The sequence below is a fragment of the Megalobrama amblycephala genome, linkage group LG3, assembly GCF_018812025.1.
Source record: "Megalobrama amblycephala isolate DHTTF-2021 linkage group LG3, ASM1881202v1, whole genome shotgun sequence".
NCBI classification, from domain to species: Eukaryota; Metazoa; Chordata; class Actinopteri; order Cypriniformes; family Xenocyprididae; genus Megalobrama; species Megalobrama amblycephala.
Genome location: NC_063046.1, coordinates 51313682 through 51385770, shown reverse-complemented (window position 1 = coordinate 51385770; position 72089 = coordinate 51313682). Strand labels below are relative to the sequence as shown.

Sequence of the window (72089 nt, the reverse complement as noted above, 5' to 3'; positions counted from 1 at the left end):
CAGGTTTTGCACCCTGATACTGGGTAAATGTGAGAGTTTTGTCCATGTTTTATTTTTTTGTCTGATAACATTTGATTTGATATCTTTATGTGTGTGTATTCAAATAATAGTTGAATAGTTGATTTTGTAGTTTTGAGTGTGAGCAGATAAATGGCATAAAATATAACTCATTATTGTCTGGATTGATTGCAGTTTTGAACAGCTTTAGTATTATGAAAGTGATTGCTAGGTTAGAAAATGTATTAAATTTATTAATAAATATTTTACATATTTAACAGAACAAAGCATCATAATGCCATCTACATGTATATTTTATGGGTACACTTTACAATAAGGTCTCATTTGTTAACATTAGTTTATGTATTTTACTAACATAGCAATGAGCAATACATTTTCCAGTATTTATTAATAACTGTTGTTTATGTTAGTTAATAAATTACATTGGACTTTAAAATTTAAAGTTTAAATGTTGACTTATACGTGGAATATGGTGTTACATACAAAAACACTTTTGTGACAGCAAAGCAGTCTAAGATCTGATCATATTACAGACAGCATGTTTTCAATCAACTAAAAATGGATGGACAAAATGCAGAATTTGCCAGTATTAATGACAGATCCATTGGATTCCCTGTTTTTTCTATCAATCATTGTGTAAAAGTAAAACAAGCTGTATTTCAAATGTAATCAAAAGTGTGTTGGGTTATTATTTATATAGCCTACAGTATGTGCAAAAGTCTTATGCACATCAGTATTTTCACCCCCTGGTTTTAGCCATTATTTATATCTTTTGCTGTATATTTCAGTAGGAAATATCAGTTCCATATTTTAAAGAATCATTTTGCATTAATTGTAATAATCCGTGATATTTTTGTATGCACTGGAGTCTGACAACAGCCGGTGCTCCAAATCCGTCTGTGATTACATGAAGAAACAGATGAAACTGAGACAAACTAAATTCAGAAGAACTGTGGCCACATTAAGGTTGAACCACTGTAGTCACGTTGACTATTTTAACAATGTCTTTACTAACTCTGGACCTTGAATGACGGTATATGTTGCTTCCTCTTGGATTTCATCAAAAATATCTTAATTTGTGTTCTGAGGAACAAAGTATTACGGGTTTGGACACATGAGGGTAACAGAAATTTCATTTTTGGGTGAACTAACCCTTTAAACCACAAACTACACTTTAACCACAAAATAGCACAACAGCCACATTACCTGCATTGTTTTCCCCAATACTAAGAGTACCAGTACATTTCCCCCCTTAAAGGTGCTACAGAGGATGTTTTCGACGACTGAGAAACCAAAGACTGTTAGTGAGTTTTTGAAATGAGTGCATGCAACAACCCCCCTCCTTCACAGCTCATTTCAAGGGAACGCCTCCCAAAACTTGTGCACGAGTATTGGAACACGAGCGTTTGTTTACCACCGGCATTCGCTGTGTCGTGTTTGTGGATTCATTATGTCGGACTCACCGCAGGTAACTCATAATCTGCAGTTGTTACTCCTGACAAAAACATTGCATGTGGCGTCTGTGGAAAGTTACTGGAGCGCACACGTCTCTCACAAGGAACGTCATGGCAGTGATTGATAAGCCGGAGGGCCAATGTTGATTGATGTTTTTAAGGCATGAAATCAAAATTGACAATTCTTATTTTTTTATGGAATATTGTAGTATTTATTAGCAATAATTTATCGTGAACTTCATTATTTTTTTAAAATTCATGTGCCCTCAATCTTTAATCAAAATCACCCATTATATTTCCACTTTAACCACCCATCCACCTTCAAAACGATCATCGTCTCTTCCTGTCATGTATGGCGCAAGGGTGGAGCTATCAGGAATTGCAGTGAGGTTAAATGCTGTGCCTTTATAGAGATTAATGCATTAACCACCGTGATGCACATTGGGGTGTACTAAACATAAAGGAACCTGCGACACCCTCAGTCAGTCGGGCTGCGTTCCATGGAGCAGAGCAAGCAACCAGAGCATTTTTAATTCATTCTTATGGAAGTTGAGCGTCACTTAATTTACGCGCGGCTCACTTCCATAGGGATGAACCGAAAACACTCGCTCTTTTAACCGTTGCTCCGCGCCAACGGACACGCACCATATCAGTCAGCTCTCTCGCTGTTTAGTGCCGTTAACCGTCCTCGTCATCCTCATACAGTCTATAAGTAACGTGAGTGCACGGAGTAATTCATATCTGCTCCATTTTGTAGCACCCCAACTTTAAATTCCCGAAGGACAAAATCAAGTCCCGCCCTCTCATTTCAATGCCGTTTCATTGGATAACGTCACAGTACAGAAGAAAAGACAATCGCAACTTCCGTTTCATGCCGACTTTAAGGCCCTGCCGCGTGCACAGATGATGTATATTAATATTATTCCTTTCAGTGCACTAATAAATAGCTTTTATCAGTTAGTAAAGACATTTCAAGTAATATTGCAAAAATGTATAAAACAAAACATCCTCTGTAGCACCTTTAAATATTAAAATTTAATTACTTGCACTTCACCGACTGCAGTCATGTCCTCATCTCCTGTGATTTACTTGCTGCTATATCCTTGCATTCACCTAAAGTAGCCTTGTTGACAAGTTTGGGTGAGTATTAGCAAAGAGAATAACACTTAAAGGGACTTTGGTATTAGTAAAGGCAAAATATAGTACATACAAAGCCCTGTAGATGGCGATATTGCTTATTTTGTAGCAAAAATAAACTGCTCAGAAGTATGTAGGATCAAACCTGCAGAAATTAAAAATGAATAAATAAATGAATGAATGAATAAATATATAAATGAATAAATAGATAAATAGGTAAATAAGTGTGATAATAGGAAAATAAATAAATGAATAAACGACTTGATAAAATAAATATGATTCATTTTTAATAAAATTCACCCCCCCCCCCCCAATTTATTATTTTCTGCTTTTGTTTTAATTATTTCTATTTTATTTATTTATTCTTTTATTTATTTTTCCATTTATTTTATATTTACTTATTTATGCATTCATTTATTTTGATATTTATTTATTCCAATATGTATTTAATTACAGATTTATTTATTTTAACATTTATTTATTTCACAGAAAAGTTAGGTGCCATGCAAAATGAAACAAGTATTTGTATTATGGAGGACCAAACCTATATAAATAAAAAATAAATAAATACATGAATGAATAAATAGGTAAATAAATGTGATAATAGGAAAATAAATAAATGTATAAATTACTTGATAAAATAATCCTCTAAATTTATTATTTTCTGTTTATACATTTAAAAAAAAAAAATTTAACTTTTATTTTTTATTTATTTTTATATTTATATAGGCCTATCAGATGCAATTAACTAATCATCTAATACTATTAAATATTAAGTGTCTGTATGAAATGTATTCTTTTATCAATTTTTAGGGCTTTTTTTTATTTTATTTTTTTTTTATGGATAAGTCAGCTAAACAGAGACTAATAAACTACTATTATTCCTTTTAATTATACAAATACCTCATTAAAAGGTCTACAAAAACTCATCAGAGATCAGGTAAGAGACACTGGTATGCTCGGCATGGCTTGCTTTACTTTGGATCGGTTTGCAGTTTAGTCCCGCTTGGGTGATTATAGACTGATCATTGTGCCGCCACCTTGTCTTCTGACCATAATTTCTTTTTTCCCAACCACGTTCCTGGAGTAAAATGTTTGAGTAAAATGCACTTGAAACAGAATATGCAAAGTAAATTTCAACCAAGTAGAAATTACTCAACAAATGTATAGCCAAGTTTGTTACTTCAAGATCTTCTTTTGAGTAGGCTAATTAGCAGTTAAATCCAGCGAGTCTCTGACAGCTTTGTGCACCTCAACATATGGATCCGCACATGACCCTACAATACACAACAAACAACTTTGGTTACATATTATTATAAAATGTCATATTTTTCACATTCAACATATAAGGGTGACAGATAAATGAACGACCAAAAGAACCCCACAGCTTTTGAGTTGTGAGTTTATCACCACAGACCCTCTCACACTTCTCACTAATTTACTCTTATCTTCTTGAGAATGGCACGACAGCACAGTCAGGCTATTTCTCTGACATGCGTAGCCATAGGTGAACTTATGTCTACACAGAAGAAATCCCATAGTCTCTCCCCCGGTACAGTTTGTGTCGAGCCATGCATTAGTTAGTCTGGTTGTTTGTTTGCAGAGAAAACTTTTAAATGTTGTTGCAATAAACATGTTGAGAATCTGTACAACTACAGCTAAGGAAGACTAGAGCCATTTTCACATTTTTCTACTTTCAATATTAAATAAAAAAATGACTGAACGAATGATACACAGATTCTCTTAGCAGCCTGAAAACAATAGCTTTATGAAATGGATTATAAAGCCTCAAAACCGAGCCAAGACCACTTCCTTTTACAAACAAGTTCCCTTTACAAACACTGGCTTGAGGTTTCCTGAGCTGAGCTTTTGTCTTTTCTCAGAGATGAAACACTGATAAGATTTAAAGACAACATGCATGATCATTTGCCACTAAATAAAGTTTAAAAGTAAATCACTTTTTTTTTTTAAAAATGCATTCCAGTAAACACATTTAGTTACATAGGCCTATTTAATAAACTAAAACATATATTTCATCTATTTTAAGGTACTATGTCTACAGTGCGAGCATTTCGCTCACTTTTTTGCTGAAAATAACTGCGACCCCCGGAGGACGCAGCCTCTGAATGAGATGCAGATTCGAACAGTAACAAAGGCGTCAGTTTTACCGTATCAAATCCAGCGCGAGTCCTTGTCTTTTGGAAGTGCATGCAAAGTGGATTTTCTTTTTTTTTCTCAGTCTTCCAGTCTCACTGTTTGAAGGGGGGTCAAAATAGATGTTGTTCGTGAGCAACCGGCTGCCATTACGCAAATTTTTACATTGTTATGTAGGTTTGTAACAGGAAGTGAGACTGTAATTGCTGAAGACTCATTTCGGCAGTTCAGAATCAATTCATTCTTTAAGGCAAAAATTACTTTTTTATCCTGCACTTTGATCTTTAAAACAATGTGACAAAAACACACGCAAGTTCAACCTAAATGTTTAATGTCATGATTGTTACCATCTATTTGCATTAGTTTATATTAGCTGGTCGCTTTTATCGATTCGTTATACAGCAAAGTTGCATAATTAAAACTAGTGTCATGAGAAAGCTAACTGTATTGTCATGCAGCATAAACAAATCAGAAATGCATTCGAATTTCAGTTCTCTTTTATCATCACTGTAATACAATACAAATCTTACTTAATTTTTTACATATTTCTAAATTTAAAATAATTATATTTCAAAACATTTGTACAACATTATTTACCAATGAGCTGCATTAAGCAGTCTATGTAAATGTGTCTAAAAACCATTCAGATGGAGCTTCTGTGCCACCTCTGCAGTGCAAAGATTTTTGATGATTTATTTTGATAGGTAACAACCTGATTGGGTCTTATTGTTCTAACTGAATTTATTATTTAACATTCAAAAAGAATTTTTCTATTTTAATTTAAGAAATTGATGAAATATAATGCATACATTTAATAAGATCATGGAAAAAAAGCTCTTATAATGGTAAAAAGCCTGTGGAAATTAATTTAGGGGTAAATATTGCCGGTAATAGGAAAGTTAGTGTCTGTTATTGATCAGAAAGTGCTCCTAAATTTTTGACTGTGCTCCTAATTTTTTTTTTTTTATTAGTAGCACAAGTGTTACCGTAGAGCCCTGCATAAGACACATATAAACCTATGCATATATATATGAAACCAAGATATTTGGATATTTGCATATTTGGAACCAAGAGGAGTTTTCCAGATGCATGTTAATTCTCTATATAAATCAAATACAAATGGGAATTAACATCTATCTGAAAATATCCTCTTGGTTCCAAATATGCATCTAGTTTCATATGCATAGGTTTATATGTGTCTTATGACATAGTACCTTTAAATAAATGAAATATGTAAATATGTTTCTGTTTATTAAATAGGTTTAACTAAATATGTTTAAATTAAAAAAAAAAAAAAAAAAAAAAAATGTACAGCCTGTTGTACAGACTCTTGAAAGATGTTCATGTCCGGACATTTAGACAACAGACTGAGGCTTCTGAGACTGAAGAGAGAAAGGGACTTCCTTATTTCTCACACAGAGTTACTTATTCGTGTCTCTCAGTTGGTGCACTTTTGACCACAGCTCTGTGGCTGACACTAACAATTGTGTGAGACAAATAACAATACAAGAGACATTTAAAGAGGAAGACAACAACAGCCCATATACCCCTTAGGCCTATTATTTTGCCTGTCTCTTGTTTTGTTGATTGTTATTACACCCCCAGGGTTTGGGGTATCCAGTATATGCAATCCATAGGGCTGCTGCACGAGAGGGGGTGCCATTGTGCCAAAAATCATAATTTGAAAATCTCCTTTAATAAAACTTTTTAAATAATCAAAAGTTATTTGTTAAATTGTGAAAGAAAACATCTTAATTTCACGTGGGTTTAGCATTTTAAATGAGTGAAAAAAAAGTATTTTATTAGCCTATCAATATCAAAAATCAAAATTACTTTAATAAGTCTATGACCACAAATGGATAGAGGTGGGAGGCGTTCTGGGGTACAGAACAGAAAAAGAAACAGGGGAAATGATGAGCTTAAAGGATTAGTTCACCCAAAAATGTAATTTCTGTCATTAAGTACTTATCCTCATGTCGTCCCAAACCCGTAAGACCTTCATTCATCAGCAAACACAAATTTTTTGATGAAATCCGGGGGTTTCTGAATGACACATATAGGCAGCAACATCATTGCACCTTCTGAGGTCCAGAAAAGCATTAAAGACATTGTTAAAATAGTCGATGTGACTACAGTGGTTCAATATTAATGTTATGAAGCAATGAGAATACTTTTTGTGAGCAAAAACAAAACAAAAATAACTTAATTCAACAATTTCTTCTCTTCTATGTCAGTCTCCTACGCTGTTGATGTAGTGAATGCAGTGCAGCGCTTCTGTGTTTATGTCCAAACTGCGGCTCAGTATTGGCGACTCTGTATACATGAGCAGAACGACGCATGCGTGTGATGCTGACGCAGGAGTCGGCCAATAACGAGTCAGCGTTTTGACGTAGAACACAGAAGCGCTGCACTGCGTTCACTACGTCAACTGTGTAGTTCATCTTTTTCACAGAGTTCATTGCTTTTTCAAAGATGAACTTTATCCTCAAATCACTGAAGCTCAGATCAATGAGGCCTACAATCAATCAGTTTAAAAAATAAATACAAAACATGTCTTTACTGAACGAAATCAAGTTGACAAAAAAGTGATAACGAGTGATTTATAAGCTTTTTTTTGTAGGACGGTCATTTTTGACTGGGAACATCATAAGTGTTATAGGTAGTTATAGGTATAGTTATAGGTAGTTTTTCAACACAACTTTTTTTAATGAAGTTAAAAATTTTAGATTTTTGACATGGATTGATTGACCGGGAACACATCAAGTGCAACTTTGTGCCATTTTGTACAAAATAAGAGCATTTCAAAACAAATTTCCTGATTAAACATTAAAGCACATTAGTGTACTAAACTGTGCATTTTTTTCATATTTTATGTCAAATTGACAAAAGTATCCACAAATAACACTTTTTTTCACTTAAAAAAAGTTACATAAGCTCAGATATTAAGCCCTATCGATCAGTATGATTGAAGTAAATACAAAACTTGAAAGAAAACAAACTGACAAAATGATTGAATCCAGTATTTGGTGATAGCATAACGAGAGATTTATTAGCAATTTTTTGCAGGACGGTCATTTTTGACCGGGAACATCACAAGTGTTATAGGGTTTTCAACAGCTTTTGTAATTTTTGGCATGTATTGATTGTATTGTTGCCTTTAATGTTCAGTTGTCTATTTGTGTTGTTTGTAATATGCAGTGATGGCAAATGTGCAGTTGCGCCTCTGGTTGTAGATATAATTTTGAAAAGTATATCATAAAAAATGGAATCACGACTTATGGGGGGAAAAAAACTGCTGTGCATGCTTATAATAAACAGGTGCTTTATTGTGCGTTGTTGTTGTTGTTTTTTTTTTTTTTTCACCAGCAAGTTCATCTTCTTCTAGGGTTTATTTAGGCAGCATATTGGTGCATTACCACCTCCACCTGGTATGGAGTGTGGACCAGAATGTCTTAAACTAACTTAAATTAGTTTCTCTAAGATATTGAAACAATAACTTATAACATTTTAATATTTTGACTCTTTTTCACAGAAGCTCCTTTGAATCAAAACATATTTTCATCTGTCCTAATTTTTGGACCATATGGCAACAGAGACATTTTATCGATTTACCAAAAACTAATTTCATAATTTTTTTTTTGAGTGCTGAATATGTTATCATAACTTACCTGAGATGATGTTAACAATTTTTTTTGTGAATGTGACATGGGCCGGTCCTTGTTTGTTACTGACGTTTTAATTTGCTTTCAGCAACTACATACAAGAGATGGCAGTCTGTCAGAAAATCGCGCCACAGAAAAAACCAAAGCACATCATTGGCTAAACTAAGGTCTTCTCTTACCAACAAAAAAAAACGAGAATGTTCTGTTAAAGAGACAGTGGCAAGGAAATGAACACAAAGTGTATGTTGCCATATGGCAACACTATGCGGTAGAGGGTTAACTATTTTGAACAGTGTTCCATTAAGTCCAGTGTATCCAAACCTATAAGCCGCAATATTATCTCGTCTCTCCTATTCCTTTGTGTGTACCTCATTTCTCCCAGTTTCCTTTAAATCCTGTGAAACCATTGCCCTTTTCTTGTTTCTTCCCATTGCCTTTGCAATCTTTCCTTTAATCTCTTTTTAATAATGCTCTTGGTTTCTGCCCTGCTGATGCTAACTCTAAAATCAATGTGATTACTTTTAGCAACTTCCTTTGCTATTTTACATACCATTTCATTTCCTTTAACCCCATGTGTGCTGGTATCCACAAAAATACCACACACCAGTAAGTTGTTAGCTGTTGCACATTATCAAATCACAAGATGGCACAGTGGCCACATCAGCACACTTTTGGCTTCTTCTTCTTTTTCTTCTTCTTCTTTCTAGTTTCCCTAAGTATTGGTAATATTCAATTCTTACGAACAAAAGCGTGGATAGACAGTTATTAGAATGAACTGCTTAGTGTGTTGCAATGGCTTTTCAGGTTTTTGTGTTGAAACCTGTTTCCTCCAGTACAGTGGCGGCTTGTGCAGAATAGGCTAGTTAAATAATGTGATGTGATGTATCATTACTGCTTATCTAAAACATGGAAAATTCAGGGCTGTGATATAGCCAAAAAATCATATCTCTATTTTTGGGCTGAATGGCAATGTATAATCTCGGTATTTTGTACATTTTTCTATTTGAACTAAAGGTAACACTTTAGAATACTGATCTTTCATTAATGAATAACTACACTGGAATGAATGAATAATGCATTATTAACACTCTAGTAACTACTATTAACTAACAATAAACTCTGATGAATGAATTAGTAAGTAAAAGCGCTCAGTTGAAGGTAGTTCACTATTAGCTAATCAGTAACTACTGTTTTTTTCATACCTCCCAGAGAACTACTAAGAACTACTATATACATGTTCATAATTAATGTGAATAATGCATAATGTATAATTAATTCTAAAGTAAAGGCCTTGGTAACACACTAGTAATGACTGAAGTATTACTAAATACTTAAGAAGGAAATACTAATTATTTGGATCAGTATTCTAAAGTGAATAACAAGATAACTCTCTAGTAACTACTGAAGTCATTGTAAACTTTTGATGTTTTTGTACAGTAATTCCTTATGATATATTTGGTAACACTTAAGTAATTACTAGTGGGTTACCATGATCTTCACTTTAGAATACTGATCCAAATAAGAAGTTACTTTAGAGTTATATAGTAACTCTTGACTTATTACTATCCAATACTTTACAAAAACCTCAAAAGTTCACAGTGGCTTCAGTAGTTACTAGAGAGTTATCATGCTTTTCACTTTAGAATACTGATCCAAATAATTAGTAATTCCTTCTTAAGTATTTGGTAATACTTTAGTCATTACAATGACCTTTACTTTAGAATTAATTATACATTATGCATTATTCACATTAATTATGAACATGTATATAGTAGTTCTTAGTAGTTCTCTGGGAGGTATGAAAAAAACAGTAGTTACTGATTAACTAATAGTGAACTACCACCTACAACTGAGCACTATTACTTACTAATTCATTCATCAGAGTTACTTGTTAGTTAATAGTTACTAGAGTGTTAATAATGCATTACTCATTTGTTCCTGTGTAGTTATTCATTAATAAAGGATCAGTATTCTAAAGTGTTACCGAACTAAAAAAAAAAATCTGTATTTAATTAAAAAAACTAGTCATCTAGTCTTAATGCGCATGCGCAGCTGAGAGTGCATCTCGTCTTGGTGCGTATGCGTGGCTGAGAGTGCATTTTGTCTGCAGCCAGACCCTACTGGAGAATTCTGACTAAAATATACATATAAAATATTTGTTTGTTGTTGAGTATTTGTTTTTGTTTGCGAACATAAATGTGCCATAGAATTTCGAACCTACAACTATTTTTATGATAGCAGTTGTGAAAACTTTGTGATCAGTAAGATTTTCATTTATTTGATTAATTTTTATGCTAATATTGTGTGAAACAAGGCTGAATTTATTTGATGAAAAGTAAAAAATGTAATTGTATTAAAAGGGCAGATCCAAAAGACACAGTATTGTGAAATATTATTGCAATGGGTCAAAATAAGAGTCATTTGTATTGTAATGCCGTATATGGATGGTCTAAAGCTGGATGGTTGGTGAATGGCAGTCCATACATCAGCAAGGAGATGGTGGGTGATTTTGGGCTGGAATACTGGGAAGTGAATGGAGGGTATTAAAATTACTTTTGCAAGATATGTGGAGCTCAAACTGGCCATTTTCAGCTATGGTATAAAAAGGAGGATAGTGCAAGTACAATGCACTATTTGTATAATGCACTATGCACTATCCCATGCTGCAAAAAACACCACGGCAATAAAACTGTTTGAAAATGTATTTCTACACCCACTGTAAATGTTTCTCTTTGTTAGGTTTGGTAAGTGGTGTCTAAAATGCATCTTTACACACAACTGCCAGCCTGCATGGAGAGCATCTTGAGACTCCAGAGACTCCAGCAGCTTCAAATACCTGTTTGCTGCTCAACACTGGCTTTTTATAGCTGCCCTTTTAATACAATTAATTTTTTTGATAGAAACTTTAATTAATAAGCCTTTATCTGACCGAGTTCTGCTGTGCTCTAAATCACTCACAAATCTTATGATAATTTGATAATCTCCATTCAGTTTCACACAATATTAGTTGTTTTCATGCCTTTTGCACAACATTGCACCATTTCATGCTTTTCATCTTCAGTTTTCTTCCTCCCCATATTGCATTGTGACTTGCTTATAATGTGGAACACCTCTAAAAAGTTTTCATAGATCTGGCAAATTATTTTGTCTGATATTGATACCAGATCTAAAAAGCAGGATAAATAAACTGAAAAACTAAAATCTGTAGTACTGAAATCTTACTGATATGTCAATTGCATAATAATTTGGAATGCAGTGTATTTTTATGATAGCAGTTGTGAAAACTTTGTGATCAGTAAGTCTTTTCTTATCAAGGCTGAATTTAGATGAAAAGTACAGCAAAAGCTGAAATAATTGCAATTAAAATAAGAGTTTTGTATTGTAATATATTTAAAGCTTATAACATTTTTTTTGATACATAACCAGGCAAAACTATCTCATTATCTTGATTGTAATTGTAATAATGTTTTATAATAAGAGCCAGGTGGATTTCCGCGGGAAGGTCAGCAATCTGTGCGTCATTACGACAAACAGAAAGGAAGGAGGAGTCATCAGTGACAACTTTATAGTCTTTTCTCACAGAGATTCACCGATTGTCAAAAAGCAAAAGACTTTCACCGGAAAAAGCAAAAGATTGTGGAGTGGCTACAGAAATTGAAATCTACAGGTAACACTAATATACACTAAATACATAGTCACGCAATGCTGATGTTGTTAACATTAACGATTTGAGAACAAAGTATAACAGTAATAATAATTTGCACGGTTTGGCATGATCCAAGCTAAGTGATCGTTAGATTTAATCATCATTGGCAGCGTGATTTATTGTAGGCCTAATGCTTTTTTCCTCAGTTGGTCAGAACAAAAGTGGCAGACATGTTACTTACTTGTTCAGATGATATTTTCAAGTGAAAATTCTTATATTTGTCATACTTTCAAGACGTAGAATCTATGATTCTGAAGTACAGTATCCACACCGGTGCGGTGACTGACAGCAAGCATTAGATTCATCCGCGCTGACAAGCACAACGCACATACAGATAACTGTTCCGCATATGACTGCAATTGCAGTTTTCAAACAAGAGATGGCGACAAAGAGGAAAAATCGCGGACTGCAGCTTTAAAAAATTTATTTATTTCTGTCATGCAAAGCTGAAAGCTGAATTTTCAACATCCATTACTCCAGTGTTCAGTGTCACATGATCTTAATTCTTTTGCTGCTTAATTCTTTTTATAGCATAACTTTATATAGTGGCGCGCATGCGCACGGCGGTGCTCATTCACGGAAGTTTGTGCTTCCACTCCTGTCTCCTGGACAGCAAAATGGAAATATTTTCTCGACTTTCTAACATTTACAGATGGAGAAAATGTATATGAAACGTAAGTTATGCACTGAGGAAATTATTGAATGTCACTTTAGCTTAAAGATTATAAATAGAGACGTTTCCACCAATCGCTGCACAAGTTAAGGTTACGTATGATGACAAAAGCACGTTAGTGCGAGCCCTCCCGGAACCCATAGAGATTGCATTGCAGTGCCTGCAGTTCGAAAAAAAAAGTTTTTTGAATGGAAGTCTATGGGAGCACTCGGGGCCAGAGTGAAATCGCCCAAAAAGAGGCGGTACTCCACAGAACGTGATTGACACAGTGGCGTACAGCATGTCTGTGAGATCTGTTTAATCTGTGTCTGTGTCTGTTTAATCAATGTTTCATCAACCAATTGCCTATATTTAATAAATAGGAAGAAAACCAAGAATGTCGGATGTGGAATGGATTGAAGTGCGTAACAAACAAACCCATGTTTCCACGGCCTTTGAAGGCTGAAGTCTTCACGTCTTTCTGTTTTTATTAAATTTATTTATTACTTTATTACATGTCTTTATTACTTAATTAATTGATAAGATATTTTTGGTCTAACAATATATTTTAGCTGGTCTAAATTTTAAGTTAGACACAAGTGTGCATATAGGCTATATAAGGTTCCCTTCTAGACAACATTTCCATTTACATTACATTTATGCATTTGGCAGACGCTTTTATCCAAAGTGACTTACATTGCATTATACTATACTGTGGCAAGGGGGGCGTGGTTCAGCGAACGCTGCAGCGGGGGAGAGCGTCAGGAGACGCGCGGTGGATGAGCGGGTTAAGCGCAAATAACAAACACCTGTCTCTTGTTACAGTAATTGGCGTGGAGAGAGTACTTAACGCCAGGAGAAACAGGAGTGAGCGAGAGAGAGAAGGACTGCTGGCTGCCACACTCCCAAGGACAGATTGGAGCGGACGGAGTGAATTCATCTTTATGTTGATGATTGTTTTTGTGCCTGTTTGCACACGTTTTTGTTATTATTGAAATAAAAGCAGCCAGCAGTCATAGCCGACCCTTGTCGTCTTCCTTCCTAAAATCTACGAACTCTGTTACACTGGTGCCGAAACCCGGGAAGGAAGACGGAAGCCGCCGCCATGCAGACGCCCTCTGCTACTGCACCATTTGCGGAGCTAATTACATCTCTCGCGGTCATGCAGCAAGAACAACATCAGGCCCTGCTGGACTTGCGTCAGGATCAAGAGAGGCGGTTCCAGGCCGTCCTCCGAGTCCAGCAGGAGGACCGCGAGACGTTCCGGAGCTGGATTGACCGGGAGGTTCGGCCGGAAGCCCCGGTCCAACAAGCTGCGCCCGCCCACCTCCCTCTCAACAAAATGGGGCCTGAGGACGACCCGGAGGCATTTCTGGATCTTTTTGAAAAGACGGCCGGGATCTGTGGTTGGCCGCGGGGCCAGTGGCCGATGCGCCTGGTCCCACTGCTCTCCGGGGAGTCCCAGGTAGCGGCGCAGCAGCTTCCGGTGCAGAACCTCCTGGATTTCGACGATCTCAAAAGGGCCATCATCCAGCGGGTCGGCCGGAGCCCCGAACAACATTGCCAGCGCTTCCGGTCTTTGGAGCTGGCAGAGGCCGGCCGGCCCTTCGTGATGGCCCAACAGCTCCGGGACTCCTGCCGCAAATGGTTGCTGGCCGATGGAAGCGACGTGGAGAGCATCATCGATCGTGTGGTACTGGAGCAGTTTATCACTCGGCTTCCCAGAAGAACAGCCGAGTGGGTCCAGTGCCACCGCCCCACGTCGCTGGAGTCGGCCATCCATCTCGCAGAGGACCACATGGTGGCGTGCCCAGGGGTCGGCGAACCTCTCCCATCTGTCTCTCTCTCTCCTTCTATTTCACCTCCTTCTCTCTCTCGGCCTGTCCCTCTACCTAGGTCCCGTCCACCCGGCCCTCCTCGAGTCCCGCCCCGAGGGCGGGGCGGGAATAACCAGCATACGTACTCGGCACTTCGAGTCCCGCCCAGGGGGGCGGGACTGCCACCGGCCGGGTTGGACCCCGCTCCTGTTTCTCCGCTCTCTCCACGTCAGCCGCTTAACCCTCTCCCTGCCACTGGAGCGGCGGGGAGGTCTGGGCCGGCCTGCTGGCGTTGCGGGGACCCGGAGCATTTTGTGGACAGGTGCCCTGTGATGGAGGTGGGGACGATGGTCCGGGTCCCGGACGTCCCGCAGGCTGCCCCCGGTCAGGCTGGGTGGTACCAAATACCTGTGAGTATTAAGGGGGGTACCTATCAGGCATTGGTGGATTCAGGATGTAACCAGACCTCGATCCATCAAAGCTTGATACAATCTGGGGCATTGGATAATAGCCGCGTGGTTAAGGTGCGGTGTGTGCACGGGGATATAGTGGAATATCCTATTGTGCCAGTCATTATTCAATTTCGGGGTCAAAAGCATAGTGTGGAGGTGGCAGTTAATCCGCACCTCCGGCATCCGTTAATTTTGGGGACCAATTGGCCAGCATTCACAGAATTATTGGGGGCTTTATGTACGGATGCTTCTTGGGAGAAAAATGCAGCGGAGGGGAGCGCGAGTGTGCAGGCGGGAGAGACTGAACCGGGACCACTGGGTACTGTCTCAGGGGAACAGAGCGAAATCGAGAGACTGATTTTCTCGGAGCGCGATGATTTTCCTCTGGAGCAGTCTCAGGATGAGACGCTGAAACGTGCGTTTGACCAGGTCAGTACCATCGACGGCCAGCCTCTCCATCCTGGACAACCGCTTACCTATCCATATTTTGCAATTATTAAAAATAGGTTGTATCGAGTGACCCAAGACGCTCAGACAAAAGAAGATACAACCCAGTTATTAATTCCCAGAAGCCGCCGGGAAATGCTTTTTCAGGCGGCTCATTCTAATCCAATGGCTGGTCATTTAGGACAGGGGACAACACTAAATCGCCTCATGACCCGATTTTTTTGGCCGGGCATTCACGAGAATGTGCGCAGGTGGTGCGCGGCTTGTCGTGAATGTCAATTGGTAAACCCACCGGCCACCCCAAAAGCGCCTTTGCGCCCCCTTCCATTAATGCAGGTCCCCTTCGAAAGAATTGGCATGGACCTCATCGGGCCATTAGAGCGATCAGCACGAGGACATCGTTTTGCATTAGTCATTGTGGATTATGCAACACGATATCCAGAAGCAGTGGCTCTCCGCAACATTTCCGCTAAGAGTGTTGCTGACGCACTGTTTTCTTTAATCTCCCGAGTGGGGATTCCTAAGGAAATCCTCACTGATCAGGGCACGGCGTTTATGTCACGGACGTTACGCGAACTTTACGAATTGTTGGGCATTAAATCGATTCGGACCAGCGTCTTTCACCCACAAACGGACGGGCTGGTCGAACGTTTTAATCGCACGCTTAAGACAATGATTCGTAAATTCGTTCAGGAAGACGCCAAAAATTGGGATAGATGGTTGGAACCCCTGTTGTTCGCTGTGCGAGAGGTCCCACAAGCCTCCACGGGGTTTTCCCCCTTCGAACTTCTCTATGGTCGTCAGCCCAGAGGGGTGTTAGACGTCATAAGGGAGGCTTGGGAGGACGGACCTTCTCAATCTAAAAACGAAATTCAATATGTGCTGGACCTGAGAACAAAACTCCACACTTTGGGGCGGCTATCTATGGAGAATTTGTTACAGGCCCAGGACAAACAGAGCCGGCTGTATAACAGGGGGACCAATCTGCGTAAATTTACACCGGGAGATAAAGTGCTTGTATTACTCCCAACGTCAAGTTCAAAATTACTTGCAAAGTGGCAAGGGCCGTTTGAGGTCACACGGCAAGTTGGAGAGCTCGATTATGAGGTAATACGCTCAGATAGGAGAGGAGCACGTCAAATTTATCACCTCAATCTCCTGAAAAAATGGAATGAGGGGGGATCAGTGATGCTGGCGACGGTGATTAGCGGAGAGGATGATCTCGGGCCAGAGGCGAATATAAAAAAACAATCTCTCGCACTGGCCCCAGGGGGAGATCACCTCTCGCCCTCCCAGCTCATTGATCTAACCAAATTACAGGCAGAGTTTGCTGACGTGTTTTCTCCCCTACCTGGCCGTACAAACCTCATTCAGCACCATATCGAGACAGAGCCGGGCGTGGTGGTTCGCAGCCGGCCGTATCGCTTGCCTGAACACAAGAAAAAAGTAGTTCAGGAAGAATTAGGTGCGATGCTTGAGATGGGAGTAATAGAAGAATCCAACAGTAACTGGGCGAGCCCGATAGTTTTGGTTCCTAAGACGGACGGCTCGGTCCGGTTCTGTGTGGATTTTCGCAAGGTGAATGCTGTGTCGAAATTCGACGCATATCCAATGCCACGGGTTGACGAATTGCTTGACCGGCTTGGTACGGCTCGTTTTTATTCGACACTGGACTTAACAAAGGGTTATTGGCAGATCCCCTTATCTCCGTTATCCCGAGAAAAAACAGCTTTCACGACGCCGTTTGGATTACACCAATTTGTTACACTTCCGTTCGGGCTGTTCGGGGCACCGGCTACCTTTCAGCGGCTGATGGACAGGGTTTTGCGGCCCCATGCTGCATATGCGGCTGCCTATCTGGATGATATCATCATATTCAGTAATGACTGGCAGCGGCATATGCAGCATTTGAGGGCGGTCTTGAAGTCGCTGAGGGGGGCTGGACTCACGGCCAACCCGAAGAAGTGTGCAATTGGGCGCGTGGAAGTAAAGTATCTGGGTTTCCACTTGGGGCATGGACAGGTGCGTCCCCAAATTGATAAGACTGCAGCAGTTGCGACCTGTCCGCGCCCTAAGACCAAAAAGGAGGTGAGACAGTTCTTGGGGCTGGCGGGATATTATAGAAGGTTTGTGCCTAATTATTCGGACCTCACCAGCCCCTTGACTGATCTTACTAAAAAGGAGGCACCAGATACGGTCCAGTGGACGGAGCTGTGCCAGCAGGCCTTTACCCAAGTAAAGGCTGCTCTGTGTGGCGGGCCGTTGCTTCACTCTCCTGATTTCTCTCTCCCATTTTTGTTGCAGACTGACGCGTCGGACCGAGGGTTGGGTGCTGTCCTGTCTCAGGAGATAGAGGGTGAGGAGCGGCCGGTGCTGTACATTAGTCGTAAGCTCTCTAAGAGAGAGACTAAGTACAGCACCGTGGAGAAGGAGTGTTTGGCCATCAGGTGGGCTGTCCTCACCCTCCGCTACTATCTCCTGGGACGGGAATTCACCCTCTGTTCGGACCACGCCCCTCTGCAGTGGCTCCACCGCATGAAGGATACCAACGCGCGGATCACTCGTTGGTATCTAGCTTTACAGCCTTTTAAATTCAAGGTGGTCCACAGGCCGGGTGTTCAGATGGCTGTGGCCGATTTCCTCTCCAGAAATGGGGGGGGGGGGCTGCAGGCCGGATGGCTCCCCGGCCTGAGTCGGGCGGTGGGGGTATGTGGCAAGGGGGGCGTGGTTCAGCGAACGCTGCAGCGGGGGAGAGCGTCAGGAGACGCGCGGTGGATGAGCGGGTTAAGCGCAAATAACAAACACCTGTCTCTTGTTACAGTAATTGGCGTGGAGAGAGTACTTAACGCCAGGAGAAACAGGAGTGAGCGAGAGAGAGAAGGACTGCTGGCTGCCACACTCCCAAGGACAGATTGGAGCGGACGGAGTGAATTCATCTTTATGTTGATGATTGTTTTTGTGCCTGTTTGCACACGTTTTTGTTATTATTGAAATAAAAGCAGCCAGCAGTCATAGCCGACCCTTGTCGTCTTCCTTCCTAAAATCTACGAACTCTGTTACATATACATTTGTATCTGAGTATGTGCAATCCCTGGGATCGAACCCATGACCTTGGCATTGCTAGTGCCATGCTCTAACCACTGAGCTACAGGAAAGCGAAAGCTGACAAGAGCGTAAATTGCTGTTTCGGCCGCAAATTTTCAGTAATTTCGATCGGTGCATCTAATGATGTAGGCCTAAACTAAATTCATGTATTTTACAGTAAAAGAATACAGAAATAGACTTATTGGTTAAGCTACATTTGGAAAAGAACTTCAGACATTACGGTAGCTGACCATTAGCAGAGCTGGCGATGGGGTAGGAAATACGTTTGGGCAATATAATAATAATAATAATAATAATAATGTCTCAGCAAAGACCGAACATATTTATTTGTCCGCTAACTAACACAGCGCATCAAGGCTTGTCTTAGCTACCTTACGGCGATGGAAACAATAGTGAATTTTTCCCCCTTTTGTGTAATTTACCACTATTTTCTATGCTCTTCTGCTTGCATTTTTGGGGTTTCAGTTGGATGCTTCATTTTCATCTTTAGTCAATTGAGTTCAGTTCTAAAAAAAAAAAAGCAAAGGCTAGGCCTACATAGTAAATAGGTGAATCTGCGACGGGGCCCATCATAGGGTGGGGGCCCCCACACATCGCGGGGGCTGCGGGGGTGTCCCGTACGCCCATGGATTGACGCTGATTGGACTATAGCCTATATCCAGAGGCAGAAGGGCAGAACAAAACAGCCTAGCAGTGACAGCTAACACTGTGGTTGAAAAAAATCCGTCCCTTTCTCACTTTAGTGGTGTGTCGCCCTATTGCCCTAATGAAGAAGCCGCCCAGTAAGTACGTTTTACTGACAGGACTTCTGCTAACTCTTCTTCTGACCATCTGAGTAATACTTTCCTTTAGAACTAAACTTGATGTGAGTTTCACTTCCTCTGTTCAGTTGCACTGCAATGTCCGGCACAGCCTAAAATAACTGATTCTGATGTGTAAACAACAAAGGATATGTCTTTGCACCTAAACATTGAACAAAATGTACATTATGTATACAAAAACGCTGAGAAAATGGCACAAGTAGTTCTCTCTGCCATGCAATGGTGTGCTTAAGGTTACTTTGTGGTTCACCAGCTTGATGTAGGTCACTCCCCATGTGCAAACTAATATTATTCTTTCACTGACACATAAGCAAATTAAGCTTTGTTTACAGAAACAGATACAGGGATGGTAAGCACCTTTGACTTTGACCTTTCACTTCACTTTTGCTCCTGATGAGGTGCCAGACAGTACTTCACTTACAGTAACATGCATCTAAACGCTTCATCTAATGTGTCGCGCTTTGAGAGTTTCCTTCTACTGGTTAATGTGCTGAAGAGATATTTAACCACGGCTCATATAATCTTTTATTTAGGCTATGTCTGTAAAATAAAATATTTCAAAGTTGCCATTTCAATTAACAAAGAAAGAAGGAGCAACAACAACAACTTTATTACAAGTTCTAAGTGCTTATAATAATTCTACAAATAATAAAAATGTAGTATAAAAACTTTACTTTGCTTGAAATAAGCCTTTTACAGTGTATTATTCACTTTTTTTTTTTTTTTTGATATTGCACCTTTTTAACATATGATTTACCTTTAGACTTTGTGTAGTTTTCAATATAGCCTACATTGTAATAAGTCATGAATGAATGTTGTCATATGATGCTATTATCATACTTTTGCAGACTCACTATTGGTTAAATCAGTGGTTGAGGGTCGCCATTTTGTCTATACATCACTGTAGTGTTAATTCCACAACACTTGGAAGTGTTGCTTTTAGTTTCTTTATAAAAAGCTTTTATTCTTAGACTAGTCTTACTTTTTGCTAAGAAAATTTGACTCATAAGTCAATATTTATGACTATCCTTAAGAGCGTTTCTGAGAAGTTTTATGCATATGGCCCCTAATGTAAATGAGTAAATGAAGGAAAGACAGAAGAACAAACACCGTCATTGTGATCAGTGTCGCCTTCTTTCTTTGGCTGTTTAACGGTCTGTTCAGAAAACACTTAATGCGACAGAGGGAGATATTTTTAATGTAATAAAATCAGGTGACATCATCATGAAGTGATCTGACTCATTGATCACATCTGAAGTCTAATCACTGATCAGAAGTGAGGTTTATTATTAATACATTTAAATATTGAGCTAATGACCATGTGATTATAGAGTGACATCCAACACTTTTGTGACAATCAGATATTCTGAAGAATGATTAAAATTTCGTATCAAGATAGTGATCAAGAAGTTATTAACTATGGTGTTATTCAGACATAGTGTTGTTTACAGTTTTTGTTTGGCAGACGCTTCTGCCAGTCATAGACCATTTCTTTTTTTTAATGATCTTTAACCGTTATTTTCATTAATGGTAAAGTTTGGCACCCTGTGCTGCCAGATATATTGTTGTAGATTAATAGTGCGGGCCCTGTGTGGGCCCAGTGAGGGATTCCTGGGGGCTAAGTGAGGGCTGCCCATGCAGGGCCAGCGCTAAGGAGCTAACGTTACGCCAATGAGCAAATTCTCAGGGGCCCTTCACTAGCAGCCTTTTTTTTTCTTTTCTTTTTTGCCATTTCTGCACGGTCACAAATGTGACATTAATATAACAGTTCAATAAACAACAGGTAACTTTCGACACATTCTGTTTTTGCTCTATCAAAGAATCAGATAAATAAATTATTAAATTAGGCTGCCCATTCAAGTTAAATAAATTAGCACTTTGAACAGGATTGAAGGATTCAGCTCACTCATTAATAAAACCTACTGACGGTTTTAGTAGCCTTTTTCCAATCAATTCATATTTCTACATTAAAACTGTTATATTTAAAACATTAATCTCCTAACAATTTATGCACAGTGCTGGGTAAGTTATTATAAAAAAACGTAATTAATTACTATCTACTAATTGCATCTTCAACATTGTGATTAGGTTACTTTACTAATTACTCTTTTTAAAAAAACTATTCCATTACTTATTAGTAATTACTTTCTAAATCTCATATCAACCTCGACCAGTTGAACAATATAAGGATAGACATGAAACTGTTCTTTTAATTCTTTCAAATAAATAATCTAAAATTCCATACATTATTCTTGAACTGACCAAAGTGTTTAAAGGGAGGTTACATTAAACCCTTTCAATCGGAAGCCTATTACAACAAATAGGGGTTTCCAGGGTGACACAGGGACCATAAGATATACATCCATCATGTTACGGGATGAACAAATGACTCAGATCGGGAGGTCAGGTAAACCTAAGAGATTGCTAAACTGAACTAACAGACCCAATAAAGCAGGGGTCTCAAACTAAAATTGACCCTTCGCCGGGAGTTTGAGTTTGTTAGCGATCTAACCAATCATTTTTGATTGATCATTTGGTTTTGTCCGACAAAGCAGTCAGGAGTTAGTAGATTAACCTCGGTGGACTTGAACTTGATAAATGGTGTGCACTGCATAGCTGTGAACCCTCCCGTTTTTTCCGGGTTTCTCACGTATTTTAGCTCTTTTGCCGCTGTCTTCCCGTTTTAGTATTTTCCCGTAAAATATCCCGTATTTTTACGCTCTGATTGTGTTAACTCAACGCAACTATCTGTGTCTGAGAAGTGGCTTGCACTTGACCACGGGCGATGCACGTAGGTTATGCATGCGCCAAACGGGTCTTTCCGCGCTCATGGAGTTTCTTTGAAAGGCTCGCGGGAAATGAAGTATATAAATTGTAATGGACATCGGGAGAAATGGGAACACGGGGGCACCGCGATGCGACCGCAAAGGGCACTTTTACTTTCACGATCAAAGTGCACGCCACTGATAAGCATTGTAAATGCAGTATTACAGTATACACATAGCAATTAAACGCGCAGTTCTCCTCTCGTGCGTCCTCCTCACCGGATGAGGCAATATCACTTTCGTTTCGCTTTCAGATCTTTTATAGATGCCATCAATGCTTTTACCTTTCTAGATGTATTTACCGAAATCAAAACAGTCTATAAATCCTCACGAAAACTTCAGTCAAGCCAGCTCGCGCGTCAACCTGAGAGATCAGCCTCCAAATTTCTGGGTTTCTGAATGGGCGGTTTGGCTTGATTGACAAACGCTAACGTTCGGGCATGATTTATATACCATCGACCTGTCCTAAAACGTTAGCACGCTTTGATCGATGGTTTGGAGATCGCGTGTTTCTCCGTTCGAGAGTGCATTTCTGTTGATTGTTTACGAACGAAAGCTCACAGAAACGTGAAAATGAAAAGGGTCTCATTTGAAAGAAAATATCCTAAGCTAAAAGATGATATAGTGACTGATTGAAGCAGCCCTTATCAAAAGTGCGGGGGTCGATTTCTGTCTTTTCAAAACTGTGGGGGTCCTGACCCCCTGTCCCCCGTGCCAACGTAATAATCGTGTAAAAAATCCCTTATTTTGGGGATGGATTCCGGGAAATCTCCCTTATTTTCAGTGTTCAATGTTGACAGCTATGGTGCACTGACGTCTTTACGCATTTGAAACAGCATTTCTTCTCATGTTCATTCATGTTTATTTAATTCTATAAATTAACTAGTAGGAAGAGATGATCAGTTCATGAGCTGCTTGAGCTGAGGCGCTACATCAATCTGTCACGACACATTAAAGAGCCACAAAACGGTATTTATTGTTCGAATTTCTTAAAAAAATGTGAGGGTCTTTGCGACGGGTCAATTGGCTGGGGGCCATTGCTGTGATTGACACCTCATAGGAGGGCCATTTTAACATTCAAGCACAAGAAAGTGCAACATTTCTGAAAATTTACTTTCATTTGCATTATTTCTACTTCAAATTTCATTACTAAAATAGATTTGCCATAATAAAAATGGAAACAGCAGTATCCTTCCCAGATAGCAAACTGACATAGAATCAACGTAGAAACGACGTTTCTCGTGACATCGAAACGACGTTGATCTCCGACGTTGATCCAGCATCAGTTTGCTCATCGGGGTAATGTTGAATCAACGTCAGACACTCCATTCAAATCTAACGGAAAATCGACGCAATTGGTTTGCTTACCGAACATTGAAACGATGTTGATTTTCGGATGGTTGAAACGACGTTATAGAATCAACACATATTCAACATGAAATCGATCTAACTGGTTTGCTTACCCAACGTTGATGCTGATTTCATTTGGGTACTATACAATTAACACATTTTCTACTTATTTTAAAAATCTCAAACACTTAATACTAAAAGATAAGCCTGTTTACAAAATAATCACACATCACATTCAGTTAACATTGCTTTAATATTTACAAAATACAGTTACAAATAGCCTACATCGTTAGAGCATACAAATCTTCTATACAAGACTAACATAGAAAAGGCATTTACTCTCAAATACACACAAAGAGGTATAAAAGTTAATTATAGGCTATTATAAATAATAAGTTACAAATTAAAAGCAATATTTACTCAAGTATAAAACTGGTCATGTTCTTTTGTACCAAATGTGTTATTTTTATTGGAGCACAAAAGGAGATGTAAGGCAGAACATAAAGAGACTGACAGCCTGAGTCAGAATATGCCATCAGTTTCTTTTCTTGCTGTGACTGAGACTATATGACTCTCTCCTTTTGTGTTCAACAAAAATAAAGACATATGGGTCAGTAGATGATTTATAAAGAAATCTTACCCTTGAAAATGGAGGACAGAAGAATATAGCAGATTAATTGGTTTTCCTGTGCAATTAAAATGTAAGTTCCTTGCTCTTGTAACAGGAATGTAAACTCATCAGGGGTGAAAGGGTGACAAAGATGTAACCCACAATTTCAATACAATGGACAATAAAATATATTTTTAAATTACTTTTTTTAATTTCAAAGTTTATTAATATTTTAATTTATTTTATAATTATTATTGACATATCAAAATTAAAATATTTCATTTTTATCTAAATGTAAACCAGTGTCAATTCATGAAGTGCCCCAATGCTTTAACAGATTCACTCCTGTAATTGGATAAATGCGAATGTCACTCCTGAAAATTTGCAGTGCAGGTGGTTCTCTAGCAGTGTAAAAATAAAACTGTGAATACAGAAAGCAATATTTATTATAATATTACTCATTTATTATAAGTCTATAGCCCCCAGCTGTTAGAATAGCGACTCAGTTATGCTGTATTGTATCTGGCATTATTGTAGTGAAACTGAGCAACTGACAGTGGAAGGAGTAGACAATATTTCAGTGAAGTCATCAAAATGTTTTAGGAGTTGAAAACTTAGTTCCTTTCTCTCTCAAAAACACAACAGTTACACCTTTTAAATTTCAGAGTGTCTATTTACATAAAGTGCAAATAGCATCCCTTGTTGGCAAACGCTATTTACACTAGCTTTTGGGCCACTCAAGTTTTAAAAAAGAAGCACAGAAGGCAACGTCTTCAGTCACACAGCAGTAGCGAGTAGGGAGTTCTGGCTTTTGATGCAGGTTCAAATCTGCCTTTTGCTAAGCTCGCATTTATTTTCAATTAAAATGAAAATAATGTTCTAAAAGCGGAACTAAACTGAACGAGTGTTTAATAATATTAAAAATGTTTATTGGGTAGGGTTAGGAGAAGGTGTAGGGAGGGTTTATTCTACCAATAAGGCAGCATCCATTTAATCATTTTAATAAATACAATCATTTACACTCTATATTATTGCATCCTGTTAATGTACAAAAATATTGAGGTGCAAATAGTATCTGCCAATATTAAGTAGGCCTATAGATAGCATCTATTTACTCTTATTGCAAAGAATTGATACTTTACATGGTGTAAATAGAATCTATCACTATTTTCACCTAGTGTAAGAAAATGTGCTATTGTCACTTAGTGCAAATAGCCGCTGCCTTTAATTTTTTTTCATTGCAGGTGCACTAAACCTATTCTACAAATCACAAATTAAGAAATTCATAAGCTCAATTTTTTTGTAGATCAGTAAAACTTTGGCCAATCATGCACATTTCTTTGTGTATGATTTTGTGAATCACCTACACTGTTTGGCTATTCTCATGTGGTAACATTAAAGAAATATTAAGTGCTAGCTAAAAACAAACAAAAACAGTTTGTAATAAAAAAAAAAAAATCATACATAAAAGAGACTTGTATCCCTTTAATATAGACTAAAATACTGAATGTCAAATAGTAGCATTTATAATAAATATTTAGCTACTGTTCATTTCTTGCCAAAACCATACTTCTGCAGTGCATGTAATTTCAGGGTGGTGCGGTGTTGATTACTGATTGATTAATAATGACAAGATCAGATTGTCAGATTGTATATCTTTACATTTTGAATATATTTGTTAAAATTTGAATTCATGTTAATAAAAAAGATACTGCAAAGTGTGACATCATATCAGGACTGTTAAAGTGTCCGAAGAACACGGCTTAAATGTGAGCATATGAATTTCTTAATTTGTGAAATAGGATTTGTGCACCCCCAATGAAGAATTTGAAAAGGTGTAACAGCTGTTTTTGTAACTGGAGAAAAAAAGTTTGCAACTTTTAAAAATCCTTTCAAATTTTTAAATAAAAAAATAAATAAATAATTTACTGATGTTTGACTATTCTTTAAAATTAGAAATCCCACTGTCACATGTGCTCAGTTTTGCTATAATAATACCCTCACAGAACATGGTAGTAATCAGCCATCCATTTAAAAGCAGAGGTCTTTGTGGTGAACTGTTGGTACATCTGTCCAGGCCAACATCTGATGTCCTGATGCCTTCAACTGGGGATCCCTGAGAACCTGCAATAGAAATAGTACAGATCAAAATCATACATCATACATACCCATTACAAAGTATCTCATCTGGTAACACAAATTATCATTCCAGGTTTAGTTTAAGTTTAGCTCAATATACAATATTTGTGGCATGATAATGCCCAAAAGAAATTATTTCAATTCGCCCCTCTGAATATTCCTCTAACGTGGCATTTTGTGAGAAGACCAATGACCTTGTCACGTCTTCTTTTACATTGTAATTTTCATATAAGAGAAATAATTAATGCAAAATATGAAACATCCATGCATTTACAAACCTCATTTGGATAAATACAATGGTGGAAAACTTGAATCAGTGATACACAGGAAAGCCTGTCAGTGATGTGCTGTAAAGTAAAAGGAAAGACACGAATAACACTGGAAAACTGTGTTTTCATAGTGGGTCCTTTTATAATAAAGTCATTATGTTTTTAAAAGATCTTGTTAATTTTGTTTAATAATATGAACAATATTAATAGTAGTAGTATATATAAATGCTAGAAAAATTTCACCATGAGCTTTTTGCATGTAAATGAACGTAATGGGAACAGAAAGTAAAAAACAGCTCCATCTGAAACTTTTCAAGTACAAAAACTTTTTTGGAGTACAAGCTCCTGTTCTAAAATTATAGTACACAAGACACACAAATGAGAGGTACAGTCTCTCCCTAATCTTACAAAATAACAACCATCCTGACAAACACATGTTGTATGAAGACTAGAGTTGGAATAAAACACCCCTCCTAATCCTCACATATCATATAAAGTATTTCCCCTCCTCAAGTCCATATTGTCCTTTCATCTTCAGGAAGCCATCTTTCAGCCTCCATGCAGTGGTTGGGTAGAGCTACATTAGGTTAGGACAGCCTTAAGAAGTTATTTCTTGTGACTCATAGAAGTTATGTCAGTTATGTCATATGGGTAGGGATAAGTAGCGTTACAGTTCTAACTGTTACTTATTGATCGGGTACTTCAACGGTATTCTTATCGGTTCTTTTTTATTATATACAAATTAAGAACATAATTAACATTGCTTTATAGATGAAATCAACTGAAGATGATAAAAGACATTAAATCTCTCAAGATCTCAGCAGAGGAGGATTAAACAACTCTAAACAACAACTAACACCGTGTCTACACCAGCTAAAAGCTGACCGACTGTTGCAAAGTACTTGGTCTACGTCAAAAATAGAACGGGAAACCAGCTTACTGTCAGGAATGTGTTGTGTTGCGTCACTCCTCATCCAGTGTAGACAAAATCACAGATTATAACAGGTTCTATTATTAAACATGCTGAGAAGATGTTACTGTTTATGTGATCACAGATATCCCGTGCATCACAGCACACATGAGCTTTGAAGCAGTCAGTCCCCCCCCCCAAGAAACAAGAAATATTTTATGTAATTTTAATTATCTAGAAAAAGCATTTTGATTTAACAATTTCTAGATATTTGGAATATAAACAATACGAAAATATTAAATAAGAAAATTAGGGATGTCCCGATCAGGTTTTTTTGCCCTCGAGTCCGAGTCATTTGATTTTGAGTATCTGCCGATACCGAGTCCCGATCCGATACTTCTATAATACATCAAAAAAAGAATAAAGAGCGAAAAAAAAACAGATCCAGGACGTTCCTTATTTTTTATTTAATTACAAACAGAGCACTTCTGTGAGGCAGCTTGAACAATCAAGTAATAAATAACATAAATTGTTCACTTCACTTCACTTTAGTGCAACAGTAAATATAAAAAAGTCTAATATAAAAACAAATATATTTGGTTTGATTTGGGTATGCTGCAGTCTGTGTAATAACTAAAATAATGTTTATATATATATCATATTTTCTGGCTAGTTTACTTTAGTTTTTTATAATACACCATACTTTAACACAAACTGAATAATAAAAAACAAGTTTAAATGGGTAAATCTTCTATTATTATTTTTGATTCTTAATTTTCTTTTCTGTCATACTCAAATTCTTGTTAAAACACATTAGACATGCGTATTGTGTGCATTTTGAACACTTTTTGTGTGAAATTATATTTATTTTGTCCATCAAAAGTGTGCTTTCACTTTAATTACGCGTCAGCAGCGCAGCGTGTGTCTCAATCAGCTCCCTAGTTCAGTAGTCAGGGCACTGATCAGGGTATCAGCCACATTCACTTTCATTATATACTGATTCACGACCTAGGGAGCTAGGGAGCTGATTGAGACACAGGGATAGACTCGGTGCCGAGACGATCGCGGCACTGCTGCTTACGCGACGCTCCTGCCTGACGCTTTACGAGCTGCTCCTGCTGCCTGTGTGAATGCATCCGTTGGTTGACATGCACGCTGAAAAAAATATGCGCTACTCACGCGCCGCTTACGCTTGCAGTGTGAAACAGGCCTAACTCTGTGCCACCGCATCACTAAAGATGTGTTAAGAATAATGAGAATATATATACATATATATCCGAGTCCTGATCGGGAGGTAACGTCCGATTCCGATCGAGTCTGAAACCACATGATCGGGCCCGATTTCCGATCACGTGATCGGATCTGGACATCCCTAAAGAAAATCATTTTTTGTAGTGCAGGACATTTTTAAATATATCTCCGATTGTGTTTGTCTAAAAGAAGAAAGTCATATACATCTAGGATGGCTTGAGGGTGAGTAAATCATGGGATAATTTTCATTTTTGGGTGAACTAACCCTTTAAGGTCTTTTTTTTATCTTTGGTTGATTTCATCTAAGGCTGTGGCTGGAAGTTTTTCTCTTTTTCTGTTCTTGTTTCTTTCCTTCAGTAATTCTGCTCGTTAACAGCAGGACTGGTTTACGTCACGTGACCAGCATTGATAATGACACAAGAGTGGGTAACTTCTGTCCACCTCGTCTATAGGCAAGGACTAAAATAGAGAAATTTCATATGAATTAATATTGATTCTGGAATAAAAATGTTTTTTTTTTAAATCATAAACAAATTGCGATAGGTGAATCGATTTTTTCCCCAGCCCTAACATCTATATAGCAATAATGAATAGTGCGTGTAATTTCTCCAGTACCGACGGCAGAACCAATATTGTTCAAGCTTATTGTTTCGGTTCCCATCCCTACATATGGGTGAGTTCATAAGGATGAAAGCTTGAGTCAGTCTCTTGATTTGTGACTGTGCAGCTATTGTGAAACTCACCATCTTCATGTATCAAGTGTGAATGGCATCGTGTCCTGAAGAATCACAGCTCCAAACGCTAGAGATTACATCTCATCTGGTAACAAGAGTACAGCCATAACTGTAAGAACTCTAATGATATCTTTACCCCCTGATATTGCATTGATGATATAAATTCAAACACATTAGAGGCTAAGAGTATGAGCAATGAGTAAGCTGCCCAGATTTCTGTCGAAAATAACTTACTTGCCTAAAGTTGTCGACCCCCTGGACCACAATCAGCATTTATAAGTAAAAAGTATTTAAGAATATATCATTAAAAAATGCATGCACGTATACAAATAAATAAATACCTTTGAGTGGAACAGTATGGCGTCTGTCAGTGGCAAACATAACTACAAATAGACAGAGAAATACAATAAAATTGATTAATGACCATGATATCCTGTTATCATAATAGTTAAATAAATGATTATAACTACAAGCATTATAACATTTTACTTGTCACGTATGTTACCTCTTTTAGCTGATTATTTAGCCTACAGGCCTTTCAAGAACAACCTCACTGAAACAACCTGGGGTTAATGATTTTAAAATGTGAGACTTCTTTCAAAGACATGTAAAAATCTTACAGACCCACAACTTTTCAACAGTAGTGTAGTGAATGATTGAGGTTTTGCTTACAATAGTCATCTGGTTCATGGCCTTTGACAGGAGGTCGCTCAGCTCTGCTGGGGTGCAGGAGGCCATCCTCATGGAAGGATCTAGGAACGTAACATGCAATTTGTCACAGAGCCAACCACATTTATTACAGGTTTATTACAAGGAACCAAGCTAGAGCAGAGGTGGAAAGAATAAAATACATAATATTAAAAAATAATTTCTTAAGTTAACAGAATTTATATTTTTAGTATTAGAATTCACTATTGTACATACAGTGTCACTTACGTTTGGATGTCAAAGCCTTCTTAACTAATGCATTAAAAATAATTTTACAAAAGAAAACTGCAGATGCATGGTGATATAGGTAAAATATATTGTGAAATAAATGCATTTTAAAGTATTTAATGAGCTTTCTCAGTTCACCTGTGTTTCCTCCAGAAATGCTGCAAACTTTGTAATTTAGCCTTTGTTGGAGGGGGTTTTCTGTCGTCCCTGAAATTACAGAACAATTTTTATCAATATTTTGTTTACCATTAGAGATCAAACCGTGTTTGAAATAGTTTCAGCTAATATTCGCGCTCATGTAAGTGACGTCACCGATTAACGGTACAGCCAGCGCATACTTTTAGGTTAAATAAATAAGTAAGTTTACCATCTTTCATTGATAATACACCAAAACGTTAACAAAGCTATCAAAACATCTCATCTACACATAAAGATGAGATTAAAAGCCCAAACTTTCATTAAACAAGGGCTCAAAATATAGAGTTAGCCAACCGCTTCTGAAAACGGTTGAGATGCTAACGGACTTTTTCAAAGACACTAAATCATTTCTTTTAAGTAAATATTCAACAGAAGTGTGTCAGTTACACTTAAGAAAAGTGTCAGGAACAGTTTTATATATTATGTGTGTGATTTTGTGGACTAAACTTACCTAAAATCAGTGAAAACAACAGCGAGACGGAGGCTTGCTGCTTGAGGTTTCCCCGTTTCCATGGCAACTCAGATCCGCTACAGCATTTGAAAGCGATTCGAACGTTCAACGCGCACGCGCATTAAAACACGTCACAGTCATGCAGCAGTTACAAACATAAACATACAGAATTATAACATTACATACAATTATTAAATCATGAATTTAAAATGCATTTTGTAGTTCTATCGACCCATTGTGCAAAATGAGAAAGTGAAACTTTAAAAGAACTTCTTTATATTTTTGGAAAACGTTTGAAGTATTTTTATACCAACACTTTACTTTTGTTATATATATATATATATATATATATATATATATAAAGCCAGTTTTTTGTGCTTTTCAGATTCTCTTTAACTGTAAAAAAATAAATAAAATAAATGTACAATATATTAGATTTTTTCATGTCCACTACAATGGGCACCAGGACGGAAGCAACAACAACAACAAAAAACATATTTTAACCATACAGTATTATGAGCTAGAGTTCAAACACAGTATGTGAACTAGCGTTGAAGATTTTGAACTTAACACATACTGAAACAATGAGCAATGGCAATCAGAATGAAAAAATGTAAGATAGGATGGAGTCTCAAAAAACATTTTGATTCTTTTTGTTGGTCGAGTGGGTGAATTGAAGTATATGTACTTGCTGGTTTTGATAAATATGTGTTTGTGTGATTGATTGCATATAGCATCCAGGCATCAGTGTGTGTGTGTGTTGCTTTGTGTACACTCATAGTCATTTCACATTCGTTGTTTCACAATATTGTCTCTTGTTAAAAACTATACATAACATGATTCATGAATAGGCTATATTTTTTAAATATATTTTTACATATGTACACAGGCCTATTTATGCATGTAACATGAAGATCAATTTTTAAGCTTTATGTTCTATGCATTTTATATACAGCTCTGGAAAAAATTAAGAGATTAATATTGATTTCTGAACTTGGAGTGGTCTCTTAATTTTTTCCAGAGCTGTATATATATATATATATATGAAGACTTCAGATGCAAAAGCCTCTAAGTGCCATCTGAAATTTTCTTCTAAAATGAGCATTTTTATCAAGCTTATATGTTTATGTTCAGTTATTTCACTTTAATGGCAATGAAAAGGACCTATTAATTGCCATTCAAGTGAAATTACTGAACCTACGAGCTTGATAAAAATTTCAGACGGTAGCTACTTAGTGGCTCTTGCATCTTAAGTCTTCATATTAACAGTGTTTCACATATATGTTGCATTCATGGTTTTCATTAACGCTCCTTCTCGTGTGTTTTATGACCTGCCTGCGATACCGTTTGAGCAATCTTCGGTAGGCTATGCTTTCATTTAATTTTAAAATGGATACATCGGACAAGAAATCACGGAAACTTTGAGGACTGCTCATTTTATCAGTGTCAGAGTAAGAGCCTGCTAGATTTTGCTGCTCATTATGTGGATTTATTATAAATAACCACTGCTATAAACTTGTTTAATTTACTTAAATAGGGTTTTTATAACGAATTAAAATTATATCAGTAAATAAGTCAAAAGACATGCACGTCCTAGTGCACGCAATGTCCGATTCCTCTAACCAAGTTTCAACATATATTAGACGTTATGATTTCGATCATATGCGTCGGCGTAGCTATCAGTTGATGAAACAACCTCATTTCGACATTGAATCGATGTCATATTTTCGACGTAATAACGTTCTGATGTACCGATCAAATAGTGAACATTGAATCAACATTGAAATTTGATCGGCGACTGATACTGATCTTTACAACCAAAAATAAACGTTGAATCGACGTCCGTTTGCTATCTGGGTCCCTCTCTCTCCGCCGCCGGTCTCAGGCCTCAAATGCATAAAATATGAAACTTTATAGACATACTAATGTTTCTTTCGTAAAGACAACGTTGTAGCCTACTTATTCAAACAACAAGATATTTATTTACCGTAGCAAGACGTTCAGCTGCTCTGCTGTGGAACTTCAGTTCGCTGCACTCAGGGGGTGGAGTTAAGAGGTTTGACTGACAGTTTGAGCGGATCCAAAAAGATTTTGTCACAAGCTCTTTTTAATAACTTTATTAGGCTAAATATATTTGTAAATTTATTGATTTTTTCAAGAAAATTCATTGATTTATTCAAGAAAATAAATACATAAAATAAAACACGTCCAAAAAAAAGGGCACTTCGAAGTGTAAGGACAAAAAGGGCATGTGCTCTGCACAGGTTGAGCCCTACCTGTGCACGTGCCTGCGTTCGGCAGACGCAGACGTCACGTTCAGTGAGACGAGTGCATGTTGCAAAGTTATAGGGTGTCGTTTTGCTATTTATATATGAGGGGTGAATTCAACAAAATGTGATGATTGCTAAGCAAACTGAGAGGAGAACTAACGTGTATACGCACGCCAGCCGTCTGGCCAAAATCCCATAGTATTCAGGCGTCAGACGTAAGATATGAGACGTTAGACGTCACGGTCACGTGTTGGAGCTGCGCTCAAAGTGCGCGGCGGCGATGGCGGCGACGTAGTTGAGAAAGTATATTTTTTTTACTTTGCGTCTGGATAACGTACGTGTGGACTAACGTCTGGATTTGTATGTGTGGATAACACTAATGATATTTTAGCTTTATTCCTATTTTGCCCAAAGGAAGCTTTAAGGTGTAAATGTTCATAAGTTGGAGGAAGCATTACAAATCTGTCTCCCTGATTGAAGCTTGGCCATTCCTCCGGCCACCTCTGTTGAGCAAGCACCGAATTAACAGCTGACTTTTCTCCGTTTAAAGGACACACCGGCCATTCCAGCTGAACTAAGGCCTTCACCTCTTAATATGGAAAATAATAATAACAAGCCCAAAAATGCATATAAGTGGCCATGGTAACACTGCAAGTGCGCGCTTGGCTTGAAGCAGCTAAACAAATAAAACACAACAGAGTCGAGCTCGACGGTCAAACGTGTTTATTTTTTTATTTTTTTTAAGCGCATGTTTACTTAGAAAAATAATGGAAAAGTGCTGCAATGGCATAAACAACCTTAAGGTTAGAACAACGAAATAAACAAATATATTGCATGGTTATACACGCTCGTTTGAGATGTGTTGCATTAATTATTATTAGAAGACTTATTTATTTGTTCTCATGTGCTTGTATTCGATTTGTCTAATAAATTGAATTACTATATTTAAGCTTTAGTTATATTTTAGGTGATGTTGCTGGGCAAGTGAATTAAGAACAGTGCTCAGTCATAAAAAAAAATAATGTGTGTGCGTGTGAGGCGCCGGCGCGATCACTTATATTTTCTTATAAAAGCGGGAAAAAAATAAAATACTCAGACATTTATGGTCACCTTTATGTAACACATTTCGAATCTGTGAAGGGTTAAATAGGCCTATTATTTTTGTACACTCACAATAAAAATAAAAAATTGCCTGTAAAACAAAGAATATAAAAAGAATTATATTTTGTTAATATGTTTATTAGGTAAAATAAATTTGCGCATAGGTTATTTATTCCTTTAGGATTTAATCCTGTTTTTCTCCATTCAGAAGCGCTGCAGGTGCCTGAAGATGATGAGATGATGATGATGATGATGAATCCTCACATTCTGTTGTTTATTCTACTATTCCTTCATGTAGGCTAAAACGAATTAAACCCCTGGGATTTTATTAATGGGTCACAGACACGTATCCATTGTAATTTCGTTGAATTCTAATTTTATTTTACTTTGTCGGTTAATGAAAAGATAATGATCTCGTCGGTTGAAAGTCAGAGGGGAAAAACGAAATGACATCCACAAGGCAACATTTCTAGTTTTCGTTTAGTTTAAGTTTGTTTTACTAATATATATATATATTTTTTTTCTTATATTCAGGTTTATTTCGATTAGCATAAATGTTTTAATAGTTTTAGTTTTTGTTAGTTTATAACCCTGCCTGGGAAAAAACATCCACAGAACTGCAGTCAATTTTCCAGCTGTTTAAGCCATGAATATTTACAAATATTCACGAACTAATTATTGCCGTCTGGGACACAATCTCAGGCCGGGAGTCTCAGACTCGTCGAAGCCAAATACAGTTATTGATGCTTGGGAAGCTAACCGCAATTTCTTAACGATCAGCATTTTATCTGAAAGAGGTTCACCTGAAAATGTTGTCCAGTAGAGGGAGCCACAGGATAAGGAATATTTTAAGCTTATATTCCTTATTTTTAAGCTTATTTGTTTCCATACTTTTGAATGTATAACCATTAAATTTCTTTAACCATGTTCTGACAATATAGTTTTACTGTACATTTAAATATGTGAAATGCTTATCCCATGGATAATTATTTTTATTTATTCTAATATGCTGCCTTAACTAATATGACAGTTTGTTCTGCATGTGTATTTATTTTTTCCAGTATTATATAGGCTATAGCTTAAATTAAAACTTCTATTAAAATATTACATGATTAAAGTGTTTGATAATAGGCCATAGCTTGCTCTCTGAATTAATCTTTTAATTTCGAATTTGGTCTTTTCATTTAACTGTCTTTAATGCTTCATGCATTTTTTTTATAAAGGATTTCTATGGGGGACAAAACTCTGAAACAACATGTTTTACTTAGATAATGCAGTAATGTCATTATCTTAGCAGTAGTGTTTATGACAGAAGAAATGTGTTGATTAGTTGTCTCTGGTTGTCATTGACATTAAGCGCAGGCATTTTCAAGTTAAGCAATAGCACATCTTTTAATGTCAGTTATTGATTGGCTAATAGTGTCGGTCATGTTTTCGTCAACATATTTAAACAAAATTAGGAATGGAGAAATATTCAGTGATTTTGAGGTGCTTAATGTTAAATGTGTTTTTTTCTTTTTTCTCAAAACAAACCAAAAACACTAATTTACAGAACTTCAGACAATTTACAAAATAACAACTGGCAAAAGTTACTTCAGACGTCACGGCGCAGACGTCACGTAGCTTCTCACGCGGCTTCTCAGGCGAGAAAGGGGGCGACGAAAGTGTCACGTTCCTTATCACACGTCATTGGTCGCGGCTTCTGCTCACGGCAAGGTACGCGACGATCGACACGACTGATTGCTTAGTTAGCATCGTAAAAGTATAGGGTGCGTATTAAATGATATGGCGTTCCGAATGGCTCAAATATATGACTTTGCAACATGCACTCGTCTCACTGAACGTCTCACTGACGTCTTAATTTTTTGCTATTAAATCCATTCATTTCAAGACGCAGACGAGGCGTAGACGTCACGCAGACGTCACGTAAATCACGTGTGGCAGTGAAGTGTAGAGTCAGACGTTCACGCGTGATTCACGTGTAGCAGTGAAGTTATTTATTTATTTTTTCGCTAACACGTATCAGAACACGGTCCTCACACGGCTCATTGCAGTGTGTGAGCCAATGCACTATGGCGCGGGATCAGTGCCAAAATCAAGCTTCCGAACGACCGACCGACCGATCGAACGTCAAACCGAACGTCTATCTGAACGTCTTGTACTTTGAACGTCTAACTGAGCGTGTCGACCCACGTGACGACCTGACGTGACGCCAACGTCTTGAAATTAACTGGTTTTTAACCATGTAAGGTGCCAAGCTGATGTGTAAAGACTATAAATGTACATTACAGGCATGAAAGTATGTGTTTTACTAGCATATAACTGTAAAAAACATCCTAGTCTTAATTTGATCCGTACAATCATGTTAACTGTTAGCTTTATTGCCTACTGTACAATATAGCCTATACCAGTCCATCAGACCTCTTTATCCTACTTCCCAGGAAATCTACAGAATACCAATCAGGTAATGTGCTCCAGGACAGCCTTTAGTGTGGGCTGTTAAACTAAACTCTGCTGGTCGTGTCCCTGCAGGAACTAAATTGTATAGCCTTGCTTTATACACCTTTTTCCACCAGTTACTTTAAAAAATAATAATTAGTTATAGTAGTTACTTCTCACAAATAGTAGCTGAGTTAGTAACTAAGTTACTTCATTCTCAATTACCAGGGAAAGTAACTATTGGGTTACTTTTTAATTTTCTTTTTTCAAATATGTCAAATAACTTGGATGCCCTAATATTAAATATGTTAAATGAATGAAATGGACACTAAATAGAATAAAATATTTTTATAAAACATTGTACCTAATCTACACTATTTTAATGTTGCTGTGGGGCAACGTGAGAGACAACTATCAAATTCAATATATTATTGTAAATATTATCATTACTATGGAACAATAAAACACAATAGATGGTTTAGAACTTTTAATATTTATTGCACAGGCTACAACTGGCCAACAAATAAGTCTAAAAATAAATTATGCTTGATCCTTCTTGACTTATGATCCGCTCTTATTCACGACATGAAATTTATCTGTACTGTAGGCTACTGTTGGTAGCCATTAAAGAAAACGTATTTCACATTTATGTTTAAATAGGCCTATTATAATGTTATTTTTTAATTTCATCTATTTGATAATGAAAAGTGAACAGCATGAGTAAGATGCATCATATGATGCCAATATATCGGGAGTCATGAAGTGGGTCAGACATGATTTTGACCACTTCTTTAAGTTTTGTTTTGTAGAAAGCCTTTCTTAAAGTGAATTTCGTTTTGTAAAAAATGTATCTTAATTTAAATCAATGTTTCATCAACCAATTGCCTAGATTTAATAAATAAGAAGCAAATAAAGTAGACAATATAATCATGGCAGGCGCGGGCGCGATCACTGGTGCATGAACTTGTCACGATCACCTGTGAGAGTGCCTTCAGCCTCTAGAGGGCACTCCTTCCCGGACTCATTGTTTCACTCCAGCCAGTGAGTCCACTCCAGAGCCCGCTCCAGCCAGTGAGTCCACTCCAGCCAATGAGTCCGGGAAGGAGTGCCCTCTAGAGGCTGAAGGCACTCTCACAGGTGATCGTGACAGAACTGGAGCGCGACTTATAGGCTAAATGAACCGAGACTCAGTATAGTCTGCTTGACTCACAGACATGAGAAATATATCTATAGAAAGCTTGACATGTCTATTTTTATGTAGTCAAATTGGTGTGGTTCTAAAAACAAAGTATGGTCACATCAAATAGGCCTACTGATTAAAAATAAAAGAAAGAAGAAATTGTTGTTGTTGCAGGGGCAGTATTTTATAATTAATTTATAATTGTTTTATAGGCCTAATTATAAATAAATAGGGTTAGGGTCTCAATAATTTGATAATAAGCATTAAGGAATCTTGCAGCTATTCTATTTCTATAAGTTAAATAATATGATCAAGTCACTGCTCTGTAACAAATTAGAATGAAAAAAAATAAATTGTAAAAGTTTTTGGCCAATCAAATCAAACTTTAGGCTACTGTTTACAAAAGACGAGGTCGAATTCCGATGTGTGTAGATGTAAGAAGTAGATGTAAGTATAAGTATATATCTGATTTAAATGGTCAGGATATTTTATGCAATATATCAATAGCTTATTTAATTTAGGCGTAGCTTTAGCATTTCGAAAATAGAAGTCTGTTCCTAAAACTTTTAATGGGAGATGGAGAAAATGTTCGTGGAATGTCTCGTACTTTTCCAAATTAGCCGTCCAAGCGTGTGGAAAAGGATACAATCGAATCATGAGTTAAATTAAGGTAAGAAAAGCACAAACGTGTTACAACGTGTCTTTACACGTAAACAACACGTTGGGAAGACGATCGGTTACTCGCACTTCCGACCGATCGCCATAGGAACGCGTTAACAACACGTAAGCACGTGTAGGAACGTGTTACATGAAATAAATATATGATATTTCGCTAGGTGGCGACAAGTGTCTGATAAAATGTATTTTATGTATCATTGTATGATTTATTCAAGAGATCAGTTCAAAAACTCAAGGCTGTGGAAATAAAGTCTGTTGTTTATCCTTTTGATATTTCATTTTAAAAAGTGACTGTCTATCGTGTTCGGATCTAGCCCCTTACATTTCCCTTCATTTGTAAAATTCAAAATTCACCTCTGCAATTCTTCAATTCATGACACATTAAAAAAAAGTCTAATAGAAATGTATAGAAAATATGCTTGACACTTGACAGTTTATGGCAACTAGTTCAACCATTTTGCATTAAATGACTCATGCAAGGAACTAATGTTTTAAGGAGTAAAACTATTCATCAGGGAACAAATATCATATTTAATCTAAATGACAATTGATGAATTAGGAAACAGCAGACACACAATCAATTGCATGACTGTACCAAAGAATTTTCATTTTTTTTTTTCAAGAGAATGAGAAATTGCTTTTATGATAGCCTAGTATGTATTTTTCATGTCTGATAATAAAATAAAACACAGCAACACACTTCTACAGAATGTAAAGTATAAGTTATATAGACAATATATTTTCTAAAAGGCATGCCTCAATATTGACTTTTGAGCTCGGGTAGGCTACATAGCCTACCTTTAATCAACCAAATCAATCCTAGTTTTTATTTGTGTGTGTAGACAGATAATTTTACAGATAATTAAAGATAATTTTGTCACCAAATCTCATTCAACTGAGATGAAGGAAAGAGGGTAAGAGCAACTGTCCACTAAAGGAACTGTAATGTTAAACTTTCATTCAAAAACATTTTAAAGGCTCTCATGAGGCTTCACATGATATCAACTGAATATTCTGTTGATTTCATGGGAAAAAGGATAAAGAGATTCTGATGATATACTATATAGGCAATTACAATAATTAACAATTTATTAATTTAGAGTGTCTTGCATGGACTGTGAACATTGCAGCAGGAAATAAAATTAACAATAACAACAAGTTAGAATGATAATATAGGTCAAATTAAGAATATAGAATATCTGTGGACAGTCTGCTTTTTGAAACTAAAACAATGGAGGAGCACATGGATTCAGGAAAGAAATATGTTTGTGTTAGTGTTGTTTTAGATGTGTATTGCCTGTAATGTCCAGGATTTAGTATTTAGGTATAAAATATCTTTATTTAGTGCCTATAATGTCCATTTATAGTCTTTATTATCAAATAGATGAAATTAAAAAATAACATTATAATAGGCCTATTTAAACATAAATGTGAAATACGTTTTCTTTAATGGCTACCAACAGTAGCCTACAGTACAGATAAATTTCATGTCGTGAATAAGAGCGGATCATAAGTCAAGAAGGATCAAGCATAATTTATTTTTAGACTTATTTGTTGGCCAGTTGTAGCCTGTGCAATAAATATTAAAAGTTCTAAACCATCTATTGTGTTTTATTGTTCCATAGTAATGATAATATTTACAATAATATATTGAATTTGATAGTTGTCTCTCACGTTGCCCCACAGCAACATTAAAATAGTGTAGATTAGGTACAATGTTTTATAAAAATATTTTATTCTATTTAGTGTCCATTTCATTCATTTAACATATTTAATATTAGGGCATCCAAGTTATTTGACATATTTGAAAAAAGAAAATTAAAAAGTAACCCAATAGTTACTTTCCCTGGTAATTGAGAATGAAGTAACTTAGTTACTAACTCAGCTACTATTTGTGAGAAGTAACTACTATAACTAATTATTATTTTTTAAAGTAACTGGTGGAAAAAGGTGTATAAAGCAAGGCTATACAATTTAGTTCCTGCAGGGACACGACCAGCAGAGTTTAGTTTAACAGCCCACACTAAAGGCTGTCCTGGAGCACATTACCTGATTGGTATTCTGTAGATTTCCTGGGAAGTAGGATAAAGAGGTCTGATGGACTGGTATAGGCTATATTGTACAGTAGGCAATAAAGCTAACAGTTAACATGATTGTACGGATCAAATTAAGACTAGGATGTTTTTTACAGTTATATGCTAGTAAAACACATACTTTCATGCCTGTAATGTACATTTATAGTCTTTACACATCAGCTTGGCACCTTACATGGTTAAAAACCAGTTAATTTCAAGACGTTGGCGTCACGTCAGGTCGTCACGTGGGTCGACACGCTCAGTTAGACGTTCAAAGTACAAGACGTTCAGATAGACGTTCGGTTTGACGTTCGATCGGTCGGTCGGTCGTTCGGAAGCTTGATTTTGGCACTGATCCCGCGCCATAGATTTTGGCACTGATCCCGCGCCATAGCAAAGTCATATATTTGAGCCATTCGGAACGCCATAAAACGACACCTTATAATACGACACCCTATACTATTTACGATGCTAACTAAGCAATCAGTCGTGTCGATCGTCGCGTACCTTGCCGTGAGCAGAAGCCGCGACCAATGACGTGTGATAAGGAACGTGACACTTTCGTCGCCCCCTTTCTCGCCTGAGAAGCCGCGTGAGAAGCTACGTGACGTCTGCGCCGTGACGTCTGAAGTAACTTTTGCCAGTTTTTATTTTGTAAATTGTCTGAAGTTCTGTAAATTATTTGGTTTGTTTTGAGAAAAAAGAAAAAAACACATTTAACATTTAAGCACCTCAAAATCACTAAATATTTCTCCATTCCTAATTTTGTTTAAATATGTTGACGAAAACATGACCGACACTATTAGCCAATCAATAACTGACATTAAAAGATGTGCTATTGCTTAACTTGAAAATGCCTGCGCTTAATGTCAATGACAACCAGAGACAACTAATCAACACATTTCTCCTGTCATAAACACTACTGCTAAGATAATGACATTACTGCATTATCTAAGTAAAACATGTTGTTTCAGAGTTTTGTCCCCCATAGAAATCCTTTATAAAAAAAAATGCATGAAGCATTAAAGACAGTTAAATTAAAAGACCAAATTCGAAATTAAAAGATTAATTCAGAGAGCAAGCTATGGCCTATTATCAAACACTTCAATCATGCAATATTTTAATAGAAGTTTTAATTTAAGCTATAGCCTATATAATACTGGAAAAAATAAATACACATGCAGAACAAACTGTCATATTAGTTAAGGCAGCATATTAGAATAAATAAAAATAATTATTCATGGGATAAGCATTTCACATATTTAAATGTACAGTAAAACTATATTGTCAGAACATGGTTAAAGAAATTTAATGGTTATACATTCAAAAGTATGGAAACAAATAAGCTTAAAAATAAGGAATATAAGCTTAAAATATTCCTTATCCTGTGGCTCCCTCTACTGGACAACATTTTCAGGTGAACCTCTTTCAGATAAAATGCTGATCGTTAAGAAATTGCGGTTAGCTTCCCAAGCATCAATAACTGTATTTGGCTTCGACGAGTCTGAGACTCCCGGCCTGAGATTGTGTCCCAGACGGCAATAATTAGTTCGTGAATATTTGTAAATATTCATGGCTTAAACAGCTGGAAAATTGACTGCAGTTCTGTGGATGTTTTTTCCCAGGCAGGGTTATAAACTAACAAAAACTAAAACTATTAAAACATTTATGCTAATCGAAATAAACCTGAATATAAGAAAAATATATATATATATATATATATAGTAAAACAAACTTAAACTAAACGAAAACTAGAAATGTTGCCTTGTGGATGTCATTTCGTTTTTCCCCTCTGACTTTCAACCGACGAGATCATTATCTTTTCATTAACCGACAAAGTAAAATAAAATTAGAATTCAACGAAATTACAATGGATACGTGTCTGTGACCCATTAATAAAATCCCAGGGGTTTAATTCGTTTTAGCCTACATGAAGGAATAGCAGAATAAACAACAGAATGTGAGGATTCATCATCATCATCATCATCATCATCATCATCTTCAGGCACCTGCAGCGCTTCTGAATGGAGAAAAACAGGATTAAATCCTAAAGGAATAAATAACCTATGCGCAAATTTATTTTACCTAATAAACATATTAACAAAATATAATTCTTTTTATATTCTTTGTTTTACAGGCAATTTTTTATTTTTATTGTGAGTGTACAAAAATAATAGGCCTATTTAACCCTTCACAGATTCGAAATGTGTTACATAAAGGTGACCATAAATGTCTGAGTATTTTATTTTTTTCCCGCTTTTATAAGAAAATATAAGTGATCGCGCCGGCGCCTCACACGCACACACATTATTTTTTTTTATGACTGAGCACTGTTCTTAATTCACTTGCCCAGCAACATCACCTAAAATATAACTAAAGCTTAAATAGGCTATAGTAATTCAATTTATTAGACAAATCGAATACAAGCACATGAGAACAAATAAATAAGTCTTCTAATAATAATTAATGCAACACATCTCAAACGAGCGTGTATAACCATGCAATATATTTGTTTATTTCGTTGTTCTAACCTTAAGGTTGTTTATGCCATTGCAGCACTTTTCCATTATTTTTCTAAGTAAACATGCGCTTAAAAAAAATAAAAAAATAAACACGTTTGACCGTCGAGCTCGACTCTGTTGTGTTTTATTTGTTTAGCTGCTTCAAGCCAAGCGGGCACTTGCAGTGTTACCATGGCCACTTATATGCATTTCTGGGCTTGTTATTATTATTTTCCATATTAAGAGGTGAAGGCCTTAGTTCAGCTGGAATGGCCGGTGTGTCCTTTAAACGGAGAAAAGTCAGCTGTTAATTCGGTGCTTGCTCAACAGAGGTGGCCGGAGGAATGGCCAAGCTTCAATCAGGGAGACAGATTTGTAATGCTTCCTCCAACTTATGAACATTTACACCTTAAAGCTTCCTTTGGGCAAAATAGGAATAAAGCTAAAATATCATTAGTGTTATCCACACATACAAATCCAGACGTTAGTCCACACGTACGTTATCCAGGCGTTTATCCACACGTACGTTATCCAGACGCAAAGTAAAAAAAATATACTTTCTCAACTACGTCGCCGCCATCGCCGCCGCGCACTTTGAGCGCAGCTCCAACACGTGACCGTGACGTCTAACGTCTCATATCTTACGTCTGACGCCTGAATACTATGGGATTTTGGCCAGACGGCTGGCCTGCGTATACACGTTAGTTCTCCTCTCAGTTTGCTTAGCAATCATCAAATTTTGTTGAATTCACCCCTCATACAAAGTTATATATTTGAGCCATTCGGAACGCCATACACGTGAATTACGTGACATCTGCGTGACGTCTACGCCTCGTCTGCGTCTTAAAATGAATGGATTTAATAGCAAAAAATTAAGACGTCAGTGAGACGTTCAGTGAGACGAGTGCATGTTGCAACGTCATATTAATGAGCTCGTCCGAACGCCATAAGTATGAGGATTGTGTGATGTCACTGTGATCATCGCATGATCTCACGTGTTGACTGGGAAGTCCTATGATTACAATGACATGCATTTGAAATGAAACAATATTCTGAAATCATCATACATTATGGGATTTTTTTCATTATTGATCGTACATCGTACAGAGGTCAAAATTATCGTACAAATACGATAATTATCGTATGTCTGGCAACACTGAATGTACTTCTTTCAACAGTATGAATGAGTAAAAATGTCATTACAACATAGCGCATATAGTGCTGCCTTGCGCCCACTGGACGACGTAACTTCAGAGGCATTCGATTGGTTATTGTTTGTCTATAAATGTCAGTTGGCCAATGGATGTGCGCCTCATGTTTCCAAACAAGAAGAGACAATTTGTGGTTCCCGCGAAAACGTGCTCTATTGCCTGTTTGTATATGGAATAGGCGAAATCAGTCTTAAATTTGTTCATCAGAAACTGATTGTTTCTTTAAATCTTATTGAATGTGAAGAGTTGGACTTGTGGAACTAACTGTAAAAAGTGACCATTACCACGTTCATTATTTTATTTCTTCATATTTGTGTATAGGCTTACATCAGTATACCAGTCGGAATCTTTTTAGCCATGCTACATGCATTTTCATAATATGTTCGTAAAATAATAAGTGCAGTGCGACTGTATAGGGATAAAATGTTTTCTTTCTTAACACTGAACTAACTTCAGCTGAATAACAGCCTGTTTTTCCTGTCATACTGTAAGCTGCTTTGAAATCTGTATTGTAAGTGCTATATAAAGGTGACGAGTAAAATAACTGTCAATTCACGAAACCATCTGAAACGTTTAAAACGCTATATTTTAAATTTAATTTGTTTTATAATCAGACAGGTTTAAATAAAAATTGGACAAAAAAAGAAATCACTCTCTCATGGACAAATTGGGTGGCTCTTAAAAGAGCCATTGGTTTGAAGAAAACCTCCAGTCAGTTTACTTGGTCTTCGCTGTCTTCTCAGTTTTCTTAGGCAGCAGTACGGCCTGAATGTTGGGCAGCACACCACCCTGAGCGATGGTCACACCACCCAGAAGCTTGTTCAACTCCTCGTCATTGCGTACCGCCAGCTGCAGATGACGAGGAATGATACGGGTCTTCTTGTTGTCGCGAGCGGCGTTTCCAGCCAACTCCAGGATCTCAGCAGTGAGATACTCGAGCACAGCGGCCAAATAAACCGGAGCACCGGCACCAACACGCTGAGCATAGTTGCCTTTACGGAGAAGTCTGTGAACACGGCCGACGGGGAACTGCAGGCCCGCCCTGGAAGAGCGAGTCTTTGCCTTGGCGCGAGCCTTTCCACCGGTTTTGCCTCTTCCACTCATTGTAATTTACAGCTGTTTTCTTCTTCTATACAAAGTAAAAGTGATACTTCCGATATAGCTATGTTCTGACTTGTAAAAGAAAGCGCACTAGTCTCCTATTGGCTGAAGTCTGCACACATCATCAAGCCAATCAGTCAACTTCCCTCCAAACCCCAAATCCAATCATCTTTCTGCTACTTACAAAGCCCTAAGCACATCACGTAGTAGTAGTAGTAGTACTACTACTCTCAGCTACTATTCAACCATTTTATGAATATCCATAAAGAATTTAACTCTGTTATAAAAGCGATTCCTCATGGAGCTATGTTTGGGAGGTGTTTCGTTAAAGAATGTAATAATACATTTATTCGTCAACTTTCTCAATCTCAAAACTCAATTTCTACAAAAGGGAATTTTTGGGGGGTTCTAAAATGGATAATTCAATGGAGGAAAACATGGTGTGTAACACATTCTGTGTAATGTATGCAAAGTTGTATTTCATTAATGTCATCTTTGAATTGTTTGCAATAATAAAAAAATAAGCTATTCAACCTTGAGGCAGGGTTGAATAGTAGCTGAGAGTGTAGTACTACTACATCAGCTTCCTTTAACGTATTTCTTTATTTAAATACTTAATTCATTTCTTCAGTTTTTATTTCTTAAATTTTCATTGTTTTTCAATATGTTTCAGTATGTCCAAGTTATGACTGTAAAGCACGTTGAACTGCCATTTTTCATTTTATTGTCTGGTTTTAAGCATAAATTAAAGTCGGTCTTGAAGCAGTGTAGTTTAAGAATTTACTGGTATTTAAAATGTAAATGTCTACACACATACTCAAGAAATTCACATTCTCACCAAATTTAGAAATGTATTTGCACATGAACAAAGCGGCCATATTTTGCTCTAACACTAAAACTTGATAGTGTAAAGCTAATGGCACTATCACTGGACAGAAGACCGATGAAATAATGCTCTTTACTATAAATTAGTGGGTGGCTCTTAAAAGAGCCTTTTTAATAAAAAAAAAAAAAAAAATATTTTTTTTTTTATTTCTTTTTTGCTGCTGTCTTTTTAGGCTTGGCTGCTTTAGGTTTCGCCGTTTTGGGTTTGGCTGCCTTCGCCTTTTTAGGGTTCTTGGCTGCTTTTTTAGGAGTCGTTAGTTTCTTTGCCTTCTTGGGGCTCTTTGTTGCCTTTTTAGCGGCTAGTTTCTTCACCTTCTTCGGCGATTTCTTAGCGGCGGATTTCTTTGCTGCTGCAGTTTTGGGTTTCTTTGTTGCTGCAGTTTTGGGCTTCTTAGCGGCAGCAGGTTTCTTGGATGCGGGTTTCTTGGCTTTAGAAGCAGCTTTCTTAGCAGGTTTTGTCTTGGTCTCGGCCTGCTTCTTGTTGAGCTTGAAGGAGCCAGAGGCGCCGGTCCCTTTGGGCTGGATCAGAATGCCATTAGTCACAAGACTCTTAAGGGAAATCTTGACGCGGGAGTTGTTCTTCTCCACATCGTAGCCACCGGCAGCGAGCGCTTTCTTCAGGGCAGCGAGGGACACACCGCTCCTCTCCTTAGATGCGTACACAATCTTGACAATGAGCTCGCGGACGTTTGGGCCGGTTCTCTTGCGTTTAACTGCTGATTTCTTCTTGGCCGCTTTGGTCGCGGCAGCTGCTGGAGCGGTTTCTTCTGCCATGATTTCTCGGGGCAAACCTGGACTCACACAAACTGACTAACAATGAGCCGCTGCTGGGCAGAGCTGCGCATTTAACCACAGCATGAGAACCGTGTAGATTCAACCTGCTCTGTTCAGTGTCTGTGCTTCTCCACTAACGCCTTTCTCTTGTGTTTTCTCCCTTCATATGTAGAATAAAACTGGAGTTGTGAAATTGTTTTTACTCTACTAAATTATGTACACATCAAGTAGAGCTCTTGAACTTTATTTGAAGACTAAAACACGCGACAAATGAAGATTTATTTTAGCATCGTCGTATCAAATCCAGAGCGTGCACCGGTAATGAAAAAGGCTGCGTGCATATTACATGTAATTTTGTGTATTAACAGTGGCAAATGATTGTGTGTGTCATCCTGGTTTTGAACAAGCACTTTGACAATGGCTTTAATGAAAGGAAGATCGCTGAGGGACTTGTGGAGTGTTTCATTCAGAAGCGGTTTTGGGCAGCTTGAAACACACGCCATATCTGTCGGTGTGTGAATCATGTATTTTCATCTGCAGTTATACTACCCCTCATATCTATCGCTGCTTTATGGCTTCAGAATACCAGTACGAAGCTCAAACTCAGTGCGTTCAGCAGGTAAATTCCTGCAGAAACACACTGATGAATCAATAGCCTACCTAACCCGATACCACACGTACATCTCGGAGACGTCTAATTGATGTCTGTGTTTACATCTGGAAGACGTATTTTTTAGAGTGTTTTCTCATCTGCAATACGTTTCCTGTCAGATGTCAAATAGACGTTTAGAGGATGTCTTTAAGATGTTTAGAATGTATGTAAAACTGACATCTTAAAGATGTCTATCAGATGTTTGTAAACAGCAGATGCTTTCCAGATGAATTGATCTTTAACAGACACATTGCAGATGTACGCTATCTGGGAAACAAACAAACAAACTCTTGTCTTCTGGATAACTCATGAAATTACTGATTCAGTGTGTAATAACACAGGAATTAAAGTTTTGTAATTGGATGGAGTAATTAGAATTGTATTTTTTTAAATAAATTAATATTATTATATGATTAAGTTTGAAATAACATTGTTTTAAGGCTGTTGGGCATGCTTAGCCATTTTATTTGCTTTATTTTATTTAAGGAATTATTCTTATGCTCTTTGCTAAAACTGCATGACTGTTAGATTCATACTTTGTGAATACAAGGAAGATTTCATTCAGAGTGTGTTTTGAGGGTCTTGTTAAATAATTTAGTGAAAATAAAATGTATGTTAAAAAACACTAGATGTGCATGCAGTGCTTAAAAAATTGCAAGATGACATTGAAATTCCCACATGACATTCTTGTGGACTGTTTACAGTCTCTGATATTGCACAAAAAGGCAACAGAAAAATCTTTCTATTTTAAATAAATGCTGTTCTTTACATTTTTATTCATCAAAGAATCCTGAAAAAAGTATCACATTGATAATTGAGTATCAAATCATGATATTAGAATGATTTCTGAAGGATCATGTGACACTGAAGACTGGAGTAATGATGCTGAAAATTCAGCTTTGCATCACAGAAATAAATTATAATTTAATGTATATTAAAATAGAAAACCATTATTTTAAATTGTAGTTATATTTCACAATTTTACAGTTTTTTTTTTTTTTTTTTGTATTTTTGATCAAATGTGCATGTTATGGACTGGGGGAATGCACAGTGCATGCAGGAGGTGTGGCCTCAATAGCCCTGCACTAAGCAGTGTGCTGTGTGAATGTCAGATTAAAAATTCAACTGAAATTGGATTAAATCTGATTGTTTTAGATGTTTTTTTCCACTACATTTAAGTACCCTGTTATAGGCTAACCTGCAATTTTGCAAATTCCCTGTTTATTCCCATTAATTGCCGTTAATTCCCATATATTCCCGTTAATTCCCATGGAAAGTTTCCAGTTTTGAAAATTCCCAGAATTTTGCAAACCTATGCGTGATGCACTATAAATTATTTGCGGGGCAACTTAAAATATTAAATTAATTCTAAAAGTAGCCTCATCATCATCATTCAGATCATCGCAGAAGGGGCTTGAGATCGCTGGGCCTGGTATGTGCTATTTGCAGCACGTTATTTGCATGTGTTGTAGACTTTTGCAGTGCGTTTCTCTATTTGTATGTGTTGTGGACTTTTGCAGCGCGTTTCTCTATTTGTATGTGTTGTGGACTTTTGCAGCGCCTTTTATCGTGATTTAATAATTTCATAGTGGTGTGAACAGTGCCTCAATCTATTATTAAATGAGCAAAACACAAACAGGGGAAGCAAACAGAGGGAAAAGTAGATATGGATCATAAATAGAAATAGAAAAGCAAAATACAAGAAGAGGGACCAAAGCACCTATACAGAACTTAAGAAACAAACAAAGAAAGGTGTAGGACTACACTGCAGAACAACCCGTTTTCACTCCCGAGGCGTAAAAAATTGAAGCATGGTCAAGTGCCCCCAGCGTCGCTTGGGATATGCCAGTAATTGCTACACTCTTTACAGAAGGAAATCCTAGTTATATATAAATTGACAACTTTAATGTAATGTAATAAAATTACCTTCCTTTCTGTCTTGCAGGATTACTTGCAGCTTACTTATTTCTTCTTTTTAAGATCTTTACAATATCAAACTCAACAACTCTTTTAAGAGCCAATCCTCACAAGAGATACTATAGTGAGTCGCTGCGAATCTTGCCGTGATCAGCCCTCCCCAGGTAAAGTTTCTAGATATTTAAATCAGTATTTACTCATCAAATGCTCTCCTGAATGGTATGGTAAATGAACTTATTTATAACTGTCTCAATTTGTATGTTTTAAGAACAATAGTAATTGCACATAGAGTAAGTAGAGACTTTCTTGTTTTTCTGTGCAGAGAAGGAAGACCAGTCATTACAAAAAGCAAACTCATCGAAGTCCTTTGTTTAGGGTGAGGAAGGAACATGGCCATCTCGTGCCCAAAGAAGACAGAAAGGTGTGCAAGTCCATTGGTATGTCTTGTGTTGAGGTAATGCTGTTATATGTAATACAGAAAGGAAAACATGGCGCTGTAGTTCATTGAAATGGGCAGAGATGCTAGGGTTAGGGTTTGGATCTCGGTAGGAGTAATTTCTCACAACATACAAACACTTTATAGTTAACTTAATGTATGAGTAACATAATATTCACACTAAAACATACTTTGTAAGATAAAGCACTGTTTTATATGCGTTAAAAGATAGTCCAATCACAGCGAGTTCTGCAATAAAGTCACAGCCAATGACAACCCAGCTGAACAGAGGCGTCACTCTTACTTGTCCACTTATGGTAAATGATGACAGCTCTCCTTCGGTTCCGGCTGAAGGGAAAGATTCCTTAAATATGTAATTAATCTAATTAAATATAATCAAACTCACATTCTTAAATGAAAGACTCTTTTGTGTAGTTAAACGGATGCATACATATATTTGAAGGAGATACTTTTTTTTCTAAGCAATGGCTTACTACAGCAGACGTAGTTTTGCAGTATTTTAACTAAAATCCACTAAAGTGCTTCTAACATTTACAGTAGATGAATAGTACATTAAAGATATACATTTAATCACTTATTTATAACATTTTTTGCCATTTGAACTCTTGGAATGATAAACGTAAATAAATGTAAAAAAAATAAATGTAACAAAAGCATAATGCACTCAATTTTGTAATCATATTCCAATATTTAATGTCATACTGTTTAAAGACAAATGTAATCCCCAAGCTACTGCACAACAGTATAAAAATCAGTTAATAAAAAAAAAAAAAAAAAAAAAAAAAATCCAGTTACAGAGGCAATCTAATACAGTGAAACATAACTTTAAAAAAAATATGAAGAACTGATGAAGTATTATTTTTACAAACCAAGAGATGAGATGTGTTTCTTCCCTTTAAAGAATAGGGACAAAAAATAAATAACATTTTGCATTTTCAACTTTAATACAATATCCTTGAGAGTATTGTTCCCTTTTACTGTAACTAAATGAAAGGCAAATTAAAATAGTTAATGCATATCATAAATGTTAAATATTTACAGCAATAAACTGCTTATAAAAATACATTCATGGGTATGTTACATTTACATTTATCCAGGAAGTGATACAGTGGTGATCAGAATTATTGGCACCCTTGGTAAATATGATCAGAGATGACTATAAAAATAAATTTCCATTGTTTATCCTTTTGATCTTTAATTCATAAAATTATCAAAAATCTAATCTTTCATTGAAGGAAAAGAATTGAAAGTTGAGGGAAAAATCACATTATGAAATAAATGGTTTTCTCCAAAACACGTTGGCCACAATGATTGGCATCCTTTTATTCAGTACTTTTTGCAACCTCCTTTTGCCAAGGAAACAGCTCTGAGTTTTCTCCTATAATGCCTGACGAGTTTGGAGAACACCTGACAAGATCAGAGACCATTCCTTCATACAGAATCTCTCCAGATCCTTGAGATTCCCAGCTCCATGTTGGTGCTTCTTCTCTTCAGTTCACTTCACTCATTTTCTTTAGGGTTCAGGTCAGGGGACCATGGCAGAAGCTTCATTTTGTGCTCAGTGACACATTTTTTGTGTTGGTTTTGATGTTTGTTTTGGATCATTGTCCTGATGGAAGCTCCAACTATGGCCCATTATTGGATTTCTAGCAGAAGCGGCCAGGGTTTGATTTTTTTTTTTATCTGTTGGTATTTCATAGAATCCATGAAGCCATGTATCTGAACAAGATGTCCAGGACCTCCAGCAGAAAAATAGGCTCACAACATTAAAGATCCAGCAGTATATTTAACCGTGGGCATGGGGTACTTTTTATCCATGTGTGCACCAAACCCATCTGGTGGGTTTCCTGCCAAAAAGCTCTTTTTTTAGTTTCATCTGACCATAGAAGTCGGTCCCATTTGAAGTTCCAGTCTTGCCTAACAACTGAATATGCTGGAGATTGTTTATGGATGAGAGCAGAGGATTTTTCTTGAAACCCTCCCGAGCAACTTGTGGTGATGTAGGTGCTGTTTGATCTTTTTAGGTTTTCTGAGACTCAAGGCTCAACTAATCTCTGCAATTCTTCAGCAGTGATCCTTGGAGAGTCTTTGGCCACTCAAACTTTCCTTCTCACCATGCATTAGGATGATTTAGACACCCGTCCTCTTCCAGGCAGTTTTTTAACATCTTTAGTTGATTGGAACTTCTTAATTATTGCCCTGATGGTGGAAATGGGGATTTCCAATGCTTTAGCTATTTTCTTACAGCCACTTTCTATTTTGTGAAGCTCAACAATCTTTTGCTGCACATCAGAACTATATTCTTTGGTTTTACTCATTGTGATGAATGATTAAGGGAATTTGGCCTTTGTGTTTCCTCATGTTTGTACTCCTGTGGAACAGATAGTCATGGCTGGACAATTTCATGTTCATGATCACCCTGGTGTGCTAAAAAAATGTAAATATGAATGGGAATATACTTCAGAGATATTTTAGTCATAAATATTCTAGGGGTGCCAATAATTGTGGCCAACGTGTTTTGAAGAAAAACATTTATTTCATAATTTGATTTTCCCCCCACTTTCAATTCTTTTCCTTCAATGAAAGATTTGATTTTTGCTAATTTTATGAATTAAAGATCAAAAGGATAAACAATGCAGATTTATTTTTATAGTCATCTTTGATCATATTTACCAAGGGTGCCAATAATTCTGATCACCACTGTATAATGATACCATAACCATAACCATAGATGTAGTTAAGGTGGACATTTACTATAGTGACCACTGTAATAAAAGGTTTAATAAAGCAAAATGCAAGACATTTTTAAGTCCATCTAAATGTAAAGATAACAAACTCACAGAATAATGTCCAGTATGTCAAGTGTGTCATTTCTGTAATACTCTATCAGCACCAAACAGAATTAAATAAATATTGTTTTCAGAAGGTTTTCCTGAACACTCTCGATCTTCGATTGCTCTGCAGAAATATATATTTGACTATTGCATCATGAAGTCGCTGCATGACTAGAACTAGTGGATGGCAATGAATATGTCTTTTACCAAAACTCCTGATGATCACTGGTGCTTCTTTGATAAAGGCAACAATACGGAAAAAGATAAATGACTATTTACAATATTGGTTCTGCACGTTTCAAAGAGATCATAAGGAGGAGTCCATGTGAAGACTTTTCAAATCTGTGACAGAGCGAAGGGTGCACCTCCCTGGACAGATCCTAAGCATGCCCAAACAACAACACCCAAACACAGATATGAAGTGGACACCACCAGGAGAATGCAGGGGAAGACGTGGAGACAGATGTTTCACGAAGACCTGAAGAATGCCAGTGTCCCATGGAAAGATGTGGAGAACGGGGCCACAGATTGGGTATGTTGGAGGACACTTGTTGCCCAATGTGCCCAGCACAGCACTTGATAATGATGTTGTGAGTTCATACATAACTGTAGGATTTCATTCTGTAAAGAGTGTAGCACAATTAAATGTTAAATGCATTTATGTAATAAGTTCTCTGATATGTGGCCATTTCCATGATTAAACGTATATCTTTAATAGCAAGCTATATTTATATTTTAAAAATATAAATAAAAAAAATAACATGTTTCACATGCAAGCAGGACATTATCAGCAGTGTAACTGATTATGACAAAATAATTGAATATCTGATGTCATGTGACAAGTCAAATGCAAACAGAGGCAGTTATGAGGTGTGGAGTTTGAGGACTTTGAGACTAGTTAACAAATGCTTGATAAAATTATTGATAAAGGGTTAAAATCAACACATACATACCATTGCAAGTAATTGCCTTTGCAGCTTTCTGTCTCTCAGTCCATTTCCGAAAGGCCCTTTTGGTCTTTTCAGCTGAAACAAGAGAAAAGAAAATATCATTAACATACAGGATTATATATAGGAAAAAAAGTACTGATTGACCTTATAATTTTTGGATTTTACATTATTAGGCATTAAAAGCATGGAAAGTGTTGTGGTTACTCTGTACTGACGACAAATATCACATTAAAACTACCAATACTGTGGTAAAAGCATGTTAAGTGTTGTTTTTACCGTGCTTACTACAACTACCATTTTGAAACTACACTTGTACTACTTTGAAGCTGAATATGATTAACTGATTGAAGGTCTACTGCACGTCACGTGACAGTGTTTAATCACCCTATTTTAGTATTTAATTTAGAAAGCAATGAAAAGCAAAACCTCAGCGAAGGTGACGGATATAATGCAGTGACTGAACATGAGGGAGCTAACGTTAATCTGATTAATATCGGCAGACAGAAAAGACATTATATCAAACATTAGAACAGCATATTTACTACTAAACATCTGGCACACGTGAACTGATGCCAAATATCGCGATGTGCTCTGAATGAGACTTCTTCAGCGTGATTTCATACCAATAAAATTCGCGTCTGTTTTTGACGCTAAAGGTTCCCATTGAAAGCAAAGGAGTTCCCAGTTCGTCCACAGAGTGACGCCGAGGGGCACCGCTGGCGTATCCCAAGCGACGCTGGGGGCGCTTGACCATGCTTCAATTTTTGACGCCTCGGGAGTGAGAACAGGTTGAAGATTAATAACTTTTTTACACTTTGTTTCAATATTCTCAGTATGCTTCCTCCATGAATATTTTTCATCCAACCATAATCCCAAATATTTAAAATCTTTAACTTTTTCTATATTTTCATTAGGGCCTAGGCCTATAATGCCAGTCTTGTTACATAATTTAATTTCTTTTTTGTGAATATCATATAACATGACTTAGTTTGTAAAATTTTAATACCCCATTTATAAGACCATTTTTCAACATTTTTAATTTCTTCCTGTATTTTGATATTAACATACTTAACATCGCTCGCCATTCCATTACTGTCGATGAGTAGAGAGCAGCTCTGCAGCCTGCATTGTGGGCGGGACTATATATATATATATATATATATATATATATATATATATATATATATATATATATATATATATATATATATAAAAATCAGTTATTATTTTTTAATTTAAATATTAACAAAAGTATTAAAAATTTACAAAACAAAATGGCATACAATTTACATTCAAAGCATCAATGAAGGGCTTAGACTTAACATAGGATATATATAAAAAAATATATAAATATACAAAAACTGGGGGTGGGGGCAGGGGTTAAAAAAAAAAAACTACATGTGACCGATTTATGTATTATTTATGTAAAAACCTTTTTTACCATCTTCTTCATAGTTTCCATATTTAATATCTATAAAGGACAGGCTCAAATCAACCACATTTCTCTCTTTTAACCATAATTGCACTTTTTCCCAGAAGACACTAGAATATTTGCAAGAATATGGAGAAGAATTACAAAATTTACATAATATCATTTCAAAGTTAAATCAAACCCTTAGAAACTCTCCAGAGGGATAAATATCATAAAAGATTTTAAAGTGAGTTTTTTTTTTTAAATTTTGGGTTGAACTGGAAATTTTAAATATGAGGTTCTAATATGTTTAAGCATTTGTTTGTCAAAGAAAATATCCAAATAATTCATTGCAGACCTGTAAGGGAACATGATGTTGTTGAATATTTGTCTAATATAAACGTTTGTACATTCTTATTTTTAAACTCAGTTTGCCCAAGGTATAGTGATGGTAAAATTGGTGTAAATTGACTATATGATAAATAACCCTTCATAATTATTTTAAGTCCATTGGAATGGCTGAAATTACTGTGAAAAACTGTTTTGGATGGCATGCGAAACCATGTTTAATAGGAAAAGCATTGTAGTCCAGCACCTTTCCATCATCGTCAAAGAGACCCTTTATAAACCAAATATTTCTACAAAACCAATCTTCATAAAAGAGTGATTTATTTCTATGTAGAATGTACTTATTATTCCACATTAAGGAATTATGTGATGTAAAGTTATGGGTGTGTGCTAGTTTCCAATATCGCAAAGCTTGTTGATGAAATGCAGATAATTTAATTGGAAGTTTAGAAATATCAAAGTCACATTTAAGTAAGAATTCAATGGCACCAAATTTTTTAAATAATGATGCTGGAATTTAAAACCAAAAACTAAACAAAAAAATGCTTGCAACCATTTTAACTTCAACATGCCATTCATTTATTCAAAATCAATTATGTTTAAACCACCCACGTCATAGGGTTTGACTATATCATTTTTCTTAATAAAATGAGTCTTATTCTTCCAAATAAAATGATACAATGAGCGATTAATTACTTTAGAAACATATGAAGAAGGGGTTAAAGCAATTGTGGGGTAGATGATCCTTGACAGAAACTCTGCTTTAGACAACAATACTCTACCAAAAATAGAAAGGTCTCTTTGTAACCAATTGTTTAAAATTGTTTTGGCCTTTTTTATTTTTCTAAATAATTAAGTTACATGCATCTCTCAGAATTTCTCGTAATGATAAAACCTGATACTTAGTGTAATTTTTAACAGGAATCTTATATAATGATGTGTGATCGCAATTATGAATGGGCATAAGCTCACATTTGGACCTATTTAAATGGAGACCTGATGCTTTCGAAAAATTGAACTAAAGAAATAGAAAGAGAAATTTGATCTGCGTCATGTAAAAAAAAAAAAAAAGAAAAAAAGAAAAAAAAAAAAAAGTGGTATCATCCGCTAACTGTTTAAACCTGTTAAAATCTTTTTAACACTTGAATCATGATTAATTAAACGAGCCAACAGATCTGTTGCAATAATAAACAAAAGAAGGGAGAGGGGGCACCCTTGTCTTACACCACGGCCAATCATAAACCTTTTAGATGTACCAAACTGAAGAGATATTGAACTGTTTATATCCTTGTAAATCATCTTTATAATATTTACAAATCTGTCTCCGAAACCAAAAGACTGGACAGCATGAAATAAAAAGGAGTGCTCTAACATATCAAAAGCTTTTTTGAAGTCTAAAAATAAAATAAAACCATCTTCTATCCAGTCACTATATTCCAACAAATCCATAATGAATCTTATATTATTATGAATAGAGCGACCCGCCAAGAAACCTGATTGAGATTCATTAATAACCTTATTTATACCTTTTTTAAGTCTGTTGGCAAAGATGTGTGCAAAAATTTTATAATCAGTATTTAACAAGGTTATCAGATGCAGATTATCTATATCTAGAATCTTTATTCGGTTTAGGTAGTAACATAATCAGCCCTTGTCCCTGTGTAGAGCTTAATGTGCCTTCTTTAATAGATTGTAAAAGATTGCAATTATTTTAAATCCTTCCAAAAAAAAATCTATGAAAGTTTGAAGTTAGCCCATCAGGACCAAGTGATTTATTTTGAGTTTTTTTCACGGCTAAATCTAATTCCTCTATCTGCAAATCTTCATCACACAGTTTTTTAAATTCACTATCAATATGAGGAATAGACTGTTGTATTCTTTCAAAAAACAAATTACAGTCTGCTTGAGAAAAATTGGATGAATACAGGTCCTTATAAAACTTGAAGATTTTATTACTATTAATAGGGTCAGAAGTTTCTGCATCGTCAATTATCAATGACGATATATCATTTTTGGCTTGTCTTCTTTTTTTAAGTCTGTAGAAATATGTAGTACTCTTCTCTCCCTTTTCAATCCACCTATCTTGACCTAATATACACTCCTGCCTTTCTGCTATATATATTATCCAATTTTGTTTGTAGCATTAAAACCTCTTTACTACAATGTTTATTTATTTGATGAATAAGAGTATATTCATCCTGCCTTTTAATCTTTGCTAATATCTTACTATAATTAATGGAAAGTTCTTTAATTTTAAATTTAAGGTCTTCACATCTATTTACATGAGAGTAAAAGGTTGCGTCCTTTGTAATTTTATGAATTAACTTTTATCTTATTACAAAAACCTTCATTAAATAGTAAATTCGCATTAAATTTCCAATAATTTTTATTCCTTGAAATTTCAACTATTGGTTTAAATGAGATGTTGATACTGCAGTGGTCCATAAGTGGAGCGGCCGAAAGAGAACATTCCTTCACATAAGTGATAAAGTGATTTGACAAGCCAAAAGTCAATTCTAGATTTACTTGAAGAACTGGAATTCATCCATGTATAGTGTATACAAGTGGGATTTAAATGTCTCCATACATCTAACAAACCTAATTTTGCACAACTGAGAAATCAATGCATTAGATTTTTGAGTAGTGGATGGGTATCGATCAATAACCTCCTCTGGAACAATGTTAAAATCTCCACCCAAAATAATATCAGTTGGATATAAAGTTCTTAACTCTAAAATCATATCTAAAAGCTCTGAGAACAAGCGCTGATTATGTGACATACTATTATACCCGTATATATTGATCAAAATAAAAAATACCTCTTCAATATTTAACACGAGCGCTACCCAGTGCCCATTCAAATCAACACGAGTTGTAATTATTTTTCCCGGGGATTTGTTAAACAAAATCGCCACTCCGGCTGAACCAGTAGTTCCATGACTAAATACATTTTTTTCACCCCCAAAATGTAACATCATTCACACTGGAATGTGTTTCTTGAAGAAAAATAAACTGTAAGTCCCGATTTTTACAAAATAAAAACATAGCTTCTCTTTTGACTAAGTTTTTTAATCCCCTGACATTAAGTGAAGTGATCGAAAACTGTATTTTAACAGAGAACATGCAAAATCAACAAAAAACTACAAAAAATACAGAAAAATGAACACGAATAGAAGAATAAAGTAGTTACAAGGTTTCTTGTTTGACTGCTTCTAGAAGCACTACAACATACCTCACTGCCTGGTCTCTCTCAAATGTAATATCTCATGACAGATACACTGGTGTGATAATACAGCAGGAAATCGACTAAGTAACATTCATTTGTCTCCCTTCGATGTAGCCGTGTGGACCTCTGAAGAAAGCTTTTTTCCCTTTTCCGAGCTTTTTCTATTTGAGGCCACAATGCAGCCCGGGCATTTCGGTCCTCCCTTGTCAAGTCTTCCACAACTCTTACTCCTCGGTCTTTGCACACTGAAGAGTTCTTTGTCACTTTCCAGATCTCCTCTCTATATTTCCTCATTGTGAACTGTACAATCATTTGTCTCTGCTTTCCATGCTCTTTTTTCCGACACAATGTACTACAGAGTCGATGATATCCTCCAACTTGTAAACCAGATGTGGAGCTATCTCAGCGATCAGCCCGCAAACCTCTCTACGGGGATCTTCGTCCAATTTCTCCTGCAGGCCGTTGATACCACCTCTTCTAGTAACTCTCCAGTTCCACCATTCTGTTCCTCAATTCGGTGTCAGTTTTATTTACTTTTGCAATTTCTTTGCTCATTTCTGCATTTTCTCTTTTACAGTCTTTTATCTCCACTGCATTAAACTCAACTATCTTCGAAATCTCTGCAATCATGACACTTTTTCTGCATCTGATCCATTAAAACTTCCATCTTACTGTCTTCAGTGTCACAACGTGCCATGAGAGCATTGATGGCTTATAACAAGACCATGTTGGAGATCTCTTCCTTGTCAGATTTCAACCTCTTCATCTCGCTACCTTTCGTCGGAGTGATATGAGAAGCATCACGCCGTTTCTCAAATTTCCCGTTACCCTTTTCCATGCTGATTGAAGCGGACTCTGCATTTACCCTGATCGTACCTCCTGTCGGCGGAATAACAATTGTCAGTGGTTTCGAGTTCTGACGTATCTTCTGCATTGTTAGATTTAAGATGCTGTTTTTATGAACTTTACACAAAGAAAATGAATGCCTGTACTACACAGCAAAATCCCCAGAGTTAAACCAACTCTGCTCAGATTATGGTCCTTCTCTATATAGTGTTAAAGTAACACTGAAGCGGAGTTAAAGTTAATGAAATAATTAAGTTATGATTGAGAATTAGTGATGAACACCTGATGTTAACAAGAATCACTGAAGAGAAACATAATAACTACAAATGACTTCCAGCCACAGCCTTAGATCAACTGAATCAACTGAAGATAAAAGACATTAAATTAAACATCTCCACAAACAGCATATTATCTCATTAACTTTAACTCTGCTTCAGTGTTATTTTAACTCTATGTAGAGAGGGACCATATGTTCTCTGATCAGAGTTGATTTAACTCTGGATTTTGCTGTGTAGAGAAATAACAATAATCAACACAAAAATCGAGAAGTATCAAGGTAACACGTGCGCCAAACCCATCATTTGCCCAGAAGTCCGGGACTAAACGGAAAAGTTTTGGCGGCCAATTTGAAAATGCGTCATCTTCTTCTTCTTCTTCTTTCTAAGTTTAATCGCAGTTGGCAAACCAAACTAAAATGGTGCATTCCCGCCACCTACTGGATTGGAGTGTGGATAACATTTTGGTAGTAGTGACCTAAATCCTGTTAATTAAATGTGTATCTTTTAAGAAATTAAATACTTCTTCATATATTTTAAATTGCTTTGGGCTATTACCTAATAATGCTTTGATAGAAAAAAAAAACTTCAATTTCCATTTCTCTTAATCTTTCTCTAGCATAAGCCTCACATTTTAATAATACATGTTCTACTGTTTCCATGTTTTCTGAACTACATTTGTCATAATACCCAGTCTGGTGTTTCCCAATCCTGACCATACTTTGATTTAGTAAACAATGGCCAATGTGCATTCTTGAAATTAACACATCCTTCCTCCTATTTCCAATGTTTCTTCTTTCTAAACCAACTGTTCCTTGAATGTTGTATAAATGTCGACACTTATTTCCACTGTCCCACTCCTTCTGCCATTTCTTCCTAATTTCCTTTGCCATTATACTTTTTATCTCAGTCTTACTCAATGCAATTTTAATATCAACTTCTGGAAATGTTATGACCTGTTTGGCTAAACTATCCAACTCTTCATTTCCTGCCACCCCCATATGAGCTGGTATCCAAAGAAAATGAATCCTGATTCCCAATTGTCTGGTTCTAAAAAGACTTTGTAATATTTCATAAATTTCCTGTCTAGCTGTAGAAATACCACTTGCTAGACTTTCAATTGCAGATAAAGAGTCTGTGCATATAACTGATCTGATTGGCTGAACTTCTTCAACCCACTGTAATGCTAATATAATTGCTATTAATTCTGATGTAAATACTGAAATGTGATCTGATGTTCTTTTCAAAATGTTGACTTTAAATTGAGGTATAAATACTGATGCAGATGTTGTACCAGAATCTGGATCTTTTGAGCCATCAGTATATATCTGGTTGGCGCTATAATATACATGATCTATGTAATCTTGTACTGTTACACTATCCAGGATACTCTCCTCATTATGTTGGTCTTTGTGTAACTGGATATCAATAGAAGGCATGGGAAAAAAACAAGGAGGAATTGCTGGCAGAACCACACAGGTGGCAATATTAACATCACTAATCCCCATGTCTCTTGCCTCCTCATTAATAAACCATCCGAAACTTGTTAGTTTTTTTATGGTTATATTCAGTGACTTAAAACATTCTTAACTGGATGATTTTCCAATTGACCTTTTATGTTTGCCCAGTATCTCATTCTTAACTTAATCCTTCTCATTCCTAGTGGCATTACTCCCATCTCAACATTAAGTGATGACACTGGTGATGATCTTATTGCTCCACAACATATCCTTAATACTTGATTCTGAATTGCCTCAATCTTAGCAAGTTGAGTTTTTGATGCAGAACTATACACCATGCTACCATAATCTATAGTTGCTCCAATTAGTGCCACATAAATATTTTTGAGCGATTGCCGATATGCTCCCCATTCAGCTCCAGCTAGACATGTCATTATATTTATCACTTTTTTACATTTATCTATTATTTTCTGTATATGTACTCTGAAATTAAATTAATTTTGAGTCCATCCATACTCCTAGGAACCTAACAACTGTTGTCTGCTCCAATGTTTCTCTATACATTTTAATATTTATAGTAGGGTTAGTTTTCTTTTTTGAAAAACAAATTACTTGTGATTTTGCCATAGAGAGTCTAAAGCCCCATTTATTTGCCCAGTTTTCTATCAAATTGACAGCATTTTGAACCTTTTCCTGTACAAACTTAACATTCCTACCTCTTTTCCATATTGCAGCATCATCAGCATATAAGGATTTCCCTATCCCAGGTTCTATCTGAGAAAAGATGTCACTGATCATTAAGTTAAACAAAATAGGACTGCTGACACTTCCTTGAGGAGTTCCATTCTCGATTTAATAAATTGGAGAATACGAACATCCCACTCTGACTTGAATAGTTCTATTTAACAGAAAGTTCATAACCCAGTTATACATTTTACCTTTTATTCCCATCATATCCAGCTTAATTAAAAGTCCCTCCTTCCACAACATATCATATGCCCTTTCAACATCCAGAAAGACACCTACCAAAACCTCTTTATTTATCTGAGCCTTTCTTATGTCAGCTTCTAAACATATCACAGAATCCATAGTGTTTCTCCCTATTCTGAAGTCACTTTGGTAAGGGGAGAAGATATCCCTCCTCTCAATAACATAAACCAGCCTGCTCATTACCATACATTCCATAATCTTGCATATATTTGAGATTAGAGCTATAGGCCTATAATTAATGGGTTGTGTATGATCTTTACCTGGTTTTGCTACTAGGATAATTACTCCATGTTTCCATTCCATTGGAAGCTTTCCTGAATTCCATACCTTATTATAAAGATTTAAAATTACATTTAATGAAGGATCTGATAAATGCTTAAACATTTCATAGCATATCTCATCCCTCCCTGGAGAAGTTTGTTTGGTCCCAGCTATTGCTCTTTTTAACTCATACAAAGTTAATTCATAATCCAATGGATCTCCAGTTGACTCCTTAACTTCCAATATATGTGGATTCTTCCTCACACTCTGTTCCCTTATCTTCATCAAGTCATTTGATTTTCATTACTATGTACTTTCACAAATGTTTGTGCTAGTATCTCTGCCTTCCTGCTATCATACACAACTACTTCCTCATTATGAATTATCGTCGGAATACTATTATTTCTTTTTTTTCCTCCCATCTTTCTAATCATATTCCAAACCTCATTGATTTCAATGTTTCCCCCAATATTATTGCAGAACTCTCTCCAATAATTTATTTTTGCTGTCCTGATAACCCTCCTCACATAGCTAAAAGATCTTCTTACTTTTTAAAGTGTTTTTTTTGTTTCTTTAATTGCCTTATTGCTTTCTTCATTCCACCACAGAACCATTTTTCTCCTACTACATGCCTTCTTTCTACCAAATACTACTTCTGCTGTACTCATAAGAACCTCACTGATTTTTGAATTTAAAACATCAATATCTTCCACAACATCATCATTAATTTCAGCCATTTTGTTTTGGCATATCTCACTATACAACTCCCAATCTCCTGATTTAAAATTCCACCTAGGAATTCTTTCCAAAATTGTTTTTATTAAGTCTACTCCAATTGTACAAACAGGAAAATGATCACTACCAATAGTACTTTCATTCAATATTTTCCAATCACATCTTCGAGCTAAATTTTCTGACACTATTGTCAAATCTAACACAGAATATTTGCATTGCTTTAAATTAACTCTTGTGTAGCTTCCGTCATTAATGCAAACTAACTCTCCCCAGTCCAGCATATCTTCTATAACCAATCCATTATAATCAGTATTAGAACTCCCCCATAGAGTACTGTGTGCATTAAAATCACCGCACCACACCATTTTAAAATCCCCAATTCCTCCAATATTTTCCATCATATCCTTGGTTAGCTTGTCACATGGATTATAAAAATTAATTATCCTAATACTCTGATTTCCTTCCCATACCTCCACTACCACAGCCTCATACTCATTATTATCTTCAACTTTCCTAAACCCTATACCTTGTTTAATAAACGTTGCTACTCCACCACCATTTCCTTTCTTCCTGTCTTTCCTAATTGTCTCATACCCACTAATCAGAAAATTTAACTGCCACATTTTCTTTAAGCCACATTTTCTGAACACAAATAATATCTGGGGACACCTCACAATTTGCTATAAAATGCTTAAATTCTTGCCCATTTGCAATTAAACTTCTTGCATTCCACTGCAAGATTACAAAAACCATTATGAGCCCCCACATGATGTCTTTGTCTTCAATCAATTCAATTATTTTACTTGGTGTTGGCATTTTACTTGGTTGTGGTTGTTTCCTAACAGGGGCCTCCTCTACTATGCTTACTTTGGGGGTTTGTTTTACTTTTTTAAGTGCTTCAGCATATGATATTCCTTCTTCCATTCTCACGTTTTGAACCTTGCTTGCATCTTTCCTTGCTACACAACCTCCATAAGCTGCACTGTGCTCACCCACACAATTACAGCATTCTGGGGCTTTACCTTGTCCGCATTTACCATACTCATGATCGCCACCACATCTTGCACATCTTTGTTTGCCTCTACATACAGCAGCCACATGTCCATATTTTTGGCATTTGAAACACTTTAATGGAAGAGGAATGTACACTCTGATTCCATAGCTGACAAATCCCAAATATACTCTTTCTGGTAATTTGAACTCATCAAAGACCAACATAACTGAAAGACTGTCCTTTTTCTCATTGTTTCTGAAACATTTCAAGCGTCTTACTTCCTTAACTGCTGCTCTCTTTACATTTCTTTTGATCATCTCATCTGAAACATCCAAAGGAATTCCATATATTACCCCTCTAATCCAGTTTTGTAAGTTTCAAAGGGTTGATGTTACTCACAGAGTCGGTAGCAAACTTTATCATTACTTTATACTCCTTCTTCTTCCTTTGTGCCAGTTGACTTCCCTTGTCGCTTTCCATGTCTGACATTAAATCACAACTTTTCTTCCTTTTCTTTGTTTTAACTACATTCCACCCTAAACTTGAATTTCCTCCACTGTCTTCCTCAATCCTATCATCCTCCATTTCCGGATCACTTCCGGAATCTACAGTGGCATGAAAAGTATGTGAACCACTTGCAGAATCTGTGAAAATGTGAATAATTTTAATAAAATAAGTGAGATCATACAAAATGCATGTTAGTACTGTCCTGAGTAAGATATTTTACATAAAAGATGTTTGCGTTTAGTTCACTAGACAAAACAATAGCTGAATTTATTAAAATGGCCCCATTCAAAAGTTTGTGAACCACTGAATCTCAATGTGGTTACCTGATGATCCACAACTGTTTTTTTGTTTTGTGATGGTTGTTCATGAGTCCCTTGTTTGTCCTGAGCAGTTAAACTGAGCTCTGTTCTTCAGAAAAATCCTCCAGGTCCTGCAGATTCTTCAGTTTTCAAGGATTTTTTGCATATTTTAACCCTTTCCAGCAGTGACTGTATGATTTTGAGATCCGTCTTTTCACACTGAGGACAATTAAGGGACTCAAACTCAACTATTAAAAAAGGTTCAAACATTCACTGATGCTCCAGAAGGAAACAAGATGCATTAAGAGCCCGGGGGGTGGGGGGGTGAAAACTTTTGAATTTAAATATCAAGGTAAATTGTACTTAATGTTTCTTCCGGGAAACATGCAAGTATCTTCTGTTGCTTCCGAAGGGCAGTACTAAATGAAAAACAACGATATTTAAATATTATAAGAAAAATTGTGACATCTTCATCCTGCTCAAAAGTTTCACCCCCCAGCTCTTAATGCATTGTATTTTCTTCTGGAGCATCAGTGAATGTTTGAACCTTTTTTAATAGCTGTGTTTGAGTCCCTCAGTTGTCCTCAGTGTGAAAAGGCGAATCTCAAAATCATTCAGTCACTGCTGGAAAGGGTTAAAATATGCAAAAATGCTTAAAAACTGAAATTTCTGCAAGACCTGGAGGATTTTTCTGAAGAACAGAGCTCAGTTTAACTGCTCAGGACAAACAAGAGACTCATGAACAACCATCACAAAACATAAAAACAGTCATAGATCATCCTAATCACACACAGTATTGAGAATCAATGGTTCACAAACTTTTGAATGGGGTTATTTTAATAAATTCAGCTATTGTTTTGTCTTGTGAACTAAATGTAAACATCTTTTATGTAAAATATCTTACTCAGGACAGTAATAAATAAAAAATAACATGCATTTTGTATGATCTCACTTATTTTATTAAAATTATTCACATTTTCACAGATTCTGCAAGTGGTTCACATACTTTTACATGCCACTGTACATCAGTTCCTACCATCCGTACACCAGTCACAATCCAGCCATTTGCCAACCGCCCTCTCCCCTCCGGCCAAAATGCATCATCACTCGTGCGCCACACACATAAACAAATACATATGCCTCCAAATCAATTTTGTTGAATAAAAATTTGGATGTTATTAATTGTTTTATTGAGTTGAAATAAAACATGCTGTGTAAATATTTGCTGGTATTTGTTAAAATGCACAAATCTTTATTTGAATAGGCAACATTATACTACTGCTTAGAACAGATATTCCATAGTTTCTTTAGCATTTTTTTGAATATAGTATAAATTATTTCAAATAAATAGGCAAGGGTACACTGTAACCTGACTATTCATTTCTTGAGAATGCAGTGATTTATAATCAAGAATGTCCATAGATGCTGCTGCAATCCTATTCAGTTCAAGTATTTTTGGCATGAAACTTTAAACAAATCAAATGTTTCTGAAGCATCAAAATAACATTTAGTTCAAATAATTGGACAGTACACAGTGACAGTAATATAAACATTAATATACTGTAAAGATTGATTTATACATTATACATCATATCATATGTCCATATCAACAGTGCCTATGTGTGTTCTTTTGGATGCCATTATTTTCTGTCTTCAATTGACCTTTTTTGGTCACTGAGCAGATGATTGGATTGGGATCTGTCTCTGCTTTTTATTTCTAAGAGATATTCTGACCATTTATAATCTCCAACAGATTATATTAATGTCTTTTTATGACATTTAGTGTCTTCTTAATTGTCCTAATAGGTTTCTTTACATTGAATCTATAGCTATGATGACTAAGTGTACACTAGTTCACTACCATATGGGCTGGACGACTTCTGTGATGGACAGAACTTTAAGTTGTAGCCAATGACAAGATAGACACTGATTATGGTGCAGAGCCCATAACAATCAAAGATTTATTATCTCAGAGGTTTTCAAACTGACCCCCAGGGGTCTTCCAGAAGGTTCTAGAAAATTTCAGAGTAAAAAGACAAAGCAAAAATGGTTAAAGTCTACCAAAAATTCTAACATAATTTCTCTCCTTTCTTGATGTATACATATGTTCCATAGTTGTATAGGTTTGCTTTGCATCTTTCTAGTGAGTTTTTACCATTACAGTACCCTTTATCTCGCTCACTGGGGTTGTAAGGCAGTATGCAGTATGTAAGATTTATTGTGAAATTTGCTTATACTTATACAAATATTTTATTTTATACAAGATGTTCTACTTCAGGTTTATACATCCAGCATTAAGTATAGGCAATTTTACTTTAGAAGCAATATGTTGTATTTATAATGTCACACTATTTATCTTACAGCTGAAATGTTTTTTTATACATAAAAATATATAGATATAGGGTCCCTCATAAAAGGTTCATCATATTTGGGGGCATTATAAAGTTTGAAAACCCCTGATATATCTAACTCAGAAATATGCAAACATTCCATAGTTTGTCAATACATATAACATGCACAAAATGATTAATGCTTTAATAAATTATGTTTTGATTATAAGCACTAAACAATGATCAAGTTGGTTTTGATTATTGCAGTATTGCTAGTATTAAGCAGTCCAACTGTTTTTAAAAAAATAAACAAATAAAAAAGTGCTATTTTTACATATTTCTATGACAACTAGCATCAGGTTTAAACAGGTTAAACACGAATTTGGGATTTGGCGATCTTGCAGCCTACTAAAGAACAACGTGTTTTAGAACACCAACGACCAGCACAGCAACGTGACAGCTGAATTCAGTCACACCTGGATGACAGGTGGGCAACCAATTTTCACTTGTGGGTTTAGTTACAGATATGTTTTCTAAATGATCTGTAGTACCAGATGTGGAAGTGGCTCTTTAACTTTGTCTAAGAAACTTACTCGGTCAATGTGCACAATATTTGCATAAAAATTACATGAATATTCTGACTGTAACATATGCTTTAATAACATTGAATTTATGTCCCGCGCTGTCTCTCACGTAACTTTTTATTCTCCCTCTTAATTCTTTTTTCTTGTTTTTTTTTTGTAGGTGGACAGTCGGTTTCTACATAATTTTTCGGGTTTGTAAAAAATATCCTGCTTTTATTGTACACAGTTTATAGAGCCTTAAGCTGTTCCAATAGTTATTTTAAGTGTTTTGTTGCTTAAGGCCTACTGTTAGTGTGATGTGAAATGGCAAACGTGTTTACATGCCGCTTATGGCTTTTTATTAAAGTCTATAAAAGGTTATGTAGATCATCAAGTATTTCATTGACATGAGGCTAATAGCCAATATCCATGTTGTGTGGCTGACTGCAAACGTGTTTTTTCCAAGTATAGTGCTTTTAAAACGCATGTAAAGGGTACACTGTACCATCGACACCGCAAAAACCCATGTGAGACACATTTGGACATCATGCTTGGACCATATACAACTCAAATTGTCAGAAACAGTGCACAGATCTCAGAGATCTGATTGCACATCTCAGGTCACATCTTTCTAAACATGAAATGGTAAACTGTCCATTTGCTAACTGTGGCAAAACATTTAAAGTACGGTCATCATTTACATCCCATATCTCCAGGGAAAGTATCCACTATGTGTTCTGCAGAGTTGTTGTGTACTGAGCCAGAAATGGATGCAGGTGAAAAAATTCCAGGAAGTTGGGCTCATCAACTCAAACAAATCAACTCAATTGAGAACAATTGTCATATACTTTGCATGAAAATGAAATAATAAAATAAACTTATTGGAAAACTCCACAGACTCAGTTTGTTTATAACCCAATAAAATTGAAAGAAACAATAAACAATGTTTTCAGAACAAAATATTACAACTCAATTCAAATAACTCTTTCCCTTTAGAATGTAACAGTCTTTTCAGCCAAATGGATCAAATATTCAAGATTCACTAGACTGATCAGTTAATGTCAGTTCAAATGACTCATATCAAAAGACTTATTGACTCTTTAGAATTGTTCAGTTCAGAATCAATGTCTCTCCGTTCAAAGCTCGAGGAAAAAATATGCAAAGTCTCAGTCCTGTTTGTTCAAAAACAAAAGGAAAAGATTCATCATACCGGTTCCGATGAATTCAAGATCAAGGTTCAACAATCAAATTGTCTCCGCGGGTGGCTCGCCTTTTACATACGCTTATATGCGTCTCACGTGTCCAGGATGGTGTTCACAGTTTCTCAGAAAAACACATAAAGGAGGAAAAAAAAACCCAGCCTTGCAAAACACAAGGCAGAACAATAATTAATCTTCCATTCAAACACATCACACTTCATTGACTCGTTTACATCTTCACATGTGATTAGCTTTAGCCCAACATGCAAATTAGCACCAGCTCATACACTATGCATAAACGGCCTATATGACGCTAATATCACATTACTGATTTGCCGCTAAGTCTTCAACAGTTTTCTTGTAGAATATTGAAACAACTCACCAAGGCAAGAATTTCACATCTTATTAAGAAGATAATTTGCGGTGCTGTGGTGCTCCGTGTATCTACATTGGCCTTTATTCACGATTCTCTGCCTCGTCGTCTTCTCACTTCGGCATCAGCTCTTCAAAGTTCACTCAGAAATGTAATCTCTTGATTGCATTCAAGTTTTCTTTCTCAATCACGATCTTTTTTTCTTTTTTTTACGGAGTATCTGGAAATCACTCAGTGTGTACATGCTTCATCTGACTCGCTCGCTCTCTCTCAATGTCTGATAGTGGTGAAGTCACCGGTGCCATCTCAGTGAGCTGCTACCATTGGCTCGTTGGAGTGTCAATCAATGCAGCACGATCAATGATAGGACGAAACACTTTCTCTTCTAAAGCACTCACTTTTCTCTCTTATCCTCTTGTTCTTAATTTTCCCTTTTTTTTTTTTTTTTTTTTTTTTTTTTTTACATAACTTTCAACACTTTTACTAGTAGCCTGGATCACCCGGGTTACAGAATAGCTTGCATAACATTTGCAGTTAGCACACAAACAATTCAGATAAATACTTAAAGTGAATACAAACATATCAGACTCTGATGCAGAAGCAGCTTTGAGTGGGTTGACAGATTTGCATTCTTCATGCAGCATTCCTCTTTCAACAGATTACAGCAGGAAGCAGTTTTTCCAGAAAAACTTCACATATGTACACAGGGGTGGAAATGGGGGGTAACGCGGGGGGACGGCGTCCCCGGAGTGAATTTCAAGGGGGGACGGCGTTCCAGTTCAAATTGGTTCGATTTTTTTTTTTTTTTTTTTTTTTTATAGAAATGAAGGGATTTCTGTATTTATTCACTCAATAGCCTACGAAAACGAAACCGATTCAGCGCAAAAACATAGCGCAATAAAATTGCATGATTATTCATAAAAAAGATCGCAATCTGAATTCAAACACCCACGCGATCTTACTCAGTGCTCGAAGTGGGCCGGTACGCACCGGCACTTTAATCTGTAGCGTACCCACGCTTTGTCTTGCATACCGGCACTTCTCACATGTTGCCGGTACTCGATCTAACCACACACAGAAACATAGAATCAGGCTCTTAATTAATTATCGCGCGTTCGGAGCTTTTATAAGCATGAGTGGCGCACCGCACACGAATCACCAGCGCGCTCCAAAAGTGTGATAAGATTTGCGCGAGCCGTTCCTATGATAAAATAGAACGTTCTCAATAGAATTCAAATGGGTTTCATTTGAATTCTATTCAGAATGTAGTAAAACTTTATGGAGAAAGTCATCATGATCTAAAAACAGCCAGTAAAAAGACTGATGAAAAGAGGGGAAAACATGATGATGATCTTGCAAGCTTTTTAAACTTCTCATGACCACCTTTACTAGAATTGATCACGTTCTATTGTATTTTTTGTGGTACATTTTAACTAACTTGCTTGAAGAATTTAAAATATATAATCTATTAAGGCAATAGATTTAAAAAAGAGAAAAAAGTTAACATTGCCCTAAGCATGCAATGAGGAGCCATCAATGGTCTAGCTGTAATTATATCCTTATTGTAACAATTACAAGAACTAATTTTTCATAAGGCCAAGTACAAGTTAGAATCATGGATCTTCTTGAATTATTGACTAAACTTTAGTTTTCCTCATGTGTAAAAATGTGTTCTGCTAATATGACAGATATGCCCGTTAGGAAAAACCTAGCTGTACTCCAAGAATCAACAAGTTCGGTATAAGAACATTTTAAGTAGATAGTTTGACTTCCCATGGTACTTTGTAAACAAGTAATTGTTAACTATAGGCTGTTACTTTATTGCAGTTGTGTTATCAACCAACTTTGCATGTGTGGACCATTTTTCAAAAATAAAGCAACAAACAAATAAATAAACCTCACGAGGGAGCAAACCCAAACTCCTCGCAACCAAGGAAGACAACCAGTCCCCCATCCCAATAGGAAGTGAACAAAATAGAGTAAATTACCCTTTGAAAGTAACTTGATACTTCAAATAAAGATTGCATCAATTACATCATTACACCAGTAGGTGGCGACAAATGATTGTTAAAAATGTATTCGTCATTGAATCATTCATTACAAAGAAATGTTCAAAAACGTTGATTCATCTATGAAACAAGTGACATCT

The 72089-nt window shown here is 36.4% G+C and overlaps 2 protein-coding genes and 1 long non-coding RNA gene across 4 annotated transcripts; all 3 read right to left on the bottom strand.

The window, feature by feature from the left end:
• Nucleotides 1–45061: 45061 nt before the first annotated feature.
• Nucleotides 45062–45854, bottom strand: LOC125265646 (histone H2A-like). The gene has a single exon (XM_048186008.1). The coding sequence runs from the start codon at nucleotides 45655–45657 to the stop codon at nucleotides 45271–45273; it is 387 nt and encodes a 128-aa protein (XP_048041965.1). The 5' UTR covers nucleotides 45658–45854; the 3' UTR covers nucleotides 45062–45270.
• A 114-nt stretch (nucleotides 45855–45968) lies between these two features.
• Nucleotides 45969–47973, bottom strand: LOC125265641 (histone H1-like). The gene has a single exon (XM_048186004.1). It carries the CDS (start codon nucleotides 47311–47313, stop codon nucleotides 46684–46686), a length of 630 nt encoding a protein of 209 aa, XP_048041961.1. The 5' UTR covers nucleotides 47314–47973; the 3' UTR covers nucleotides 45969–46683.
• A 4999-nt stretch (nucleotides 47974–52972) lies between these two features.
• Nucleotides 52973–70357, bottom strand: LOC125265653. 2 transcript variants are annotated; one of them, XR_007184323.1, is made up of 5 exons: nucleotides 69950–70357; nucleotides 69579–69729; nucleotides 54747–54894; nucleotides 54127–54198; nucleotides 52973–53794 (listed from the first exon to the last, which is right to left on the bottom strand). It is a non-coding gene; the product is annotated as an uncharacterized LOC125265653 (long non-coding RNA). The 2 variants fall into 2 exon arrangements; XR_007184322.1 differs by lacking the exon at nucleotides 54747–54894 and having other exon boundaries at nucleotides 52974–53794; nucleotides 69950–70343.
• Nucleotides 70358–72089: the final 1732 nt, after the last annotated feature.

Excerpts from the sequence above, each read along its gene's own strand:
- LOC125265646 (XM_048186008.1), bottom strand. The coding sequence starts at position 45,657 with ATGAGTGGAAGAGGCAAAACCGGTGGAAAGGCTCGCGCCAAGGCAAAG.
- LOC125265641 (XM_048186004.1), bottom strand. The coding sequence starts at position 47,313 with ATGGCAGAAGAAACCGCTCCAGCAGCTGCCGCGACCAAAGCGGCCAAG.